At 40.7% G+C, this 72,089-nt stretch overlaps 2 protein-coding genes and 1 long non-coding RNA gene across 3 annotated transcripts in view; 2 read left to right on the top strand and 1 right to left on the bottom strand.

Annotated features, from left to right (window-relative positions):
* Nucleotides 1-19,474: 19,474 nt before the first annotated feature.
* Gm35066 lies at nt 19,475-33,633 on the bottom strand. Its single transcript, XR_376167.3, has 4 exons — nt 33,011-33,633; nt 29,856-30,468; nt 21,303-21,607; nt 19,475-21,187 (listed from the first exon to the last, which is right to left on the bottom strand). It is a non-coding gene; the product is annotated as a predicted gene, 35066 (long non-coding RNA).
* Clca4a (chloride channel accessory 4A) lies at nt 26,993-49,552 on the top strand. The gene is made up of 14 exons (NM_207208.3): nt 26,993-27,188; nt 31,286-31,426; nt 31,573-31,720; nt 32,625-32,733; nt 33,629-33,806; nt 35,600-35,818; nt 38,210-38,437; nt 40,018-40,195; nt 41,315-41,421; nt 43,831-44,046; nt 44,641-44,908; nt 46,934-47,104; nt 48,073-48,306; nt 48,948-49,552. The coding sequence occupies exons 1-14, from the start codon at nt 27,024-27,026 to the stop codon at nt 49,361-49,363; spliced, it is 2,778 nt and encodes a 925-aa protein (NP_997091.3). The 5' UTR covers nt 26,993-27,023; the 3' UTR covers nt 49,364-49,552.
* A 19,956-nt stretch (nt 49,553-69,508) lies between these two features.
* Nucleotides 69,509-72,089, top strand: part of Clca4b (chloride channel accessory 4B) — a 21,609-nt gene continuing 19,028 nt past the window's right edge. The window contains exon 1 of the mRNA NM_001033199.3: nt 69,509-69,703. Coding sequence (NP_001028371.1) covers nt 69,539-69,703 — 165 coding nt within the window. The 5' untranslated portion in view covers nt 69,509-69,538. The remainder of the gene's footprint in view (nt 69,704-72,089) is intronic.

Here is a 72,089-nt window from a genome sequence, read left to right as displayed (position 1 = left end):
CCCACTCTCTGCCCTCTTCACCGGCCTCAGCTTGCATTAAAAGAGACTGTGCTTCCTCTCAAGGACTACGTCCCAGGGGAAGAGGCACAGGACATTCGTCAAGCTTCTTCATGAGGCTTTTGATCTGGGTGTTACACAAAAAAGATTGTGTGGGCGTGTGTGTGTGTGTCCCATGATCGTGGTGCTCACCCAAATAAGGGTGAGCATTGATGGTGCTAATAAACCCAAAGATACCCAAAAAGTCACTAAATCCTTTGAGTATCACTACAACGCCAGATGTCCCAACACCATTGGCAATCCTTTGCCTGCTCTTCCTTCATTCTTTCCTCCTTCCATCCTTTCACCTTCCCAAAACCTTGCTAGGATGAGGACAGACTTGGCTGGGGATCCGGCATGGGCACTGTGGTCCCTACTTCCCCTAACCTCCACCAGAGACAGTTCTCCAGAAATTCACTCTCCCTGAAATTAGTGGAGCAGAGGGAAGCATCCACCAACTCTGTCACCCATAGGATCCAAATGCCCCCTGATGTCAAATGCTGATCCCACAAAACAAACCCCTGTTGGGGACAGTCTGGGACCTAGTCTTGATGAGCCCAGAGGTTAAAGAGTAAGATGCAAACAGCAGTACAGCAAGGCATGATGGGAAATAAACCAAATGCTGTCCAGAGACAAAGCCCCTAAGCCCATGTTTGAGACACAGAGGATGCTGGTCAAGTGGGAACATCTCAGTACACATTGTCAACATTACTTCTATTCTACCTTATAAAAGTCTGCTTACACCCTCCATGCCCTCCAAATTCTCCTTGTCCGTTTACTGTTAACAATATTGTCCTGAGAGTGGAGAGAATTCCCCAGGTGCCAGGAAATTCCCTTGAGCATGAGATCCAAAACAAACAAACATAAAACCAATCTGCCCACTTGCACCTGTTGCCTGAATGGTGATTTATAGTGATAAATATCCAAAGCTGTTTATACAAGCAAGTCTTCCCTCTGAAGCTAGCAATCCAAGAGCTGGATATTCTTTCAAGGGGTTCTTCTGAGAAGGCCTTATTCCATTAAGGTAAAAAAAAAATAACCTCAGAGATGCTCCCACCAGGGGCTAGCATCCCATCTTTGAGGAGCTTAGTCCTGAGCGACAGAGAGACAACCCAAGAGGTAGGTTCTAACTCCAGCGGAGAAAGGAGTGCAGAAGAGTTAGGGATTCAAACCATAACTTCTAATTCTCCTGTACTTATATTCAGACTCATGAATGGATGCCCAGATCGTGGTGATGATGATAATGCTGAAGATGATGATGATGACAACGACGACCACGACAACAACAACAATGATGGGCATGTGACTTGTAGTACATCAGCTCTCTCTGGGGACTCAGAGGAGACCAGATGTCTGCCTATCTCCCCTGCAGAGGCCTTCACACTTATTTTACCATTTGGGATTGTCCCTTGGACTCCATGCTGTGACACAGTCTCAAGAACTGCCCTAACAGATTTCAACAATCTAAAAACAAAAAACAAAAAAACAAAAAAACAAAACAAAAAAAACCCTAATCTTTTCCTAAACTGCCATCCAGTCCTGGTACAAGCTGTGTGATGGAGACATAGAGGGTGGAAGCTTAAACAATAATACCATCCTCCTGAAAATGTAGAGACGTCCTCAATAAGAATCAAGAGAATGCTCTATCAGTGTATTATGTACAGGCTGTCTTCAAAGACTGGAGGCAGGGCTATGCAAAGAAAAACAAAACAAAACAAAACAAACAAACAAACAAACAAACAGAGAAAAGTCTGCTACCTGAGACGATCCCGTTTGTGGTCTAACCCTGCTTTTAAAGCAGAGACTGAAGGGAAGCTGGGCTGAGGTGATGTTCTTCTGCACCCTGAGAGCTCTGCTCATCTTTGTATTCCCCCAGCCATCCCGGGTTGCCAGGGGGAAAGATGTCAGCCCTACCAGCCACAGAGAGGGTGGCACTCTCTACCATTCTTCTGCCTGCACTTTCCCCTTAAGGAAAACACCAAATGGGAACAGAAGTCCATGTCCTCTTCTCACTCACAGACTTTCAACAATGCAGTGGAAGCTAGAACCTTCCCTAGGATCCATCCCAATTTGCCTTTCACAGAAAGCCTGATGAACTAATTCAGTGGGTTTCTGCTGAGCTCTGGGGTCTGAGAAACGGGGTTCATGGAATGAGACCTGAATGGTTGTTCCCGTGTCAACCCCACTAGAGATGGACCTTCCCCAAAGTTCCAAAGCAATTCCAGGTCAACAGGGGGAAAATGAAATCCTATGAATCATTATTATCAGCACAAGTTGTTAATATGTCTCTATTTTCTGTCTCATCAAATAATGAAGGCCAGGTTCAAATGTAAAAGCCTCATGGTGTCATACTGGCACATGGCAGCTCAGAACAAGATGGGCCACAGTGTTTGCTCTTTTCTTCCTATCCCTATCCAATGCACAGTCCCCATTTCCCCAGGGGGAGGTTGGTTTTGGTATTGAGACAGCATCTTGCTATATATGCTAAATGGACCTTGACCCCATGGAAATCCCACTGCCTTAATCTCTTACTGAAATGAACTGCCACGCCCAGTTTCAATGACAGTACGAAATGCAGTTTATATTCATTTGTTTATTTTTAAATTTTTACCCATGTACACACCGTATTTTATCATATGCACCCGCCATTACTCCCTCCTACCTTTTCTAGTGTCCTACACACCATTGGTCACCCATCTTCATGTCCTCTATTTTTGTCATCTATAACCCCAAGTCCAAGAAATACTGCCCATATGCATATGGGTGTGGGGCCAAAGCCACATTCCAAGCGGTAAGAGTGTCTAATATGCATGTAAACAATGCATATTTCATAGCCCACACGTGCATGTGTACTTTGGCCTAACAATGAAAATATTATACAAAACTGACTTAAGTAATTTCACTATCCTTGATGTGTTCTTAGATTTTGGCCATTATGACAGCACATGGAGGTTCCAATACATTATTTGGGAGAGCATATTGGAGAATAAAGTAGTTAACATCATGGTGGACAGGAAGTAGAACATAGACATGAAGGTCCAAGGAAAAATGTGCCCTTGAAAAATGCCACCTGTGATCTTCTTCCTCCTTCAGGGCCTGATCTCCCATAAAACATCTATTCATATTTTGAATCCACTGATCAGATCAGAGTCCTTATCATCTGGCCATCCCTGGAAATGGCTTCTCAGTCACACCCAGGACAGCGCTTAACTAATCTCCCAGGTAGCTTCAAACCCAATGGTGCTGACAATCAATTAACCATCCCCTTTTATATGGGCACACTCTACCTTTTGCCTACTGAAAAATATGACCAAGAAAAAGAAGTATGGGCCCTTCTGTCTGCCCTTATATATATTAATTTTCATGAAGTAGTTGACTGACACATAGAAGCGACACAATGAAAAGAAAGGTACGAGTCCTTAGTTGTTTGCTTTCTTTCTTAAAATGTCATTTCATTCTTTCTGGGTCTGAAGTTCTGCTTTGAACTGGACATGTGACTTCTCTGAGTGTCCAAAAATCTGCTCACGTGGTTCCTGGTTCTAGACACATATTTGTCTTCGAGTCTCTCAACTCCCATACATTTTAGGTCCGTGTGAATTCTGAATAAATGAGCATCATGAACCTTCAGGTAAATGACAAGGCAAGGAACAACATACACATACACACATACACTAACACACAACACACATGCATGCACACACATACTAACATAATGCGCACATGTTACACCGAGACACACAGAGGGAGAGTCAGGGGGAGATGAGATTCCCCTCTTCTTAACCACATTTCCTGGCCCTACCAGATACAAATTAAGAGGTAAAATTGTTAATAATTTCAAGACAACTGCAGCAGAGCATTAAAACAGTAGACTCTTGTGGGAACAGGAATGCATAATATATTAGACGTTGTCGGTCTGATGCACAGGAAATTAGTCTTAGGAAAGCACAGCCCAGAAGGGCAGACATAGAGCCAAGCATAGGAAAGAAAGTCCTTCCAAAACTGCTTCCAGGAGCAACTGAGATTCAGAATTAAACACACTGCTTGCAGTCTCTTTGGGGAAGAGATTAGGCCACATCCACCTTGAAGTTAGCTTGACTCTGGAGACCAGACTCTTGGAATAGTTATCCTTCCATCTCTCTGGAATCAGAAAGCCAATCACAAGCTGGTGCCAATATTGGAGATGCCTCCGATTTTCAGCCAAGTAGCATTTTCAGTTAATTCATTGATACCACAGTCACAATTACAGTGCTGCCATGAATGAGATCTGAGCTTAATGAAGAACAACAGTTATTTTCTTTGGTATTGATGGTTATTCGAAAAATAATCATATTCATTATTGCCTAGATATAGTAATCAGTATAAGTAGTATTTGCTAACTGCCCAAGGCTTCTGCTAAGACACTGCATTTTCCTTCACAGAAATTCTATGAGGTCCCCAATGTCATTGCCCAAGTTTGGTACATCAGGAGATGGAGTCTGGGAGTGATTCAGCAAATTAACTGACGTCACACAGTTCATCAATGTGCTGAACCAGGCGGTTCTACTACTTTAAACATATGTCGTTATTTGGATGCATCTCTATGAATTTAAGTCCTACTTGCAGGCAAGTGGGACTTGTCACTGACCAGACAAGGTCATTGAAAGCTATTTCTAGAATAATAGTATAGAGAACTTTAATATTTTTTAAATTTATCTGGCATCAATAAAAATACAAGTTATCGCTGATATTTATTAATTAACTTCCTAGGAAAGACTTTTTAAATACTGTTGCTATAGATATCATTTTTTATCAGCTAGCCCAGTTTCCAAAGGCTAGGATCTTGTAGGTGCAGGAAACATTTTATCTTAATATTTCCATATACAAGAAACATTTAATGGAGTCCTACCTGAAGAAATAGTTTACAATTACTGGAATATCCTGTTTGCTTTTTTTTTTTTTAATAGGTTTACATTGATGAACAACCAGGTGCTGGAAAAGAAGCCAAACCCCTTACTGACTCACAGAAAGAAAACTGTTCTTTGCATAGCTGTTGAGTTCAGCATTATGCATCATCAAATTACTAACAATGTTCAGAGTTCATTGGCTGTCTTTCCTGTTTGTTTTGCTATCTGTTTTGAAGCTAGGTAACAGGGAGATGGAGTCTGCTAGCTAACATAGCTGCTAGTTAATTGTCTCTGTAGTTGTTTCCTCCTCTGTTTTACTCCAGGGTTGAGTCAGACCTACATGGAAACACTGAACTAAATACTCCTGCCTAGCAGTGAATCAGTATCCCTGAAGACTAAGCAGTAAGTAAGTATCAAAGGTAACAAAGAGAAGATTCCAAACACTGGAACTGGTTCATTAATAACCACACCTGAAAATGGAGAAAGCTTCTGGTCCTGATTATCTGTGTGCTGTGAGCAATTAAAACGATTGGCAATAGCAACAGCATCAAAATTCATGTTATCAAATTAAACAGATTCCCTTTTTACACCAACAAAGTATCCTTAGAGCTTTGTAGAAGTAAATGCAAGGACTATGCTTTCATCTGCAATCTCATGGACCACAAATGAGCTGCCATCTTCCTAAAAAGCAGCTGGTAATATTAAGGTCCACGAAAGTCTTTAGCCCTGGACATATCAACTTATGTCCACATATGTATCATAAAGAAATAGCTAAAATTATAATAATGTTCATAGAGACAGGATTTGAAAGCTTTCAAATGAACATAATCTTAATATTTACTCATATAGTAAAATTCTTCATTTAAAATTGGATTTATTAAATAGTTTACAGGCATAATAAAATGACTTGAAATGCATGTATACTCACTAATTATGTAAATTAAGAAAATATGTTTCTGTATTTAACTTGTACACTGGTCCCAGGGGAAACACTAAGCAGTTTCAACATTTCATCAACCTTCTCATTCCAAGTAGGTGTCTCAGTCAGTGGTCGGCAACACATTACACAGTGTTTAGATATCTTGTTTTAGCTTTTTCTTGATGTTTTAAGTTTAAATGTGTGTTGGGAGGTGGGGGCAGTAATAGTCAATTAAACTTTTTTAAATCTTTGGATGTTCCAAACTAAAACAACAAATATGCATGGCTTAACTATCCAAACAGATGTTTGCACACAATAGTGAGAAAATCATCTGTATGCTACAAAATTCAAAACACACCCAGAAAGAAAAGAGTCATATTCTAAAGTCATATATCATTTCTAGAAAGAGAGCCATTAACATAGTATAAATTAAAACTATGGGCTAAACTAAACTTCAGTTATCTGTAAACTTCAATGACATTATTACATAAATCAGGTGACTCCTAATTTGTGCCAGACAATGGAGCTACCACACACTCATACAAACAGTAACAGACCAGCAGGGCTGGATTCTCCCGCAACTGCCTGTGTGAATGGTCTCCCCACACTGTTCTATATAGAAGCTGGATGCATGAGGACCAGGTTGTTCTTGTCTGGGACCATCTCATTCTTCCAGAAAAAAAATCCAAAAATATCTTTCAATCAAGTCTTCATTTTTCTTTACATAGAAATAAAGTCTGTAAAGAGTCTTCCATAATTAAAATTAATTAACCTAGTTATTTCTCTTCTCGTGTGTGTGTGTGTGTAATTCAATGTATATGTACAAGAAGAAATGATTTGCAAATACAGGAAACCCATATTAACTTGAGATACATATGAATGCTTCCCTCTGTTCTTTCCAGAAAACGCTTTGATGTCATCATGTAGAGGCCATGGGACAGAGGACCTAATATTTCACACTTGGCGACCAACTGACATAGGTCACCTAGATACTGACGGGATCGTTGACTGATACCTCTGAAGAATCACCCTGGGAGTTACCACAGTCAATACCCACATGTAAAGTGGGATCGTATGGGGTACAGTGAAAGTAGCCCCAGGAGGATGCCTGCGACTTGTACAAACAACTTCTATGAGCCAGAGAATGAGCACGTGAAGTGAGGAAAGTAAATTTCCTATAAAAATTATAAAGGAAGCTTAAATGGCTATGTCCTTGCATGTGTGGCAAACTATCCCAAAGGAAAATACTGAATTTTTCTCCTTAAAATTTCCTACAATGGACATAGTGCTACACACCTTTAATCCCAGCATCCTAGAAGCAGAAAGAGGTAGATCTCTATAAGTTCAAGGCCACCCTAGTCTTCATAGTGAGTTCCTGGACAGCCAGGAGTGCATAGAGAGACTCTGTTTCAAATAAACCAATAAATAAGTAATGAATAAATGTATCTTTAAATTTCGCCAGATGAAAATTTCAAAACTTGTCATAATTTGTTCTAAGTAAGCATGACTTGAAATAACTCCTTCTGTCACATGACATCAGTGTTGAACTTTCCAGCCTCAGGAGAAATGGAGAATGACTGTTCCCTGCAAATTCATCCTGATCCTCTCAAACTCCAATAAGAATGCAAATCGTTTGGGGAGCTTTTTAAAAATACAGATCTAGGTCAGTAATTCCAAAGGCCTGGGACTCTGTTTTGAATGAAGCTCAAGGGATGCCGAGAGCCTCATCTTGAGAATCAAGGGTTGATCCCATCCCCCATAGCTTAAACTCCCTGCCTTCTTCTTCACGTCTCACCAGGGTGGACACCTTGAGTCAGGCAGATGAGTGTCTTCTCTTGGCTACAGGTAATTCAATCGGGGTGGGTGACTCAGGGAAGGCTGTCCAGTGATCTAAGCATGGGGAAGAAGATCTGTCTCTGGCAGCAAAACTGTGTGATATGAGCTTCTGATATGGTCTCTGTTCACTTGTTCTGATAACAGTGAGGTCGTGAGGCCAGGAGATGGGCAGAAACTTGACTATCTGCATATCTCTAGTTTCCATAGTTACTCTCAGCCTGACCCTCACTTTTGCAATGTCATGTGATGACTTTCTAATTCCTTTTATGCATATAAATTCATTTAGTTTTCTGTCACATGTAACCAAAAGAGTGATGTGTAAATATTACTCAGATGATATAATTAATAATTTAGAAAGCAATTTATCTTCCATTTTTAGAAACTTAGCAAGCCAGTCATTGTAATTTTATACAGATAGGTTGCTTCCTCAATTTTGTTCTGGGTCTTAATTCTGTTTCATAGCTGTAACCAAATGCCCTAAAGAACAGCTGACAGCAGGAATGGTTTGTTTGGGTTCATGATTTCATAGTGTTGGGTCTGTTGTTTCTTTATCCCATGCATTTGGAACATCATGACAGTGGAAGTTTACAGCAAGAGTCTTCTCCTAGTAGTAGGCAGGAAACAGAAACAAGAAGGAACTTGAGAATAGGTATAATCTTCAAGGTGTGCACCAAGTTACCTTGCCCTTCCTCTTAAGGATTTCAGAACCTCATAGATCAGAGAGACTCTTCATTCAATACATGAACCTTAAACTGTAACAGTTGTAGCACTACATGTTCTAGCATTGGGGATATAATATCTGTTTGGATTTATTTAGGCTAGAGTCTCCTATATGGTTTTGCCTTCTAATGGCTTATAGCTTAGTCAGAAAGGCCAACAAATAGTTAATATAGTGTAATAAATTACAGAAACACAAAGGCGAAAACAATTTTGATGAGACAGTGTCTCATTGAAATCTGAAAGAAGGTTCCAGTTGAATGGGAAAGGGAAATAAGCAAGAAAAATGTTCCCTTTTGTAAAGTATGAATGATTCAAGCCAGAAGCATGAAGACAGCCAAGTCAGAGGTAAGGAGGCCACGTAATAGTAGCTAAGCTGTAAACCCATAAAAGCTCTGAATAGCCTACCAAAATCTTGGACTTTAATCTTCAGCAATGCACGCTGGTTGTAAAACATACCAAGGAAACAGGACCATCTTTGCATCGTAACAAGGGTGCTTCCCAATCCAACATGAGGTATCAAGAGAGAGACTCCGTTCTGTCACAGCAGAAAACTACAATCTTTGAGCTAGAGAGATATTGTGCCAAGATATTTATAGTAAGGCACAATGAAAAATTTTATGGACAGTTGATTTTGTCATCTTGCTCACAGTTGTCAACACAGCATCTTTCTTACAATTTGTTGGATATAAGGTTTATTCTCCCTTGTCTTTGTCAACTTCCTGGCTCTTTTGTATTGATTCAATAGTGATCAAATTCTAAGGCCTATCAACCCACTCATCTGCTCAGCTCCAACAGAAATGCATTATCACTGTCTTGTCTATCTCTACTGTTTACATTGCTCATTCACAGAGGAGGATCACAGATTTTTATGCTGTTAGTCATTGCTTGTTCAGACCAGAAAGTTTAATTACTTACTGACATCTATTTACTTCCTATATCTTGTTGATTATAAAGTTTCCTGATAGGTAATTTCCTCAAAGAGTTCATTCAATGTACATTAGGTGGCCTGAGGCCTAATATTTCTGATATAATTTCTTTTTTTTTCTTTTCCATTTTTTTATTAGGTATTTAGCTCATTTACATTTCCAATGCTATACCAAAAGTCCCCCATAGCCACCCACCCCCACTCCCCTACCCACCCACTCCCCCTTTTTGGCCCTGGTGTTCCCCTGTACTGGGGCATATAAAGTTTGCGTGTCCAATGGGCCTCTCTTTCCAGTGATGGCCGACTAGGCCATCTTTTGATACATATGCAGCTAGAGTCAAGAGCTCTGGGGTACTGGTTAGTTCATAATGTTGTTCCACCTATAGGGTTCTGATATAATTTCTATCTCATGCCTGTATTTAAGTAATCATTGGAGACAGCTTTTAAAACTAATTCCTGAGCTTCTTGAGTCTAGAGTTGCTTTTGAGAAACCTGAACTGGTGGTGCATTTGATCACCATTCACATACAGAAGATGGCTGAAGCCATGTGTAGATGTGAGCTCACCATCTAGACAGAAGCGGAGAGCAAGTACGAGCACTTGAGGAGAGCTGTCACTGAAGAAAGGGACAGAGAAAAAGATACTGGAGACTAAAGTGACAAGGAGTAGCCAGGGGATTGCCAATGCAATTAGAGCATGTTCTGAATATAGCAGTCAGGGTCAAACAAGGAAATGGCCAACAACAAGTATTAAGAAGGGGTCTAGTAAGGTAAACACACCAAAATGATCATGAGACAGCAAATGGAGGTTCTAGGATTTCTTTTGAGGGCAGCAGATCCTTTTCATATGAGAAGAGTGTGTCTTGTTTCCAGACACTGGGGAAGGAGTAAAGGACTAGAGAGGTTTTAGTTCATGACCTACGATCTCCATAGCTCTTTGGCCTCTGTGGCAAGCAGAATGTTGTGCTATCCAAAATGCAAAGAGAGAAAAGAAGCGATCATGACGCCACTCTCATCTTTCAAGGGTATGGCCCCAATAACCTAACTTCCTCCCACTAGGCCCCACCTCCTAAAGGTTCTACAACATCTCAGTAGAACCAGAAGTTGATGATCAAGCCTGTAGCATTCGGGCATTGCAAGGAGTCACTTTAAGATATAAACCACAATATGTGGTGTGTTCGTGTTTTCTGCTGCAGCCATTTATCTCAGTGTCTGTTTTGCACATTCATCTACGACCTCACTGAAGTCAAGACTGTATTTACTTTATACTTATGACAGAGTTGAGTTTACAGTCAACGCAGACACAGTAAGGATATGTTGAACTATTGGCAACTTCAACTTCCTGGAGTTCCATGCCTAATAACCAGCCTACCTAACAGCAAGCTACCTAGTAAAGGAAAGAGAGGGTTAAGGTAGTTAACACAAACATGTAAGAAAACTGATAGCCGGGTGTGGTGGCGCACGCCTTTAATCCCAGCACTCGGGAGGCAGAGGCAGGTGGATCTCTTGAGTTCGAGGCCAGCCTGGTCTACAAAGTGAGTTCCAGGACAGCCAGGGCTATACAGAGAAACCCTGTCTCGAAAAACCAAAAAAAAAAAAAAAAAAAAAAAAGAAAACTGATAAATATTAAACCTTCATCCTCTCAAGTCCTTGAGTGTTCTCAATACGGTAAAATGCACAGAACATAAAGTTCTCCCTCTGAGCCTTGAAAGCACATATCCACGGCATTAAGCACATCCACACTGTTATGAAGGCATCAGCCTGATTCACCATCACCTCAAGCTGAAGCACCATCTCTATTAAACAATAGCTCCCTCTTCCCAGCCCCAGCCCCTGACAACCACTAACTCCAGCCCCTGACAACCACTAACTTCCTTTCTGCCTCTGAATCAGAGTGCTCTCTGTGATAGACAGCCAACATCCGTCCTTGTACGACATTGTCAAGGCTCATCCTCAGTGTGGCATGTGTGAAGACTTCCTTCCTTTTGAAGGCTGAAAAATATCCCATCGTAAATGTCCTCTTCCATTTAGTCATAAGCGGACGCTTTAGCTGCTGTTGGGAATGATAAAGCTATAACCATGTGTTCAAACATCAGCTCATGTTCCTGACTTAATTTACTTTGGTATATACCCCAAATGATACTGCTGGGACATATTATGAAGAATCACCATATATTTTCTTAGGATGTCTGCAATACTGTTACCAGAAATGCACAATGCTTTTATTTTATGTGTATCCATACTGATTTTCTGATTTTATCTATCATGTATTGATTATCTATCTATCTATCTATCTATCTATCTATCTATCTATCTATTTATCTATCTTGTGTGTGTGGTCATGTTTGCAGGCACATATTCACATGCATGCAGAGACCTGAGACAAAATCAGCTGTCATTTTTTTTTAAGAGAAAAAAAACCCTTCACCTTTATTTTCTGTTTTGTTTTATTTTTGACAGTGTCTCTCATTGGCCTGGAACTAGCCAAGTAGACTGGCCTGCCCAGCTCCAAATATCTCTCTCTCTCTCTCTCTCTCTCTCTCTCCATCTCTTTCTATGCCTCTCCCTGTGTCTCTTTCTCTGCCTCTACCTCCCTCCTTCCCCTCCTCCTCCTTATTCTTCTCTCTCTCTCTCTCTCTCTCTCTCTCTCTCTCTCTCTCTCTCTCTCTCTCGTTACATTGTTCTGAGAGCATTAAACTCAGGTCCCCATGCTTTCAAGGAAAGCACTTCACCAACTGATCTATGACTACATTACGCCCTTTATTTCCGTTTTCAATATGCAGCTATTCTAATAAGTGTGAAGAAGTACTTCATGGTGAAGCTCTTTACTTTACCATTTTAGAAACTCTGACTTCTTTCCAAACATCATATTTGTTATAAAAAGATGATAAAGTGTCAGTCAGCCCACAAAGGAAGCTGACATAATTCTCTTCAATTAGGTTTACTCTAATGAAAGGGCCTTGAGGACATGAATGGGCCTTGAGGAAGAAGAGAAAGCACTAGACAGAAACATTATAATTTACAGAAATACCTGAGCATAAGGGATCTTTAGAGGGAAGGGGAGGCTTCCCTGAAAGCCTGAGGATGAACTCCATCAAGGTGATAATGAGAGGAGACAGACAGAGAGAAACAGACAGACAGAGACAGAGCTGGAGATAGAGACAGATGCAGAGACAGAGGTAACCATGGGAGGAATAGCAGATAAAGGCCAGAAAAACCTCTTCAGGGAGCAGCTTCATTTTTAGACCAAATCTCCAAGCACTCTCCCTAAGGGGCCCCAGACAAATCCCCAGAACAAAGGAAATGTCTGACCCTTTTTAGTGTTTTAGGAGTAGTGGGAAGTTTTATATCATGTGATTTAGTTCAACATAGCATAAGTGATAAGACCTCTGGGGGAGTCAACTGCCACAGACTTAGAGCTGACCATCATACAACTCTATCAGAGTTAATGAGCAGGGTGCCATGGCCTGATCAGGCTGTGGGTTCAGGCTTGTTGGTGCAGGTCTGTGTTCTTACAATACTCTTGCCATTCTTGAATCCTGCACTGAGATTCCTTTAAGGTTCATGAGTAAAGAACACTAAACACAGTGACCTCGCCTCCAAGCATTGTTGTGGAGCTGCTGAAATATTTGTCTTCTCTTGTTTCATAAACAAAACCACACCTTTTTTCCTGTTCACCCTAAAGTAGCCTTTCTCTTCCCTTTAATGGTGCACATTAGATTCTGTTAAAATGTTTATAATTAAGTTCAACTGTGTTGCTTTCAAGCATATGCTTAAAAAAGGAAAAAAAAAGTGGGCTAAAAGTGCTTAGAAACAAGCAACCCAACCAATAATTAGTAAATAACTGGGCTACAGCTACTATTTCACCAGACATAGAGCATATCATATACCGTAACATGACTTCACAAGTGGCAGGGATCAGCCAGGAGAATGAGAAATATCTAAGCATAATAAAATACAAATACAGAAGCTGGCTGTACAAACAATCAAACCCGTGACCACTAAAAAAATACAAACATGTGAACGCCTTGCAAAGAAAATAGGCGGAGCATACAGGATTGTTTGTGTGCCAAGCCTGCTATGCAGAGCCTGTTTCACCTCTTCAGAGAGGTAACTGGTCATCAGGAACTTGCAAGTAAAATGGACAAAGACAATGTGCAACAAATTCTGTCACTATGGTGAACACCAACAACTCCTAAAGTTTAATGCACTCAGAGAATCTTTTTAAAATACAGTTTCTTCACCAACCCTACATCTAGCAAAGGATTAATATCCAAAATATATAAAGAACTCAAGAAACTAGACATTAACAAACCAAGTAACCCAATTGAAAAATGGGGTATAGAGCTAAACAGAATTCTCAACAGAGGAATCTTGAATGTCTAAGAAGCACGCAGAGAAATGTTCAATGTACTTAGTCATTGGGAAAGGCAAATCAAAATGAGATGCTGAGATTTCATTTTATACCCATTAGAATGGCTAAGATCAAAAACTCAAGCAACAGCACATGGTGGTGAGGATATGGAGCAAGGGGAACACTCCTTCATTGCTGGTGGGAGTGCACTTTTGTACAATCACTTTGAAAATTGGTTTGGCAGTTTCTCAGAAAATTGGGAATAGTTCTACCTCAGGAAATATCTATGCCACTCTTGGGCATATGCACAAAAGATGCCTCACTATACCATGCACTCAACTATGTTCTTAGCAGTTTTATTCATAATAGCCAGAAACTGAAAACAACCTAGATATCCCTCAACTGAAGAATGGAAAAAGAAGATGTGGAACACCTAAACAATGGAACACTCTTCTGCTATTAAAAATAAAGACATCATGAAATTTGCAGGGAAATGGATGGAACTTGAGAATGTCATCCTGAGGGTAACACAGAGCCAGAAGGACACATATGGTATGCACTCACTTATAAGTGAACATTGACCATAAAGTGCAGGATAACCATACAACAATCCACAGACCCAAAGAAACTAGGTAATAAGGAGGGCCCAAGGGAGGATGCATGAATCTCACTCAGAAGGGAAAGCAAAATAGTCATCAGAGGTAGATGGAGAGAGGTGGATGGAGAGAGGTGGGTGGAGAGAGGTGGGTGGAGAGAGGTGGATGGAGAGAGGTGGGTAGAGAGAGGTGGGTGGAGAGAGGTGGATGGAGAGAGGTGGGTGGAGAGAGGTGGGTGGAGAGAGGTGGGTGGAGAGAGGTGGGTGGAGACAGGAACTGTGTGGGAAGGTATGTGAGGAGGGGCACTAGGATGATCAGATTCGAGGAAGTGGTCTGGAAGTGAGAATGGAAATTGGTTGTTGGGGGCATCTCTTGGACTGGGGAAGCTAAGGAAAGTCTCTAAAGGTGACCCTAGCTAAGATTCCTACCAACAGGGGATATAGAGACTGATGTGGCCACCTTCTGTTGCCAGATGGGATTTCCAGAAGAAGGAGGAGGACAGCAACCCACCCACAAAACCTTCAATCCAAAATTTGTGCTGCCTACAAGAGGTGCAGGGATAAAGCAGGGGTAAAAATGGAGCAAAGTCAGAGAATAGCTAACCAATGGCTGGCCCAACTTAAAACCCATTCCAAGTGGGAGTGCCAACCCCTGACACTGTTCATGATTCTCTGCTATGCTTGCAGACAGGAACCCAGAATAATGCTCTCCTGAGAGGCGCCAGCAGTGAATGGAAATAAATTCAGAGACCCACAGCCAAACATCAGGTTGAGTTGGACTGTGTGGTTGGGCCTCAGTGGGAGAGGAAGAGCTTAGTCCTGCTGGGACGAAATGTGCCTGGGTGGAGTGGTACCCAAGAAGGGCTTTCGCTTCTCTGAAGAGAAGAGGAGTGGTAATGGGAGGAGGAATTTGTAAAGCCAGGACTAGGAGGAGAGGTGGGAGGGGGCCTGTGATAGGGATATAAAGTGAATTTTAAAAATTATTGTAAGAAAGTTAGTTTCTTCCTAGAATCTTACTAAAGCACAGACTGATTCCTTAGATCTGGGATAATGCTTGTGATTCTGCATCTTTAAACAAGCTCTCAGGTGATCACCCATTACAGCTGATCTATAACATGCACAATCTGAAAGTCTATTGTGTTTGTTTAAGGATTTTAGTAAAATTCCTACCAAAAGAGCTAGTACTGTTGGGGCCTCCACATCCCTCTGGGTAATAGTGGAGCAACAAGACCTGAGGCAAAACAACTGTATTGTGGTTGTATAAGACTCTGGTGAGCCTTAACTTACCAGAGACACCCCCTACCCCCAGAGCCTGAACTTACTGGAGACCCCCAAGTGAACAACATGGAGATGGGGATCAATGCAAAAGCAAGAGGAATTTTATTGTTTCAGCATACTGGGGTCACCCTGCACATGAAAGAGAGAGGGAACGCCCTTACGCAGCCTAGTCAGAGAGTTTTTAATACAGTTTTCAGAGCAGCAGCCACTAGGCACAATGTGATTGGCAGAACAGTGTGACTTTTAAACAGATTGGTCTTTAGGGCATGAGATGGCAAGGACTTCCCTTGTCTGTAAGTGGCCAATGGTTGGTCCACATTGTGTCTAAGTACTCAGGACCTCTCCCACCCGCAGGTGGCCAATGGTGGGCTCCCCTCACACCTGCCCTGTGGTCTGAGGAATGTAACTATGCCTCACCCTTCTGGAGGGGAGGGGCGCCTATGCACTCTAGGACCTTTCTCTTCCAGGAAGGGGGAGGGGAGTCTAATGGAATTTTCCAAAGGTCCTGAACTGACCTCCTCAGTTGTGTACGAAAAGCCACGAGCCTAAGGAACACAGAAAGAGCCTTCCCTTATTGTATCACCGAACTACCATACCAGCCCCTGGAGCTTGTAAGGAAAATGAATGTCCATTTGATTGAACTACTGTTAATCAGATTTCAAAATGGAAGTCACTCAGAATGAATTCACATTTTCTGTAGGACAGTGGTCCACAGCCATAGATCCCTGTGGAAGGCAGCTTTAGGTTCACAACAAAATTGAGGAAAGTATACAGAGTCTCCATGCTTCCACACTCACTGCTAGCATTTTCCAGAAGACTGGTACATTTGCTACCATTCTGGGCATCTAAGTCCATCCTTATTACCCAGGGCTCCTAGTTCTCAGCTGTGCTCACTCTTGGCACTATGCATCCTAATGGTTACTACAAAGGTATGAAGCATTATAGTATTCTGCAGGAAACTGCCACTGCCCTAAACAACATCTGAGCTCTGCTCACCCTTTCCCCTCAACCAAGCCCTGGACACCTCTCCTCTTCTCACCCTCCAAAAGGTTGCTTTTTGGAGAACATCTGCTGGGATTACACAGTGCATATACCTTTGCTGCTGTCACACAGGCCTTGGAGGTTTGGTTTTTCAGTCTTGTTCTCTCTGATTTTCATTTTGAAATCTGTACCGATATAGTTCAGTCTACCACTAAGCTCATGAAGGGCATGGTTGATTTCATTTACAACACCCTACCCTTTTTCAATCTTTTCTTGAATTCCCATTTCTTGGAGTACATTGGCTATCTGTTCATACCTACTACTTGCTTCAGGACCAAGTTTAGCATAGCAAGTTATCATTGTTTTTAATTTCTGGTCTGAGTATTTTCAACAACTGGTGCTGGTCAAATTGAATGGCTGCTTAAAGAATATTGAAGATAGATTTCATATCTATCACCCTATACAAAACTCAACCTCAAATGGATCTAGGACCCTCATATAAAACCAGATATAATGAATCTGATAGAAAAGGAAGCAGGAAATAGGCTTGAACTCATTAGTGCAGAAAAGATCTTTCTGAACAAGAAACTGATAGTATAATCATTAAGACCAACACTTAATAAATACAACCTCATGAAGCCGAAAAGCTTCTATACAGTAAAGGACACAATCATTTTTATCTTGTGTGTGAATGTTAACACTTAAACTTTCAAAATGTCTGCTACGATCTGGATAACCACAGAGGTACAGAACTTTGTGAGAGACCAGCAGGAGAATGAGAGACTCTCCCAAGGAAAGGGAAACAGAATATAGTGTTAGGTAGAGATACTAGCTAACTTGAGTAGGAGAATTAAATATGGAGGGGTATAAGAGGAGTAAATGTGGAGCAGGACACAACTAAGGCTATGTAAAGAACCATATGGAAACCCACTACTATAGAAGCTTCCCCAAATAAACACATATGAACAGAACCTAAATAGAGTCACAAAATCATAGAGGAGCTAATGCTGCAGCTGCATCCTATGCTGCCAAATAAGACCTCCAGGTTCTCAACATCATGTTCAGTTGTTGACCCATGAAGCCCCATGGAGATTCCCAAACACCATAGGCTACTGTCAAGGCTATTGGCTGCTCTCTGCAACTTAATGTCAAGGCCCTACTGCTGAGGCTATCACTTACTCAGGTCATCAGACAGAGACAAGCCAAGCTGGTGTCTAATAAGAAGATTCATCCTTACTGACCAGTGCTGGAATGGACTCTGCAGGCTACCAGAAAGGAAAGATAATTATATTACCCACTTGGACAAACCCTGTGATCTATAACAGTGACCTGACTTCAAGACAGATTGGTACAATAGTGGCATAAATGTTATGGAGGTGACCAACCTCTTTCTGATTATATTTAAGGCCTACTCATAAGAACAAAACACATACCTAACAGTGGCCAAGAACCCAAGATTAGATAAGTCATGGGCATTCATGAAAACCCACTAGTATTATTCTGCTAAAATAAAATAAAATAACTCCTAAGGACATAGCTCTATATGCTAGATCTGATCCTCAATCAACCTTCTTTCAGTAGATGGGGACCTAACACTGAGACCCACAACTCCACAATGTGCAGTGAAAGAGAGACGTGGATCACTCAGCTCTAAATGGGATGTCAGCATCAAATCCCTCCTCTCAAAGTTCAAGGATCTACGCAGAAGAGGAAGCAGAAAGATTGTACATTGATAAACGATGCCAAGAAGACAGTGTCTTGCAGATAGATGCACACATGAACTCACAGACAGAGTGGCAATGCACACAAGATCTGCACAGTTTCAAGCCAGATGAGGTCCCATCACTGAGGGGGAAGTGAACAGGGGTCCAACCCCTAGACAAGAAACTATTTGCAAATGATACAAGTGGACAGAGAAAGGACCAACTTTTTTCTTTTCTTTTCTTTTCTTTTCTTTTCTTTTCTTTCCTTTTCTTTTCTTTCCTTTTTTCCTTTTCCTTTTCCTTTTCCTTTTTTCCTTTTCCTTTTTTCCTTTTCCTTTTTTCCTTTTCCTTTTCCTTTTCCTTTTCCTTTCCCCTTTCCCCTTTCCCCTTTCCCCTTTCCCCTTCCCCTTCCCCTTCCCCTTCCCCTTCCCCTTCCCCTTCCCCTTTCCTTTCCTTTCCTTTCCTTTCCTTTCCTTTCCTTTCCTTTCCTTTCCTTTCCTTTCCTTTTTGTTTATTTGTTTTGATATTTGTCTTGGGGTGTTTTCTGTTGTTGTTTTTTTTTTTCAAAGAGCGACAGAAAACATGAATTAAAGAGGGTAAAAAAGTGGGAGGGGCTTGGGGGAAAGGAAAGAGGATAAAATATATTTCAAGAAAAATGCTTAATAGAAACGGGGGGGGGGGCAGAAGGATGATTCTTAACTAGAAGAGACTGATATGTTTGTTTTACCAAGGTTATTGGTCTTGCAGAGGTAAAAGTAAAAAGAGAGAAAATAAAAAGACCCAAATATGGCGGATAACCCCAAGGAACAGTGTTTCCAGGAAGCTCTCTTTCTTGCAGACTCAGCAACATGCATGCACATATGAACTCCCAGAAACTGAAAGCATAAACAAGTTTTCCCGGCACTAAAAGGGGAAGTATCCATGGGGTCCCACCCCTAAAAAGGAAGCTATGTGAATAGACACCTGCTGACAAAGGGAAAAACCAGTTTCCCCAATGAAGTTTACTGGGCATATTAACCATACTCTAGGGCAGGCTTTATGCCTGGGGTGAACACTATGGTATCTCTGTGGACATTTTGTTTGGGCATTTTTTGTCTTACTGGTCTTTTGCTCCTTTGTTTTTATTCTTGCATTTTTGTGGGGGGGGTTGGACCGTCTTGTGCTTTGGGTTTTGATTTGAACAAGAGATAGAGAACATAAAGTGGGGAGGTGGAGAGGTGGGGAGAGAGAAAGCATGACCAAAATATATGTGAAAAATTTTTTTAATAAAACAAACTTTTTGTCTGATAAGGAGGCTGCATACGGCTCTGATGCTCCCCAATCTCTTCCCATTGTTTCTTGACTCTCAGTAAGCTTTGTGGTCATTTTCTTCAAGGCCAGACATGCTGTAATGAGTAAAAGGAACTGAAGTATGTACATGGAAGACAGCATGCTTATAATCCCGCGAATTCTGTATGTATTAGTGAGCTATTGCCTCTGGCCTGTAAATGGCATATGTGACCTCAGAATCTTTCTCTCTCTGTCAGAGGACAGGACGGCTGGAGTGAACTAACGTATGAGATCTACATCTGAACTCCATATGAGAGCCTAGATCTGCCAGAGCTGGTCACTTCTTCCCATATCTTGTGAGCCGTGATAAAATCCCAGCAGGTTATGCGCTGTTTTTCTCGCTTCTCCTGAAGGCAGACTTTATTAGAAACTGATGACTATTTCAAAAATAGCTGTTTTCCCTCCCCTGCTTGCAGAGTGAGGTGGTTACCACCAGCATTTTCTGTGACAAATTGGTTAGGTTTCCCCAAGTAAAACTCACAAAAACTGGGTGCCGCCAGGACTGGATCATCCTGAGCCTCCAAGTCTTGACCAATCCAGTTCAGGTCTTCCTGACCTGTCACTGCTCTATAACCAGTGTCATACAGAAGACAAGCCAGTACTCACTAAACACTAGGCCGGCACGTCTGCAGAGTCCTGTCTTTAATTCACTTTTGTCTTTCTGAAGCAGATTTTATTATCCTTACCGTGTTGTCCAGGAAATGGACCGACAGAGAGGCTAAGTAGAACAATCATGTTCACCCAGTTACTGACAAAGGTGGGGTTGGACTCAGCCCAGAGAAAACCATTGTTCTTTACAGAGTCCCCACCAGCATCTGCAAGTTCCCATCTCCTTTCAGAAACAGTCAGGAAAACAAAGTATGAACACCAGATTTCCTCATTTAACATAGCTGTGAACACCATGAATATGAGCAATCACTATTTTGAAAGAAAGCATTGTTTTTAAAAGACATACTTTATGTATAGTGATATCATTTACACATTAAATAACTGTAACAAAATAACTCGATCTGGTTTTAGACAGAACAGAATGGGAGAGCTTTGCAAAAACCTTTCCCATCCCAAAACAAATGTATTTTTTTAAAAAACAAAAAACAAAACAAAAAAACCCCACTTTTTCTAACTCAGTCAGTGTGACAAATGCACACAGTGACTAATTGTGGCTAATTCCTAGTCCACTGATGGACAACATAATGAACAGGCAAGCCCAATCACGACCTCAAAGGAGTCACCTGTTCTCCTGTAACACAAGCATGGTTCTTACTACTTCATTGCACAAAAAGTTGAATTTACTTACATACCACGGGGGGGGGGGGTGAGGTGGGAGAAACATATGACAGTTGAAACTAGAAAAAATATTAGTTTTCTATCATCTTTCATAACTCCCGCAGCCTTTTGATGGAGTGAAGGAAAACACTCTAATTATAAAATAATTCTGCACCATTGGGGAGACTACGTAACTCTGCTCACTCTCGTTACCAATCAGACGGAATCTGCGCTATGGTGCCCACCAGAGTAAATGCTTTGGGATCTAGATCTTTGTTAGATTTTTAGCTAGGAGGAGTAGAAGTGCAGGCGATTTCTTCATCTATGACATTCTGGCTTCTTTTTTTAAGCACCAATCTGTTATCTGCCAAAATAGAACAGAACGGAACAGGGTAATAGAATAATCTTAGTCTTGCCCAGTCTTTATGACTCAGCCTAAATCCCATTGCCCTCCAACTCTGTCACCAGCCCTGACTCACCCAAGACGTTAGTAACTGGGGTGTGTCTCCTGTCTGCATCCACTTTGCTATCATTCACTTTTATTACAACACTCATATGCCTGTGTGATAGGCCTTCATAGGCCAATCTTCTTCACTGATGTGCGTGTCCCCCGTGGGAAAGGATGTTCTATCTCCCGAGCTTATTACAAAGCATGTCCTCCATAAATACCTAAGGGATCACTATGCAGACTGCATGACCAATTCAGTTAGACTTCCTCACACAGGGAGAAGTCCTCAGACAGGAATTTTGATTTCTCGTCAGTTTCAGAAGTCTTCATGGCAATCTAAGATAAAATATGTGATAATTTTGTTTTTTTCTGAGACTTTTATCATTGACTTTGATAGCCTTCATCACATACATACAGGGTTTGACCGGCTATGAGCCAAATTTCTCCCAGAGAAAATGATGTACAGCGGAGGAATGTAGTATAAAAGGTACTGCTGGAATCCTGCCTCGGCCTTTAGAATGAATGGTATGAGGTGGGACATAGCATTGGGTGAAGGTCAAAGACTAATGATCTCTGGCTTTATAACTCTTTCTGACTATTTTGTGCTAATAAGTGTCTCTCTAGTTAAAAGACCTTTCCCTGGTCAGGCAAGAGGTTTGGAACTTGTGAACTCTTTGTGAACCAGAGAGAGAAGGAAGGAAAAGAAAAAAAAATCTTTTGCACAGACAACATGCAGACATACACACACATTCATACACACACACACACACACACACACACACACACACACACACTGGTCAGGCCCAACTACCTGTCTCATCAACTCCACAAGTGTCATGCATACTTACATGTATACACATATACCTACACACATATACATAAGCATATGTATAGACAAACAGACATATACATTTGGTGGATGGGGCCGAGCCCCCAAGCCACAGTGTATGCCTTCTCTCTAGCCTTCTTAGATCTTCTTAGACAAAGTTCTTTGGAAATTTACCTCATAGATAAAATATTACACAAAAGGGGAGTTACAGAAGGATGTTGATAGTTAAGTTCAAAGCAATGGTTTATTCTGTAAGCTCATTATAAGTTCAAAGCAACAGTTTCACATGGCCACATTTTACCATAGTGCACACCTTGGCCTCAAACGAATGTTTTTCCTTGATTACAAATTTGTCCTAAGCCTACCTCTCTTGTAGTGTAATTGTGAAAGTGCATTGTATTCCTTATTATGCAGCCTTTACTTACTATTCTATGAGGAGTAGGCACATTCTATTCTTGATTCCAATTTTATTATATCTTTTTGGCAAAACAACTAAAACCATCTCTTAAAACTTTCTTTCTAAAATTATTTGGTGGGCTGATGCCCAGGAACCATTTGGCTATGTAATAGTGTCAGGAAAGGCATCTCAGCAGCAAGAAGCAATCCTGGGATGAAGTCTCTAAGACTGCATTCTTAAGGCTCACCCATCACAGGCTATGCAAAACGATGGGCGATCTCCAGAAACTTTACTCAGTTGCCTTAGTCTTTCCTCAATGGCTCTGACAGGAAATGAGATGGCTTAAGTCAGATCAAGGTGTACACTTTGTTCTCAGTCCTACTGGGTACATGGCTGAGCAACATAGTAAGGCTCAGTTTTCTCATTTGTAAAGGGGGGAGATGGCATCTACTTGTGGTGCTGTGCTGAGGACTAAGTTATTGTGTGAGTGCACCACATGCACTACATGGCATACAATAAGTGCTTGGTAAATATCATTTGATAATTAAGACATTCTGTCTTAGTCTGGAATCACCATAAGCAACCTGAGACAAAGATTCCCATAAAGGCAATTTACTAATTTATGAGAGGAAAGACAGTATGTGTGTGAAAGAAATAAAGTGACCGAAGTGACGCAGCAAGCAGGAACTTGGTGACAGACAGTACCACACAGATCACATGGATTGGCCCACAGGGATCTCTACTACATTTAAGAAATTGTTTTAGCCAGAGACAAGGGCCCTCATATTTCACACACTGCAGAAGACCAGCTCTGCAGATAGGAGCTGATTTCTGGTTCTGCGAATGAAGCCGCTTCATTAGCACAAGATCCATTCTCTTCAGAAGAACCCAAGCCCTGGTCACTCAAGCATTGCAGGCATGGGCAGGGAGAAGAGGCTGCATATTAGAATATAAAAGGGATTTGAAGATATTTGGGTGGAATACTACCTTCCAAGATGTAACTAACACAGCACAACATACCTAGTCATATTCAGTACGCAAAAAGACAGACGTGGGTGCAAATCCTGTTTCCTGGTTAACCAAACATGGATGCTTGATTGTACACCTCCGAGTCTGTATTTCACCATTTGAGAAGGTGGATGGAGGTACTTTAAAGAGTAACTGAAAAGTGAGTGAGTTCATGTGAACAACTCTCAGAGGTCAGTTAGACTCAGGTGAGATAAACAAAGAATGCATTGTACAGATCGAGGTGAACAGTAAAGCTCTTCAAACAAACCCTACTTAAGGCAATTTTTGTTCTGAGAATAAGGTCTTATTGTCTTTTCATTCTTCCAATTATATGATAAGAATTTAAGAGTCATAAGTCACAATATTTCTGTAGCAGCCACTGAGTTTACAGCTTCAAAGAAGAAATGGGCACTCTATGCTCAGAAAACAGTAATAGAGAAACCAGGGAGTCAGGAGAAGTGGAGGTGATCAACAACCATGAAATGGGATCAGCCTGGCATAAAAGTCATGGTCTTCAGTCTGTTTTGCCACTAAGTCAGCTATCATTCCTTGGACCTCAGCGTTCTCAACTACAAATCAGTTTTGGTTGAAGTAGCCAATTAAGGCTTGTTATACTGTGTGGCTCTCCAGCCTTATTTACATCTTCTTCCCAACCTCCTATTGGAGAGAACAAAAGAAAACACCCTTCCTTTGTCCTGCAAAGGATAGGGAAATACAAAGAAGGGAATGATAGGCTGGTTGCACAGGGAAGGCTTCACAGCAAAATAGAATCAGCATCAGAAGCGAATGAGAAAGCTGCTGAGGAAAATGAGTGAGCCCAGGGGCTGGAGAGGGACGAGCACACCAGCAGCTCCTGCAGAGGACCTGGGTTCAGTGTCCAAGACTCACAGGGACGTTCACAGCCATCTGCAATTCCAGTTCCAGGAGATCCAATGCCCTTTTCTGACCTCTTTAGGAACCAGGCACACACATATATACATTCAAGCAAAACATTCGTATAAATAAAATAAAATAAAAATTTTAAAACGTACTACTTTTTTTAGTGTGTATTTAAGAGAATAATAATGACAGGGGATACTTTTCATAAAGTGTGAACAGACTCTTTCAGCAGGAGGAAAAATTTCTTGTTGGTAAAACTCGGGAATAAGACTAGAGTTGCGAGTTAGCACCGGATTGAAATGAATTCTGAAGTACAACATGTGCCAGCACTCGCTCATCACTCAGAGATGTAGGAAAGCAAGTCACCAGTGCTGGCTTCAGACTACAGAGCTCTGGAAATAGATCCCCCTCAGCTGGTCCGGGTTCAGTGTGTAGGTTTAAATGAAGGATCAAGAAAGAATTTCCGTACTTCCTCATAGCATAGAAAACATTTGGACAGGATAATTCCGGATTAATATTTTTGAGATGGGTGGATGGCTCCATCCCTCAACAGGGGGCCAGGCCTAACCACTGCATATGGTCTCTACAGATTCTCTCTCCCCTTTGTTGGGTGCTTTGGCTAATGTCATCCCTGTTGGGTCCTGTGAACCTCTTGGGTCCCTGGCATCTGGGCAGGTGGCGCTTACAGGGTAACTTTAGCTCTTACAGTATGTTTCTGGCATATTCATTTTTCTATAAGGAAGATATAAGGAGCTTTTTCATGATAGATTTGACATGGGTAAATACAAATATGTTTCTTTTATGGTTCTTCAGAGAAAATTATTGTTGATCCAATAAAATGTCTGAGATACAAAGTGAACAGACTAGGGAATTGCTTTTTAAAAAAAGTAAAGATATGCTGTTTATCTAAATTGGCAGAGGTCAGACATCCTTCTAAATATCTGTATATACCCATAGAGAAATGCCATGCTCAGCCTAGCTCAGAGAAGCCTTCCGCTGCAGTGACTAGAGAGAATACAGGGACTTGTGGCTACTTAAAGTGCTGAGAGTGCATGCTGGTTGAAGGTTCAGACCTAAATAAGATATTACACTGTCCCCTCAAAGGGTCAGGGAACACCACAAGAGGGGACATAAGGAATGAAGCAGCTGGTTATGAAATCATTCCTTCAGAGCATGACACAGACATTGTAATCAAAATCTAACAGGAGATAGGGCTGCCTGCACAGGGTGTCACAAGATTGGGCCTGTCAATCAAGGATCAGGGAGGGGCTCAAGGGGCTTTGCTTTCTGGGCTAACTATAGGCTCTTGATGCTTTCTCATGGAGAGGCTGTCACTGTTTTCAGTTGTATACTCATGACGAGCTCACTGGCCTCCAACATAGATTCCTGAGCCATGGCCTCATAGATGGCCCTAACTGAACTTAGCAGGTCACAAAGCAAAAAAAGATGTGCATGTAGCTATGCCAGAAAGATTTTGCTGACAGGACCCTGATATGGCTCTCTCTTGTGAGGCTATGACAGTGCCTGGCAAATACAGAAGTGGCTGTTCACAGTCAGCTATTGGATGGAACACAGGGCCCCTAACGAAGGAGCTAGAGAAAGTACCCGAGAAGCTAAAGGGGTCTGCAGCCCTATAGGTGGAACAACAATATGAACCCCCCAGTACCCTCCCTCCTACCCACTAGAGTTCAGTCTGTAGCTGCATATATAGCAGAGGAGGGCCTAGTCGGCCATCAATGGGAGGAGAGGCCCTTGGTCTTGCAAAGATCATATGCCCCAGCACAGGGGAATGCCAGGGCAAGGAAGCAGGAGTGGGTGGGTTGGGGAGCAGGGTGGAGGGAGGGTATAGGGGGCTTTAGGAATAGCATTTGAAATGTAAATAAAGAAAATATCTAATAAAAGAAAAGAAGAAAAACATGCATGTAGCAACCGGACTTGTAGGGAGGTAGGGAGAGAGGGTGACTGGAGATGTGGGAAAAGAAAACAGAATGGGTTATGTGTGTTCTTTCAAAGATCAAATTCAGTTATTTAAATTCTATGTTGTGTATCCTTCCTCAACAGTGACGAGCAAAGTATGACGTTGAAAAACAAGTTCTATTCCTATATAGTAGGGATGGTCTGTTTGTTTGCTTGCTTGTTTACTGTGATAACTCGACTTTATCAAATCTCCTTAAATGTAGGAGATGCTTTACAGCCTTGTGTTTCAAGCTCATTTTACCTAGCATTTTATTTATATCATTATTGTATAGATGACAGAGAGAATAGGTAATAAGTGATTTGCTCTTTAAAATGCAGGCAGGGCTCTAGAATGGATAAACATTTTATTGTGGTTTTATTTTATGATCCTATTCTATAAAAATAAGAAAGTCTTTGTGTATGCTTAGGAAATTAACTGAAAATGGGAAGCAGCATATTGTGTCTCAAGAAGAAAGGATGCTATGTATTTTATAATTTTCTGATCACTTTAAACAATACCAAACAAAAAACTGTTATGTAACCTGGCTATGTGTATCCTATACATGAACATTGACCTTTAAACAGTCACCATCCCTCAATGAGCTAACAGGTGATGTTTAGGAGTATATATAGACCTGCCAAGAGACACAGAGAAACAAAGGCCTCTGGGTGACCAGGCTGGAATGATGGCTTTCTCCAGAGGGCCTGTTTTCCTCCTCCTCCTCCTGTACCTGCTTTGGGGGTCAGACACTTCCTTGATAAGGCTGAATGAGAATGGTTATGAAGACATCATTATTGCCATTGATCCTGCTGTGCCAGAAGATACAACAATAATTGAACACATAAAGGTAAGAAAATCAGGCTTTCTCCTATTTGAGTTATGAAGAATAAAAATGTTAATAGTAATAGTAAGAGTTACTGTGAAAACCTCTGAATGCTTTGAGAAGTTTGAAAACAGAGCAGACAGTTTTAGAAGGCATGGAGTGAGATGAAGGCTCTAACACATTCCAGATGAAGGTTCTAGAGGTTCTAGAAGAGATATGATCTTCTCACCTTAAGATCAAAGACAAAGCAGAGAGCCTCTGTGATCTCAGCCTCCTTGTCTGTCATTTAGAAGTTGGATTCTCATTCTGTTTTTGTAATTTTTTTAATTATTGTGCATGCATACACATATGCTTGTTGAACCATTGAGGAAAGAGAAGTAACTGAAAAGAGAAAGGAAATATAGGTATGCCTTCTTTTCCAGGACATCAGTAATATCAGAGTGAGTGGGAGAGTAGGTATGAGGTTAGTAGGTTACTGTGGAGCACGCTGCCTCAGAAGAGCAAGGCAAAGCAGAGCACAGCTGTAATAGGCAAGAGTGTAAGTCACTGTTTCCTGCAGGGAAGCCCTCAGAGAAGCCCCACTGATGATATGACATGTGAGCAGACGCCAAGACGAGAGCCTTATGTGGGTAATAGCAGGTCACATAATCAAGGAAACAGTGAATAAGCTGGAGGAAGGGTGTCTGTCTTACACTGAAGCTGGGAGAGGCTTATGCACAGAGGCAGAGCCCAGAGCTTTGGAAAGTAATGAGACTCCATGAAAGAGCTTAGTGGAGGATGTGGACCCTTTGGGGTCTATTCTATGACCGCTCTGTCTACCTGAAACCATAGAAGGCTCACTCATATCACATCACTGTATGAATGTAGGATAGGGGTGAAGAAGGAGCCAGGCTGTGGTTATGAACAGGAGTGTTGACTGGGACAAGGTATGAGGAGTGATTCAAGTGATGCTGAACATATTTGGAAAGCATGAAAGACAACACTCTTGTGAAATGTTAAGAGGCAAGGCAAACTTTCCAACTTTGGCTTAACTACTTGTAGAGAACTTTCATCAGCTGGGAAGGGAAACTATAACAAAGAGCTGTGCCTGGGGAGGAGGAGCTAGCTCGAGGTGGTTACAGATTGAAGTCCTTTTTGGCATCCATGACATCTGAATTCATGGGGAGATGTAAAATGTGTACTTAAGTGAAAATTAGAGTCGATCAGTGTGTGGAGGGTGTGAGCCCACCAAGTGGTTGCAAACAGAGGGAGAGGCCCCCTCACTGATCTTAGGACTTTAGGTTGCTAAAGTCTCTTCCAACCCCAACATTCCATGTAAAGACTGCCATTTCAGCTACATGATCATTTCTCCCATCCTCAGGAGCAACATCCACAACTTCTACTTGGTTTGGGGTCATCCCCATTGGGATCAGTGCTCGTTGTTGAGTTCCCTACTGGGCATGACCTGAATTATCCTTATGATTTCAGTTGGCTTCCACTTGTCATGCATTCTCTGTCAACCACCCAGCAGCTCAGAGGTGTCACTACCTGGTGTCCTTTGAGCAATTAAAAAAAAAAAAAGATACAATCTTGGTGTTCAGGAATAAATGGTTGGCTTCAAATGTTTTTGAATTCAGAAAATGGATATTTGATAAAGAGTTTTTTAGATACATAAAAGATTTCTCAGTGTAGTCTTCTATTGAACATTAGAAGTAGAAATTCAATCCTTTGCCAACATGTCTGCAGTTTTGTAGGGTTTTTGTTCTGTTTTGTTTTGTTTTTGACACTTATCCTTTTACAAAGTCTTCATCAGGCAATTTTGTGACTTGCTATCATCTACTTATACACAGTGATTTTGAAAAACTCTTACAATTGATGGCTTGATATTCTCCATTTTTTTAAAGTTTCCTTTTTTATTTTGTGTTCAGGATCCTTTTGGGTTTGAAACTTGACCACTTCTGCAAACACTGATATTTCATGGGTTTGTTTGTTTGTTTTTTTTAAATCTGAACATTATAGGAATTCTGGGAGGAATTTAGAAGGAAAACCAAAGGATTTCTGATTAGAAGACATTAAGAAACCATTATTAGGCACCTGGGTATCCCTGAAGATGAAAGGTACCTATGATGTCTCTGATAGTACTCCATGGCCTACAAAAATGCTACTAAGAAAGCCAGATGGGTCATGGAGACTCTCAAGGAAATGCAGTCCCTTGGAGTTATACAATACACAACCTACACAGTTGTGCACAGCAAGCCTATTTGTTGCGGGAAATATTAAAAAACAAAACAAAACAAAACAAAACAAAAAACCCCGCCAACTTTCTGGGGTGCCAGACCACACGTCTACGGTCCTGCCGGCCTTACGACTCTCTGCAGCTAACCACCACCATCACCATCACCACGACCACCACCACCACCCCTTATCCCCCCACCCCACCCCCCGAGGCATCTAGCTCACATGTCACAGGAGCCACTAATTCCCTCTCTGCTATAATCACCTATAACTAGCAGTCCCACACTCCAGTAACCAACCAAATAGATCCTCCATTCTAGCAGTTTGATAACCCAATACCCAGTTCTGGTAACAGACTGTTAAGCTTATATTTAACCAATTAGATTTATGTATCAATAAAATGACAATTTACAAAGTGCCAGTAAATAATTTTAGAGCCAACTGAAAATGATAATGCTTTAGCCCAATATTTCTAACCTTATGAAATTGTAGTTACTTGTGGCTGGTAAGAGCCAAGCGGGTGCACGATCTTCTTCTTCCGCTTACTGAGAACACGCCTGTCTCTCAACTCTTAGCTCCACCTCCCTTTTCCCTGTCCAATCACAGGCAATCCTGTACTAACGTAATTGGACAGGGAAAATTCTGCAATACCTACTAGTCCAATTCATAACTCAGTTTGAACCACTACCACTCTGTTCTCATGTACAGAGAGTACTCTCTTCCTGAAGCCTAAATATCTCTCGTTTTGAAAAGAGGCATCCAGGGAAACAGAGAATTATTTTATCCTCCTTCTGTGTGTGCTAAACAGCTTCTGAGCCACTGTAGAGTGGCCACATACTTCCTGCACTGGACCTTCATTCTCTGAACTCTGACACTGTGACTAATCTCGCGACTATTCACTAATCAGCTTGCTGACTCTTTACACTACATGTGAGTCAGAGTGCTGGACTCTCGGAGGGCAGCAGGGTGAGAGATGGAGGCCTTCAGGAGCAGTGGGCTTATGATGAAGCTGGAAGCATCTGAGGGGTCAGTCTTGAAGCATCAAAGGGGTCTGTCCTGATAGACACAGCAGTAGAGATGCAGAAAGCTCCTGCAAAATGAAGTTATTTTTGCTTTTATTTTATTTTATTTTATATTTGTTTATGTTTTACTTCCCCCTGAGAAGCCTGGTTATAAGGAACCTTAATTGCTTTTCATCCCTGCTTCTCTTTATTAGACATTGACTATGTGAAGAGAGAAATCCTCTAATAAATTGCGATAGCTTTGGACTCAAGACACTGGGAGAGAATGTGTATTTTCACATTGAAGGCAGAGTAACAGTTCTGTGATCATTTTTTTACATATGCTATGGAATTTCTATTACCTTGCCCTCCAAGAATCCAACCTTCCCACCTCTTCCAAGAATACAGAAATAAAGCCCCACCCTGATATCAACTCTCGTGGGCTATTCTCCTTACCTTGCATTTGCTAGAGCTGGTTTTGGTTCATTTCTTGAAATTAAGAGTGTATTTAGTCTACTAAGGGTAAGGTAACCAGGCTTCAGACACTATATAAGCCAAACAAAAAGTGTTCACACAAATATTGACTGTAATTTAGAGTCAAATAAATGACTCTAAACTCCAGGTATATAGCTATATAAATCAATTATTGTAATCACCAAGTACATGCCTCAAGCTGTCTTGTGAGGTGAGATGATGGAGACCCAGAAGCCTTTTCGGGTGCTGATGAGGGGAGTTATGGATTGACAGAGGTCAGGTTAGAAGGATGGGCAGAGCCTGCTGAGGAATGAGCCTGATGCATGGCTCCTTTTGTAGTAACAGCTTAACAGGGTTCACCAGAGAAGTGCACCTGAGACATGACTCCATTCTCATGTTCATTTTTACCTATCTATTTCCCTTTGATAATAGGGAATGGTGACTAAAGCATCTACATACCTTTTTGAAGCTACAGAAAAAAGATTTTTCTTCAAAAATGTATCTATATTAATTCCTGAGAGTTGGAAAGACAGTCCCCAGTACAGGAGGCCAAAACAGGAGAGTTACAAGCATGTAAGTATCAAATTTTCCTCTAACAACAACAAAAAAAGTATTTTCTGGTGCTTGCTAGCTTTGCTACACAGTTATTGATTCAGAGTTTTTCTAATTACTGTCTTTTCTGTTCTTCAAGTGTTAACAATCTTTTTAAACATTCTCAGGCTGACATTAAAGTGGCACCTCCCACCGTTGAGGGCAGAGATGAGCCCTACACCAGGCAATTCACACAGTGTGAAGAGAAAGCAGAATACATCCACTTCACCCCTGACTTTGTACTGGGGAGAAAACAAGATGAATATGGAGATTCAGGTGGGGAATTTGGTTAAAGCATTGCATGTTTGTGACACGTAACTCTATACTCTATTAAACAATCAGAATGGAACAGAAATACTTGGTTCCAAATCTTGATTCCTCTATTAGCTTTGTGGCATTAAACAAGTGACGTATTTCATGGTGCTTATTCCAAACCATTTGAATTTTCTCAAAATTTGCCAAAATCTTTATGCAGTAGCCAATATAACCTACATAATCTATAATAGCATATCTATATCTTTCTTCAATATCAACTCCTTCAGGAGCATTTTTAGTCTAGTTTTTTCCTCCCTAAAGCTGCACCCTCAAAATATCTATACAGCAGAGTTCTGTATATCTGATTAGGCTGTTGACAGGGTTGGTACTTGGCAAGCCATAAACTAAAAACCTTTGACACGCCAAGAACTGAAAATCAAATCCTAGTTTACTGTGACTGTGGCATATGCTCCATAATGTTTCATTGATTTGACATGCTGTGGAATAAAAAAATGGTACAGCAATGAGTACCATCAAATATAAAAGCCCTTTTACTAACAAAATATAAACTTTAAGAGTTACAAAAACCTAAACCCAAATGTAATCTCTCTCTACTGTCTTTCTCTTCCCCTCTCTTTTCTCTTTCCCTCTTCTATCTCCTCTCTCCTCTCTCTTTCCTTTCTCTGTCTCTCTGTATCTCTCTCTTTCTCTCTCCCTCTCTCTTCAGGGGTGGTGTGGTGGGCAGAGGACAACTTGAGAGTCAGTTCTTGCCCCTTCCACAGGGAGTTCAAGGACTGAACTCAGGTTGTCAGGTTTGGTGGCATGCACTTTTGCCCACTGAGCCATCACGGTGGCCTGGGACTTTTTGAGATATAAATTTTACCAATTGAATTGTGATTATGTATTTAAAAACATTGCCTTACAGGAAAAGTGTTGGTCCATGAATGGGCCCACCTTCGCTGGGGAGTATTTGATGAATACAATGAAGACCAGCCATTCTACAGCGCTTCATCAAAGAAAATCGAAGCAACAAGGCATGGCATGACCCCTAAGTACCTTTAAATGACCTCTGGCTTTTAACTGCTCTATAGTCCTTTCAATGACAAGCATCCATATTTTGCTTGAAGGCAGATAATAGATGCAATATCACAAGCCTATTTTATGCTTATTTTAGGGCATTCTCCTTGAAGACAATGACTATCTGTGCAAAAATATACATAGCCTCAATGTGAATCACTTGTTTGGCATTTTGACACTTTTTATTTACACATCTCTCCCAGACCTGCCAGAACTCATTAAGAATTCACTTACTGATTTGAACTGCAAGCCAATGGGATGAGCTGTGGCTAAAGTCTGGTGTATCTGTTCTGATCACTGCTGGCTATGACTCTCCCATGGAACAGCACACATCAATCCTTCTTTATTCCATTGCCTTTCTTGGCAGACCCTCATTCTCTGAGTTCAGTCACATTGTCGTCTGGATAAAATGATGCTCCTTGATTAGGCAAAGCACATGTAGTTATGTGATGCCACTCTTCAAGGACGTCTTTCTGGAAAAGAAGACCACACTGCACACCAAGAATAATTGGTACACTGGTTCTGTCAACCAGGTGTCTACAGAGAGTTGGTCCAAGGCCAACTGCAGGAATGTCTAAGGGAAAGACCCACCCATAGCTTTCATCCCAGCAGAGAGCTCCACTGTGTGTGATACCCCTTTGGCTTTGTTTTCTTCTTCTTCTTTTTTTATTTTCATTACAGTTTCTTGAAAATTGAATGATTACTTTGATTGGCTCTCTTAAGCTTTGCCAGCAGTGGAGGAAGGTCCTGGGAGCTACATAACAAATATCTTGCCACAAAGCTCAGTGGGAGCAGGGCCACTTTTCAAAAAAATGACTAAGTTTTCTATTGGATTCACTTCCATATTTTCAGGTGCTCCACAGGTATCACGGGGACGAATAGAGTCTATGCATGCCAAGGGGGCAGCTGTGCGATGAGAAGGTGCAGAACTAATTCCACCACAAAGTTATATGAAAAGGATTGTCAATTCTTCCCTGATAAAGTTCAATCAGAAAAGGCTTCCATAATGTTCATGCAAAGTATCGATTCTGTAAGTATACCAGTCACTGTATCCATATCTATAATTAAAGGATTTGTCTAACATCATTAATTTAAAAATAACCATGATGATGATGAAGGAAATAAGAGTAAGAAACTACACATTGCTAGGCAAGCGCTCTACCAGAGATATAATGGATATTAAGTATGACATGAGGATTAAATATGTTAATGTAGAGTCCATTGAACATTGACTGATACCCACTAAGTATTCATCCTCTATTGTATATTAACACTATGCTCTATTAATAGCTAGAGAATTATTGTTAACTATTATAATTATAAGTCTACTTTAGTGTTAATAGGACTTTACTTGAGCATGCATATTTGGTAATTACTATACATATTCTCCTTTAATTTTTTAAAAGTATCTTTTTAATTAAAATTATACCCTCCCAGATAACCTCCTTCAGACCACCCCCATTCCCCCAACTCTCAACAGCCACTTTCTCTTTAATAACTATTGCTACATACATTCACATGTGTGTACTGTGTGTGTTCACAAATATATTGAAAACTGACTTTCTGAGTCTGTTTTCATTGGTGGTATGCAAATGGTTCAAGGACACCATTCAGCATTGGACAACCAATCAGGGAGCTCATGCCAGGGAGAGGTCAATCTCCTTCTTCCAGCAGTGATCAGCTGCCTGTGGCTCTTTGTCTAGAGGTAGTAACCTTTGAAATTCTCCTCTTCCAGTTAACACACCCATGGATGATACCACTGTTTTAGTCTTGTCTGTGCAGCTATTTCTATTAGAGACTGAAGGCTTCCTTGTATTTTGGCTCTGACACTCATTCCACTCCCTCTTCATGATGATCCCAAACTCATAGACACAGACACTGTAATGTAGATGTATCCATCGGGGCTCCACGTGATCTGTCGATCTCTGCATTATGTCCAGTTGGGGTTTTCTGTAATGGTCTCCATTTGCTGAAAAGAGGCTTCTTTGATGAGTGGTGGCAGCTACATTTATCTGTGGATATAAGGAAGAGGGACAAGTGACAATTAACATCAAGGTTGTTTAAGCAAGCCTCAAGAAATCATATTATTTTATACTTTATATACCTACCATTCAATATATGTATGGGCATGCATGCATGTGCAAACACACACACACGGACACACACACACACACATTTAGATACTTGAGTTTACAGAGCCCACACACAAGAACCACAGAGTGACAAAAAGTCCACTACCCTGCAGAAGAAAACTTTCAAATCATTAATCAGGGTAGTCCTCCAAGAGACTCCAAAAACATACAGATTATTGATGGAACCCTTACTTGCCTTTCAGGGTTTAAGAATTTCCCCTATTGCTGAGTACACCACACATTTAGGACATAGGACTCAGATGACTTGAGCTGAGTCTGACCTGAAAATCCAGTATAGTATCCATGGTTCCAGAAAATACTATGCAAGCTGCTGAGGAAACAAAGCAGTTAAAGAGTTCTCCCATTGTGATACACATAAATCAAATAGTCAGCATGACAAGACATGCATAAAGATGCAATATATGGCGTTCACATGTTGGTGGCAACCAACAGCTGTCTAATTGAACCTGAGGCCCACTCACAAGGAAGGAAAGCAAGCCTGGTGCTCTCCACAAAGCCAGCTTCCATGGCTAATAAGGTCATGGGCCTTAGTAAAGTCTCAACTATAGCTACTTTGCTAGGCCAGCATAATTACTTCTACATTATAACACTGGACATACTTGTGCTTCCTTTTCCAGATCATTTTTAAATACATGAAATAGTAATTTTCTACAATTTAATCCACTTTTAGGTGACTGAATTCTGTAAAAAGGAAAACCATAATCGAGAGGCTCCAACTCTACATAATAAAAAGTGCAATTACAGAAGCACTTGGGAAGTAATCAGCACTTCTGAGGATTTTAACAGCAGCACGCCCATGGAGACGTCACCCTCTCCACCCTTCTTCTCCCTGCTGAGGATCAGTGAGAGAATTATGTGCCTAGTTCTTGATGTGTCTGGGAGTATGACTGTAAGTTCCTGGGCTCGTTTTCATTTGTTTGCTTTGGTTTTGAGTATAGAAATAGGGATAACCAAAGAGCAAACACACACCCTAAACACCACTTATGTGGCTTTTTAATTTTATGATGTCATAAAATACTATTACTTCCTGAGATCACGACCTGAAAGATATTGAAAAAAAAATATACTTAGAGAAAATCTAAAAAGAGCTAACAAAGGGTATCCACTTTTGATCCAGAAAATTTATAAGGAGAACTCTGATAGCCTTGAGTCAGAACACGATACTGAAAGGATATCGTTTTCAACCATTAATCCTGCATATCAAATGCTTAAAAGAAATGAGAATAGGGTATATCAGTGTATACTTGAACTCATTTCAGCTCAAGCAGCAGGAACAATTAGCAGAATGCCCACATGATGTCATCTGAAGTGTTCAAGTGCTCTCTTCATACATTAAAAAAAAGGCATCACCATTAAGAACAAATGGCTACATGCAGTCATTCCTTCTTTTATCATGCAGAGAATAGCAAGCAGTGTGCTAGACTTTAAATCAGTGCTGCACATACTTGAGAAGTTGATAATTTACTTAGAATGAGCAATGAAAGTACGTTCTTGTAATCCTAGCATTTGGGGGACTAAGCAAGTTCAAAGTCAGTTGGGTTGCATTTAGACTCTGTCTCATAAAACAAACCAAAAAACCAGATATCATTATAGTCCAGAAATGTTTTTCTCTCTGTCTCAGCATTACCTGCCTACATAAGTCATTCCTGTCCCCCACAATTTAGTAGACACATTAATTTTCACCAAGAGAAGGGCTGGGCACTTGGGGTACTATATAGGAGCTAACCCTATGCCAGTTCCAAAACTGTCTTTTGCATGTTTCCGGTACTGTATATTTTATTGATACTGCCTGTGACTCGCCCGATTAGACTAAGAGTTCCACTTGGAACTAGAACCTCATCCGATCCAGAGTTCATAATATATGTGTGACCAATAGATAGCTGTTAAAATGAATATGAGGCACAGACAAGCAGGTGTTATGTGATAAAGCACTGAGTGACTGCACTGTGTGGTGGGACAGACATGCTAAAGCAGAAATTAAAGCGTCAGCAAGGAAGGGAAAGTTGTTATTGAAAGGGCAAAGAATGGCAGGGAATGACAAGGTGAGCCACAGTGACATGGGGTTTCCTGGAAGTCAGAACATTCAAAAATCACAAATAGCCCAAGAAATGTCACTGAGAAGAGAAAGCCGATTGAGAGATGAATAGACTAACTACCCCAGATAGGGTCCTGGTAGACCTGTGTTTAAAGGCAAAGTAGGGCTGGTATGATGACTCAGCAGGTAAAATACCAATACTAGTTAAAAAGAATCAGAAGAGAACTGACTTCTCAAAACTATCTTCTGATCTCCACATGGACACTATAACCATAACACACACACACACACACACACACCAATAAAAATAAATGATGCTGCTGCTGATGATATTTGTGATAAAGGCAGAGAGATCGCTCAGAGCGCTCAGTGGGCAAAAGTGTTTTTGGCTAACCCTAACAACTTGAGTTTAAACTCTGGAATTCAAATGGTGGATGGCAAGCACTGAGTCCCTGTAGTTGTCCTCTCACCTCTACATATATACCATAACATGTGTGCTGTGGTACAAGTATTCTTGCACTCCCACAAGCTCACCATTCCAAAAAAAAAATTAAAAAAAAAATCAGAAGAAAAAGTGATAGATGAACAGGCAGGACAAAATTGTAGGTATGTAGAAGATTTTGTTGTAATTTGGTTCAATAAGTTGGCAAACCAGTTTGGGTATGGGTTGCAGGGAGGATCTAGAGGAAATCAATGTGTGACCTGTACATCTAGTTACAAGAGACATTGCTACCAAAGAGTTACCAGAAAGCCAATGCAGTCGCCCCACTGATAGAGAATCACAGAAAAGGTTAGAAATATAAAGGGAAGTATAGGTGGCCTTCTCAGAGTTAATGGTCACTTTGCTGAGCTACACAGCTCAGCTATCTTTGGAGACCAAGAGAGTCTGGTTGATGTCTCAAAACCTGGGTGACAAGTTTATGTTAACAGGAGTGATTATGGGGTTAACTGTGGTGCTAAGATGTGAATCATTGCCTTAGCTTCAACCCAAGTCCCACCTTTAACCTGATTACTTAGCCACTGGAAGCAGCCTCTAGGAGAAAGCTATGAACTTCTTCATGTGCCCCATGTTACCTATAACAACACTTATTAATTTACCAGTTAAAATTATAATTGCTTTCTTCCACAGATACAAATTAATAATTATCTAGTTCTTGTCAATAAACTCTAAGCAATTTTTATGAAATCTGCTCTCATCTTCCAGTTGAAAAACATTCATTTCTTTTCTTGTCATTTTTCACTCAGTCTTATGATCGCCTGAATCGAATGAACCAAGCAGCAAAATACTTTCTAAGCCAGATAATTGAAAATAGGTCCTGGGTAGGGATGGTGCACTTTAGTAGCCAGGCCACTATTGTGCATGAGCTGATCCAAATAAACAGTGACATCGAGAGAAACCAGCTCTTGCAAACCTTACCTACAAGTGCCAATGGAGGGACGTCCATCTGCTCTGGAATCAAGGCTGCATTTCAGGTGAAAATCCCACTGCACATGTATTTTGATCTTTGTTTTGCTTTTAGGACAAAGTGAAGTTCTACTGCTCTTACTTGTCTCTTGATTTTAGCATAACTAATCTTAAGAGGTGCTAGACAAAACACACAGGAAAAATTTTTTTGATGTATATGCTATGTTAGCACTTGGGAAATCAAGGCACAGGGATGAAAATTTCAAGATCATCTTTGCCTAGATCATCTGAGGCCAGCATGGGATGAATGAGACTCTGTCTCATCTGCAATTTCAACATACTTAGACCATTAGATCCCTGCTGCCGCAGACCCTCTGGGTCCCTGTGTCTTCGTGGAACGGGTCCCTTGGGCAGGTGGGCAAAGTGTAGGATTAATTGACAAACAGACGCACACAGGAGAGGTGTTGAATCTGAATGTAATGTCAGGTTCAGCATCGGACTTTTTTATAGTACAGAAAATACCAGGGATTGCAAGTCACATCAGGCAAGGTACATTGAAGTTTTTCAGATACAAGGGAATGACTGCGAAAGGCATTTCAGGAACCAAGTAAATGTTTACAATAGAAATTAGCAGCCCTGCCTAGGATCAGCTTAGTGACAGGCAAGAATTTCACAAGTTAGTGTTAATAGCACCAGGGGGTTTTTACTCTTGGCAGGCCTCAAGAATAATGTAGTGTCACAGATCCCTAAATTCCTAGGCCTTGCTAATTCTTATCTTGTCTGGAGAATCTCCATTTGTCAGGAGAGTATATCAACTTGCTATAGGTATGGAATGTAGCCTGTACTAAAGATTTCTATCTCAGTGAGATGCCCAGGCTCTTTCTGCAGACCAGTTGAGCCACTGGCCCTGTCTTATTGTAATGCTTAATTACTTACTGAATAACTTCCTTGCTGCCTTCTCACAGGATTCTAAGCTCAGCAGCTTCTGGGATATTGGAACACTGGGGAAACTAACTATACAGAATTAATCTTAAGAGGCATTTATAATAAAATATTAAAAGAGAGCTCATAGATCCATACACTAGACTAACGCGGGAATGGAAAATTAATTTATGGGTTAGAGGGAATGCCAGACTCCAGGAGGAGAGCTTCCTTGAAACTCTTTTTTCCTCATGAGCAGCTTTTAGGCATCCCTGCCTGACAGCCTGACTCGACCAGAGTGCTGTGGCACCCTGCTATCTGCCTTTTAGTGCTGGTGTGGTTGCTCACTTCACCTGGCTATATATATATAACAGATTTTGTATAAACCGACTGGTTTGTCAGAGGATATCAGGCGAAGACAATGTGTTCTATAATTAAAGTATCTGTTGGCCTGGGCTTTCCTGAGTCAGATGTTATTTAGTCCATGTGAATTTTTCTAATTCCTGATCCCACCCATCTTTTAGTTGAGCAAATATCCCTTGTATTAGGGGGAGGAGGACAGAAAAATTGTTTATATTCTTCAAGTATTATTGAACATAAACTCCATGATTCTAAAACAGAAATTATCTCTATTCTATACTTTTTCTATAGTTTCTTTTTTCTAACTTTCCATCAGGATAGCTAATCTAGTATGAAATGATAATGGTTTTCTGAATTATGCTTGCAGGTATTTAAAAATGGAGAATACCAAACAGATGGGACTGAGATCTTGCTGTTGAGTGATGGTGAGGACAGCACAGCCAAAGACTGTATTGATGAGGTGAAAGACAGCGGGTCCATAGTTCATTTCATTGCCTTGGGACCATCGGCTGACTTAGCTGTAACAAACATGAGCATTTTAACAGGTAACACGTGATCTCTACATCTCAGACTTTCAGTTGTTGTGTATAAATGTAGAGCTGATGTTCAACTACTTCTTCTAAGCTCAACTTTGCAAGAGTCAGGCCAAGGATTGGAAAACAGAGTCACACAGACCCAGCCTCTGTCCTCATCACATTCTTTATCCAGTTGGCTAGAAAAGACACATAAGACAGCAAATTTATACACATAGATCACATTTCTTCATAACAGGAAGAATACAAAATAAAATTTAATTGAGACTTACAAGCCTTCTATGCTCCCAAAATGTTGTAGTGGGGAAGGAGAGGAAAGGAGTTATATGGAATCAAATGGCTCCCAAGACAGGGCTTGAACAAAGTCTGGGATTTTCCAGGACTAAAGACGATGAGAACATTCAAACTATGGTAACTTATCTAACATTAACTATGGTAACTTATTTTAATATACAGATGTGATAAAAACTGATTACATGCTCCTAGTATCTTCTCAAACATAGTAGAGTAAACAAAGCCAATAGTATGAGTATCAATTATTACACTAGTATATATTTATATTTATATTACTTATATTTATATTTATATATTTATTAGTATATATAATTGGGTTATTTTTTTGTGACTGGCTATAAAAGCTCCTACCATTCCAAACACTTTATAGGCATTTTACAATATTTTTCTCTCACAAATATTCTCACCAATACTCAGGTTTTGTCAAGATACCTTGATACAGCAATTCTTTCATCTTTTCAGATTTCTGCTTCTAATCTATTTTTTCTGACAAAAATCTACATAATGTGAATAAGAGTTGATAATTCCCCTAAAGGGCTATACAACAATCTGTGAACTTAAATATACAGAATCTAGTGCCTTTCATAATTACAACCAGATGAAGTACCTCATGCAACTGAGGTTGCCATACTAAGATAATAAGGTGGGGTTTGCTTCACAGTTATGGTATATTAAATTAACCTAACATCTCAGAAATGACCTTAACAGCTTTCTGAAAATTTAATTTAACCCATATGGAAATTTTTACTTTATTTGAACTGTTACACTGTTAATCATTAAATTATAGTAAGAACTGTTGTTCTACAAAACAATGGAGCATATTCATTCATATTTTAGGTGGAAACCATAAGCTTGCTACAGATGAAGCCCAGAACAATGGACTCATTGATGCTTTCGGGGCCCTGGCTTCAGAAAATGCTGATATCACCCAGAAGTCACTTCAGGTCAGTGTTTTCCCATCCCTAGAGGTGTTGTGGTTGCCTTTTCCATAACCAAGGAAAGGTGTAAGGGCAGAGTACATGAAACCAGCCATAAAGGAAACATTTAAGAGAGAGATATTCAAGACTTTAGGTGTTGGTTTGTGTGTTTTGGTTTGGTTTGGTTTGGTTTGGTTCAGTTTGGTTTTCAATATGTAGAGTAGTAGAAATAAAATTCTATTTTGCTCATTTGAGATATTTGTGGTAAGTTCTGTAATAGAAAAGAAAAAGAAAACACAAATATTCAAAGTTGATCTGGATTCATATGCATGATGGGTGTAAATGGCAGAGGTAAACAGTGACCAGTTAGAAGCATGGTGCAGTCATGTGAGCTGAGGAGAAGCTGGGCTTTGAGATGGCATCTGGAATACAAAGGAAACCTTGCTACCACATCTATTACTCCTAATGCCATTGTGGGACCAACATGACTTTGGTTTCTGAAACTTTGCTGATGAAGAGACAATAAATGGTATTTTTATTCAAAAGTTTCCCATATCCATTGAGAGACTTGCCAGCTTAATCTGGGAGTGAGATTTTAGACAACAGAGTGATGCTGCAAAGAATTGTCTTGCTCCTATCAGGACTGAAGGTGTTGGGGTGTTGATATCTAGGATAGAGTACATTCATTCTATTGTTCCTAAAAGAGCAGCCCTAGAATGCACCCACATGGATAAAGCTGGATATTCTTGGACTTCCTGTTAGGTGAAATAAACTGAGCACAGAAAATGAGGTGCATTATCTCATGTGCACCTGAAATTCAAAACAGCTGAATGCACAAAGTAAAGATAAAAGCATAAGGCCATAATTAGCATCAACTAATAAGATGTTTGAGGAAGGGATATAGACACAAACTTTCAGTTAAAAAATAAGGGAGTCTACGAGGTGTATTACATAAACATAGTGACGACTACAATTAGTAGCATTTTATTCTATTTGAGGCAATAGATGAGAAAGTGGATTTAAATAAAAAGGTGAGTTATGAGGAAACCCTTGGGTTAATTAGTTTAATTTAGCCCATTTATAGTGTTTCAAAACACCATGGTTATATGACAAATATGCAATTTTGTAAATTAAAGAAAAATTAAGATATTGACTCTCTCTGCTATGAACTATCAACATAGACAAATGGCTCCTCTATGGCTCCTCTGAGAAGAGACCCTATAGTTTACTTTCTCTCTTCTCAGGATTCGTACCTTCAAAAATCAGTTTCCCTCCTATGGATGAATTCGACATCCAAAGCTTCACTCTCAACCCTGTCCGAAAACATAAAGATTTCACATTAGCAATCTCCCCAAAATTATTTATCTCAATTATCTTTCATGTCTTCCTACGGAATGAATGTACAGCCTCTAACATGCTAGGTAACCTTTCTTCGAATGAGCTGTGTCTCAGCTACAGACCTGTCTTTGTGTCACTTTGTGAGCTTTTACTCTGTTCCAGTTAGAATACTCTAATCACCCAAAGTATTATCTTTCCAGTCATCAGTGAGATGAGTAAAGCACATGTCACATACACACACTCTCTACACTAATTCTCTGTGGCTTTTAGCATCCTTTATAGCCAACAGTCAACAGCAGCATTTTCCAGAAAACTACCCAAGTATAGCAGGGTCATATTCAAAACCCTTCAACTGATTGTATTAATCAGGGTTCTCTAGAGTCACAGAACTTATGAATAGTCTCTATATAGTAAAGGAATTTATTGATGACTTACAGTCTGCAGTCCAATTCCCAACAATGGTTCAGTAGTAGCTGTGAATGGAAGTCCAATGATCTAGCAGTTACTCAGTCCCACAAAGCAAACAGGCGAAGGAGCGAGATCGAGACTCCCTTCTTCCAATGTCCTTATATGGTCTCCAGCAGAAGGTAGAGCCCAGATTAAATTAATTAGATTAATCCCAGATGACCTTGAACTCTGAGATCACCCTGTCTTAATCTCCTGGAATCCATAGCCACTATGCCTCAAGATCTCCATACCAAGATCCAGATCAGAAACTTCTATCTCCCAGCCTCCAGATTAGGGTCACTGGTGGGCCTTCTAATTCTGGATTTTAGTTCATTCCAAATATTGTCAAGTTGACAACCAGGAATAGCCACTACACTGATGTTTCCTCTTTAGATCTCCTCTTCTACTCTACCCTGTCTTCAGAGTCTGCATTACCAATCTTGCAACTGTCACAAGCCAAGAATCCTTCAGAAAGATGGCAAATCTATTCTGAGGGAAGGGGTATAAGGGAGGGAGTGGGGAGAAATCAAAGGTAAGACTATTTTCAGATCAAATATGAGGAATTATCTAGAAAATAGAATAAAATTTTGTCTTATGTAGTAATTAAGGTTTTTTTTTCTTTTGTTGGTTGTTTGTTTTACATTTATACAGCTTGAAAGTAAGGGTGCCATACTGAACAATAGCCTCTGGCTGAATGACACTGTTGTAATTGACAGCACCTTGGGAAGGGACACATTCTTTCTTGTCACCTGGAGCAAACAAGCCCCTGCCATTTATCTCAGGGATCCCAAAGGAACACAAACCACCAATTTCACAATGGACTCTGCTTCCAAAATGGCCTATCTCAGTATTCCAGGAACAGCTCAGGTAAGCCACTAGCTAGTGTTTGGATTTCCCCCTAACGGTATTTTTGCAAAGAGGCTCTAAGCATATCATAAATGTGAGTACAATAACTTTACCATCTTCAAAATGAAAGAACAATGTATGTACTTCCCTTACCTGTGTGATCCTGAGAGCTATGATGCCTGGTAAAAGGAAGAGAAGCCTTGGGTTGATAGAAAACAAAAGGCATCTGAGAACAGGGAGGAATAAACGTGGAGAATCCTGTTGACTTGGCATGACATCTTTTCCAATTCCGCCTGCCAGAGTCATGGAATATATGACACAGAGGCCACAGAATAAGGGCAAAGCAAAGGCAGACTTATCAAAACATTACTTTCCAATTGAGATATCACAAAATGCAAATATCATGCATAACACTCTCTGGGATCCCAGTCTGTCTCAGCTTCAGTACCTGAGGAATCAAGACCTTTCTAAGAACACTCAACCCAATTTTGTTTTTGTTTTTTTTCTTCTTCTATGCTTTATTTTTAAAATCACATAATGAAAAACAAACAAACAAACAAACAACCATGTCGTTGGACACTAAATGCTTGCTGCATGTTTCATTGACAATTTTAGGTGGGTGTTTGGACTTACAACCTGGAAGCCAAAGAAAACTCAGAGATACTAACGATTACAGTAACCTCTCGGGCAGCAAATTCTTCTGTGCCACCAATCACTGTAAATGCTAAGGTAAACACGGACACTAACACTTTCCCCAGCCCAATGATTGTGTATGCTGAAGTTCTACAAGGTTACACTCCCATCATTGGAGCCCGAGTGACAGCCACCATAGAATCTAACAGTGGGAAGACAGAAGAGCTAGTCCTTCTGGACAACGGTGCAGGTAACCCACAGACTTTTCTGGATAAGCTGATATGTTTATAGTTCCAAATGTGTCATGTGTTCCTGGGGCAGTGGGAACAAGATGGCCACCCGAAGGGTTAACACAGATTAGGAAGGAATAGAAAGGGCTGGTGAGATGGCTCAGTGTGTAAGAGCACCCGACTGCTCTTCCGAAGGTCCAGAGTTCAAATCCCAGCAACCACGTGGTGGCTCACAACCATCTGTAACAAGATCTGACTCCCTCTTCTGGAGTGTCTGAAGACAGCTACAGTGTATTTACATATAATAAATAAATAAATCTTTAAAAAAAAAAAAAAAAGGAAGGAATAGAAAGACCAGCAGGAAATGCAATAGGGTACCACGTAAGTGCATAGCAAGCATCTTCCACATGGTAAGCTGTCTGTATATGTCAGCTACTGTCAAAATGATGTCTGTAATCTTGACAGGCACTGGCTGTCTCCAGCTAAGACAGGCCCATTCAGAAGATGGAGAACACAAGCCTTCCTTCTAAGTTCATGCTTCTTAGGGGAGCATCACCAAAAAAGTGCTATCAAAGGAATATCCCTTGGGTGGGAGAGGGCACCAGAGCCTGGGACCCTGATAGCTGAAGGGAACGTAGCAAGCAAGGGTGATTCCCCACAGCTAGAACAAAGCATAGATAGAGTCCTGGGAGCAGGGACCCAGGAGAAGCTAGAAATAGCACAGAGAGGGGATTGGACACTGGAGGGTCAGATGCTGGGTCTGGCTGGCAGGAAGCTAGGAACTGCAATGGTTACTCTGTAGGGAGGTGGGCCAGAAACCCTTTCCCTGCACTCTGAGTTCTCCTGTGAGTGGAACCTTGTGTGGAAGTCAGCAATAAAATAACCAATCTGGTCCACACACAAATGAGAAAAGATGCCTATCCGTGCATTTTGCAATGTCAGTTCATTCCATTCTACAAACTTATCTTTGGCTATATTTGACTGCTTTTGGAGTAAATTCCACATTTTCTCTCATTGCAACAATAATTCCCCAACTACCTCTCCCCATTTTCCAGGCCCTTCTACAGTGCATGTAACTTCATGCTCCTTGCTTCATTTCTTGGTATTTTACTAGATTACCAGATGAGCAATTAGATCATGGAGAATAAACTAATTTTAAAATTCCTTTACTGAAAAAAAGAAAAAGAAATAGATGGCTGATAGCTGAGGCCAGCACTGCATGCTTCTGTGTACAGAAAAGTCACTTGAAGGACTGCTCAGGTGTTTCCCTAGGTAGTCTGGGAAATCTGCATGACTGACAATCCCCAGACTTTTAAAGGAACACAGATGTGGCTAATGCAAGAACATTGTTCTCTCTCCTGAGTAGAATGAGAAATACAATTTCAACTTATCATGTGCCCCATATGCTAATGGTTGTAAGAGCGAACTTACCCTACAACAATTCTGAGATACCGAAATATTTATTCCTAGAGTAAAATGTATTTTTTCTGTGTTGAACTACAGAGGTAGTAAGTGATTGGGAGTACCAAAGGAAAAGAAAACAAAGAAAGGAAAGAAACAAAAGTTGCTGCTTATAAAGCAAAATAAGTTAATTTGGTTGTCTCTGAGGAAGGATGATAACTAAGACTTATATAAAGATACATTTGTCACAAGAAGGGCCTCACTTATTTAAACAGAAGATAACACAGGAACATTAATGTAGAGAACTGCAATCAATCAATTGTAAGTGAAATGGTGAAAAAGTCTTATGACCTCTGCTTAGGGCAGAGAGAGGTAAAGTGTTAAACTATTTATGAAACACATACAATTATCAGTGTGGGTTATCATGTTATATGAATGCCAATATATACATGCCAATGTGAGTCAAGGAAACACCAATCAATAATGTATTATTTGGGCAGAAACTGATAGAGAGACACTCAAATAAATGTGAAACTGTAAGCACAGCCACAGACTATGCATATAAGGCCATGCATGTGTGACAACACACACCAACCTCTCATCTGTTACAATGATGTAATTCCTTTCTTTATGCTTTTACCAAGGGGCTGATGCTTTCAAGGATGATGGGGTCTACTCCAGGTTCTTCACAGCTTATTCAGTGAATGGCAGGTATAGCTTAAAAGTCCGTGCAGATGGAGGAAGAAATTCTGCGAGGAGGAGTTTACGCCACCCATCAAGCAGAGCTGCATACATACCAGGCTGGGTAGTAGATGGTGAGTTGCTCCCAGTATCAGAAACCCAGTGAATCCTTTTTTTTTTTTTTTTTGTGATTTCATATGGTGGAGGCTACAAACAGTTCAAAATGTAACTACAAACATTTCTATTGTGAGATTATTACACAATTCTTTCCTAATCAAAACCTAGCAACCAATAGATGCTGAAAACCTATCAGCTAGTATTTGTTACTGTGGAACATCCTTTGACTATCACCAAAATGTATCTACCTTTCAGCTACTGACAGAGGAAATGGTCATTGTGCTAGGAACAGAAGTGCAGACCAGTGGGCAGTCTGTCCTCTGAGTTCCACAGGCATCCATGTTTTTTGGCTTTGCTTTCCTCACTCCTTATGTGGAGGGTGGGGAGCTAAGCAATGGAGAAGTTGAGAGACCTGTTTCTTAGCACTGTCAGCTTGGAGGGAAGGAAGCCATGCGAGTGTTAAGGATACAACTAGCTTTGCCTTCCCCAGACACATTTCTAGTCAGAAATAACTTGAGAAATAAAGCAATAGTTTTCTTAAGGCATATGTTAGGGAAGCCTGGTGACACATGCCTGTGATCCCAGGACTTAGGGAACAGAGGCAGGAAGGAGGATACGGATTTCAAGGTCATAGTTGTCTACATAAGTACATTTGAGGCTAGCCTAGGTTTCATGCCAGCCTGTTTGACTTTGGATCTGTTTTGTTCTGTTAATTCATATAACAAATTACATAACATCCTCATTCCATGAACTTTTCATTTCAAAGCAAGTTATTGTCCAATTTGATTTGATAACATCCTAGTAATAATTCTGGAGGATGAATTTTCCCACAAATGGAATATTTATGATTGTAGCATATCATAAAAATACAACCATGGGAATGAAAATAGAAAGAAGGAAAGACAAGGAGGGTCAGAAAGCTGACTGACTGAGTTCTATAAAGTTTACAGTTCCATCCAATTTAAATAGAGAATTTTAAATGCAGGAGAAATTCAAGGGAACCCACCCAGACCCGAAACGACTGAGGCTACTCAGCCAGTCTTGGAGGATTTCAGCAGGACAGCATCTGGAGGTGCCTTTGTGATGTCCAATGTTCCAATTGGTCCATTGCCTGATGTATACCCACCAAATCGAATCACAGACCTCCAGGCCACACTCGATGGGGAAGAGATCAGTCTAACATGGACGGCCCCAGGAGATGATTATGATGTTGGAAGAGGTAAGAACAAGGACCCCTCTGGGTTTGACCTAAGTGAGAGATGGGATGAAGCAAGAACAGATAGGTCAGCTAGAGGAGAGCACTTATGACTGACAACTCAGTCAAGTAGGAATTTTAGGATGTTATGAAACAGGTCTTACTTTCCCTGCATAGCTGTCTTTTAAAGTCAGAACTCAGTGGGGGCAATAGTGGCACATGCCTTTAATCCCAGGACTTGGCAGAGGCAGAGGCAGAGGCAGAGGCAGAGGCAGAGGCAGAGGCAGAGGCAGAGGCAGAGGCAGAGGCAGAGGCAGAGGCAGAGGCAGAGGCAGAGGCAGAGGCAGAGGCAGAGGCAGAGGCAGAGGCAGAGGCAGAGGCAGAGGCAGAGGCAGAGGCAGAGGCAGAGGCAAAGGCAGCTTATTTCTGAGTTTGAGGCCAGCCTGGTCTACACAGTGAGTTCCAGGACAGCTGGGATATAGCGTTGAACCCTGCCTCGAAACACCAAAATAAATAAATAAATAAACAAATAAATTTCAGAACTCAGCTTTTACAGAAAAATGAATAAGACTGTTGATGTATGACTTAGTATTTGTGAGAACAACTAGAAAGAAATTTAATATGGTGTGATGCAGTAACTAACCCACACATAACATTTTTGTCAGTTCAACAGTATATCATAAGAACAAGCAAAAACATCATTGAACTGAGAGACAATTTTAATAACTCTCCTCGGGTTGATACAACTAACCTTACACCAAAAGAAGCCAACTCCGAGGAAACCTTTGCCTTTAAACCAGAAAATATCACAGAAGAAAATGCAACGTACATATTCATTGCCATTGAAAGTGTCGACAAAAGCAGTTTGAGTTCGGGACCATCCAACATCGCACAAGTGGCACTGTTCACCCCTCAGGCAGAGCCTGACCCTGATGAAAGTCCAAGTTTATCAGGAGTTAGTGTTGCTACTATTGTGCTGTCTGTTTTGGGCGCTCTTGTTCTAGTTTGTATTATTGTAGGTACCACAATTTGTATCTTAAAGAACAAAAGGTCCTCATCAGCAGCTATAACAAAATTTTGAAAGATAACATGAATAAAAAAGATATTTTTGAGTTTTTAAAGCATATCCCATGTCATCATGAACTCAAAAGTAACTTCAAGAGGGTCTAAAAAATACTTTAAGCACACCCATTCTGTGAAAAGCTACCAATATTAATATTTATAATTTTATTAACTTATCATAGTGATAAATAAAACTGGTTTTATTTTGATCTCTATTTGTGTATTTTTTCTGATGTAGAAGATTTCTGAAATGATACTTCAAATTGCCTGAAGAAATTCAAGTCTCTAATTAAGTACCTAGGATAAAATATAAAAGAGAAAATCAACAACATTTACAGGAAAAAAAAAAGGAACTAGCTCTTGGTATTATCAATATAAGTTAATGGCATAATTAACTCAAAACCCACAACTCATCTTTATCATAATAAGGGTTATGGTTTAATAAAGGGGTATAGGTGCATGTATGTATGTGCAGTCATGTGAATGTGGAGATCAGAAGAAAATTTGTGGGAATGGGTTCTCTCCTTCCAAATTGTGGGTCCTACAAAACAAACTCCTCTTGTCATGTTTGGCAGCAACTGTCTTTATTCTGGGCCCAGGAAGATACTGTTTTGTTTTGTTTTGTTTTGTTTTGTTTTGTTTTTTAAATCAGATACCACCTGGTTATATTTCAATATAACTGAAACACCTCTTGTCTCATGAAACCCCTTCTACCTATGTGCATTTCATTCATCTTAAGAAAGAATTGTTGAAGCTATAGACTATTGACTTTTTTTCAGAGAACAAAAAGCAAAGTATGTTAAAGATACATTTTAGCCCATCATTCAGAGGCACAACCTAGGGGTCTCAAGCATATTGATGGAAAGGAGTTAAGGAGAGGAAGAAAGGAGTTTGAGAAGAATAGATTCACACATTGCAGGTTATTCTTACAATTCTTCCATGAGACCAAGTTAGCAAAAATATGGCTTACATCACACAACACCAAATGCTGGTGAGGATGTAAAGAAAGAGGGACCTTTACTCATGCTTGGTGGGGATTGACATTGGTGAATTTGAAACATGAAGACCATATGACCCAGGTGAATCACTCCTTGGTATACACCCACTTGAAAGCCATTATATCCTATCGCTGATGTTTTTGTACAACCATGCAGACTTTAGCACTATATGCAATGACTATATGTCAATCAGCAGATGAATAGGCAAGGAAAATGTGTTGCATTTGCAAATTTTATATAACCACCCATAAAGAAAAATAAAATCATGACATTTCAGAAAAATGGATAGAGCTGGAAATTACTATGTAAGTATAAATCCCAGATTCATAAAGACACAGTCTCCCCTGTTTTTTCTCAAAGATCAATTCTGTTTTAATATACTATAATAATATAACATAATATTATAGTATAAATACTATGTTCCTGCAACACTTCTTGCCTCTTCAGATTGAACTTCCCTTAACCATATTTTACTCTGAATCTCTACTCATCTATGTTGCAATCATCCAAATGATTGGAACAATTATGTGTCCAGATTTTCGCTGTTTACTTGCTCTTCATTCTTTCTTTACCAAAATGCATTCTATTAAGGTCGTTTACAAATGTGTCATTGTATTCAGAGGCCATCTTTGTGCTCCTGAAGCCAAGGCTCTGAAAAAGAGTTAAGTGGAACGAGGTCACAAGACCCACAGATTCCTCTCTGCTCCCTGTGTTTATGAAGCAAGGGCGAGATGACCTCATCCCCTCTCAGAACTGTCCCTGGCTATGCCCTGCCATAGTATGGCACCATGGCATACTCCCATAGTTATGCTGGCTTTCTCACCCTAGTTTCATAAAATCAGAATCACATGTCCCAGAAATAATTTTACAATATAATTTGATTAGAGATTGTTCAAAAGTTTGATTGGCTTGACTTTTTTTTCTACCAAGAATAGACACATAATTTAGGGATACATTATAGAAAGTTGTTTGGGTAGTGATTTGGTTTGGTTTGGTTGGTTGGTTTGTTAATATTTGAGGCAAAATAATATAATTCTAAAACACTGAGCTCACTGTATTGATGCATACCTTATAAATTTCTGACTCAGTTTAAGAAAGGCATCTCATTCCCCTGCCACTTAAGTCAGAGACCACAGGCAACACTTCTGCCTGCCCGTTTCTTCACCTCTTACATTCAGTCACTGAAAAAGTCTTGCTCTCACATCCTCTTCCAAGGGCTACTGCACACATGTGCTAAACATACATACACTCAGGCACACACTTATATATAAAATAAATATTTATTAAAGAGGATCCCCTTTTTCTTCCTTTCCATTATACCATCTCAGCCTGTTGCTAAAATCTGCTAATAGAAATACAGTCCCACCTTCCAGTTTTTATCACTGTCCAGAAGTGACCCTGTGCCACAGCTCTCAATACCCAAATCTCACTGGAAGAGAGCTGGTCTCCCAAGAGTGCTGACACACCTGAGAGCAAAAGTGAGACCTCAACTTCTGCTCAAATTCCTGGCCCAAGAGGAACCCTGCCAGAGCCATCAGGACACAGGAACCAAGGAACAGCCAGGGATATGATCATTCCCATTGTCATCTGCACTCTAAAGCTGACCCTGTGCCATAGCTCTCCATACCCAAATCCCTCCAAGAGAAAACTGGTCTCACAGGAGTATTGACTCACGGGCATGCAAGAGAGCAAGGCATATTCAGAAACAGCATAACCAGCTTACACCAGAGATAGCCAGATAGCAAGAGGCAAGGGCAAAAACATAAGCAACAGAAACCAAGGCTAATTAGCATCATCAGAACCCAGTTCTCAGACCACAGAGAGCCCTGGATACCTGAAGACACCAAAAGAGCAAGATTCTGATATAAAATCATGTCTCATGATGATGATAGAGGACTTTAAGACGGACATAAGTAATTCCCTTAAAGAAATGCAGGAGAACAGAGCTGAAGAGATGGCTCAGTCATTAAAAGCATTTTCTGCTCTTCCAAAGGTCATGATTTCAATTCCCAGCAACCACATGGTGGCTCACAACTATCTGTAATTGGATTTAATGCCCTCTTCTGGTGTGTAAAAACAGGCTGCTCATATACATTAAATAAATAAATATTAAATAAAGAAAAATAAATACAGGAGAACATAGGTAAACAGGTAGAATCCCTCAAAGAGGAAACAAAAAGCCCTTAAAGAATTAAAAGAAAACACAACCAAAGAGGTGAAGGAATCATTATAACTTCTCCATTTGAAAAATTTTCTAAGTCAGTTTCCACAGTCTCCATGTTCTCTGTCCAACAAAGTCTAAAAGCTTGAAGGAAGGCAACTTGTCCAATCTGGGATATAGGCAAGCAAAATAGTGCCAAGAACATATAACCACTACAATTTTTCTGTCTCCATTTTCAGGGCACTCAGCAAGCTCACAGGTCAGTATCATTCTTTGTCCTAGCATCAGCATGTCACACCAACCACTCTGGCAGCTAGCACACTCCTGCGGCATCCTGTGTGTGTGTGGGGAAACATGTCCTCCTCCCCATATTAAATATCTAATCAGGATCATACCATATGTCAAGTAGTGGATCCTTCCATTTCACCTAGGCATAATAAGTATGCCTAGTTGTAGGGTGCCATAGACACTCAGCAGAGAGTTCCTTCTCTTCCAAATTTTAAAATTTTTTAAATAAAAAGCATGGTTCAAATAATGTGTATGGGGATATAATTCCCCCTTTTTTGTTTTTTATGAAAATAATGTTTTAAAGTTCCACAATACCTTGTCCGTTAGAACTATAAAGAATCCCGGCAATGTGGGTAATATTAAATTATCTACAAAACTTCTCAAATGCTTGACTGTAATAGCCAGTTCCATTTTCTGCTTAAATCTGATTTGGAACACCAAGCATAAAAAAACAATGCAGGCAATGACTAATTACATTTTTAGTTGCTTCTCCCATTAAAGCAGTTGATATTAGATAGCCTGAAAAGGTGTCAAGTTCCATGTACATACTTTAATTTTCCAAAATCAGAAATATGAGTGCCATCCACTTGCAATAATTGATTAGGTGAAAGTACTCGAAGATTAACAGCATTATTTGATATAGACAGAAATTTAGGACATTGAGGACAAGTCTTGACAATTTGACATGGACATTCTCTAAAAATATCAAATTATTGTCTCAAGCTATTACTATTTTGATGATGTAAAGAATAAGATTTTATAGCCAAATTTTCCTGTGTAAGGCCTACTATCTGCCTGGTATACAAATCTGCTATGGCATTGTCATAAGTGGTCTGTCCAGACAATCCAGTATGAGTTTTAAATGTCCTATAAAATAAGGAACAATACATTCTCTTAAATTGAGTTGTAGTTGCATAAATAATTGCAAAATTTGAGAATTACCAGTGTCAAAAAGAAGAATAACTTCACACAATTGCAAACTATAAGCTATATATTGGCTATCAGTATGCAAAATGAAACCTTGAATATTCAACATTTCAAAAACAGTGGCTACAGCATGTAATTCAATTATTTGTGTTGAAGTGGAGGAAAACTCAAGAGAATATGCATGTGATCCAATTACATAGGCTGCTTTCCCATTAGACGACCCGTCTATGAGTACAGTTAGCAAAAATACCTGTTGCTCACTGTGCCCAATACGATCTTCTTATTCTTTCCTTCTCATGGAGCTCCACACAAGACAGCGATCCCTCAGTGTTTCCCGCCGTTCCCAGGTTCCCATTCATGGCGCCAATCTGTAGTAGGAGGCCGGCCCTCGGCCTACATGAACCGGGTATTTCTGGAAGGCAGGCTGGGGCTGAAAAAGAAACTAGATGGCAAGAAAAGAATGATGAAGCCAAGACAAATTTTTCTCTGATCAAGACCCGCGAGTTTAAGAGACTGTGCTTATAAGGGGGAAGACCCATCCCGCCCCCGCCCTCCCCATCCCCCCCACCCCCACCCGGCCAGTCCATCCTTGGTCCTTTGTCACCATGCCGTCAGCACATGACAGGCTGTTGCTTATTCAGGAATGTCTCAGGAAGACAGGTTCAGCTTCTCAGCAGGTAGCAGAATCTCAGGGCAGTTGACACTTCAAAAGAAGCCAGCCAAGTAGGAAAGCTGCACCGCAGGTGGCCCCACCTCAGTGGCGAAAAGGTATGTACCAGTCTGCTTCAGGCTGGAGGAGGCTACATCTGCCTGTCCCAGAAGCAGTGTAGATTCTGTAGTCTGCACTCTCACCTGCACAGACTAGTCTCTGAGGGATCCAGGACCCAAGATGGCTCCCCCACCTGTGCAGGAAGAGCCCTCCCTGGTGGACACCTCTCCTCTGGCGGGGAAGGTGCCTGGGGAAGGTGCCTGGAGCCCATGCTTTATTCTCTCTGGCCCCTACAGCAGAAGTTCTATGCCCTCTTTGTGTTGTCTAATGTCTGGTGCACCAATCCGTTCATGTGTCAATTCATGTGAGTTTTGTTTCATTGTCTGAATGACTGAATGCTCTGTGTTCCATGTTGGAAAATAAAAATGGATAAGACTTTATCTGCTGGTTCAGCAAAGCCTGATAGTGGCCCACACTTTAACCAAGAATCAAGCACAGCAGGGGAGCCACTGCTGAAAAACTGCTTTTAAAGAAAAGGAGTCTGCAACCTCTTGGTTCTAAGGCAAAAAGCTGCTAGTTGTTTTTTTCCTAGAAAATTCTCTGCAATCATGAATATTGTGTTTAGCAAATGACAAAGTGCTTTTTTATCTTATAATTATGGCTAGAAAAAGTAAAATTCTTTGCTTGGTCTAAATTTATAGGATTCCTGTAGCCACTTAATTTGTTTTTTTTTTACTGGTCTTAAAGGTATAATATGCTCTGCATGTCTTCATCATAGAATATTACCTTATAAGTTATTGGGTATGATTTAATAGGTGTAAAATTGGTAGCAAGACAGCTTTAAATTGGTAACTCAGGTTTGCAGTCTTTCAAACACGTGGCATAAAACAGGCCAAAAAACTAGGCCTCTAAGGGTACTTCTAGTTGAGATAATAAGTAATGTGATTCTTATCCTAAAAGGTAGACTTAAAGATAAGATTTAAAACAATGTCTCTTTAATGAAGAATTAAAATTTGTACTGTCATGCATTCATAGGTATAAATTAGAAGCTAAACTTCGTAACATGATAATAATGTTTCTAATATTGATTTTAAAGATGATAAATTGTTTTAAAATTGGGTTTTGTTTTCCCAAAGTTGTAGTTATAGTGTAATATTGCAAAAAAAACTTAAAAATTCTAAAATCTGTCCTCACAGCAAAAGGGACAAAGCTCAGAGCAGCCTCTGCCGGGCTTGAGTGACTTTCTTTTGTTTTGCAAACAGAGCCTAAGGAAGTTCTTGAGACTTGCCTCTCCTGCTTTCAGAGGAATTTTATTTTAGCTAAAATAACATTGTTTCAGATCTATCCAGATGTTGTTCTAAATAAAGTTCAAATTCAAAATTTATAAAAGGTCAATCAGACTGTAGAACTTATAAAGACATTACAATCTGGCCTGACTACTTCATGTAAAGTTATTATAGGTTTAAAAGTTTATTTTTTCCTTTGCATCCTGATAACTGTAAAGTGTTTGCTTCTAGTGAACTGGTAATCACTGGAAAACTTTGCCTCTAGGTATGGATAAAATACCTTTACATTATGTTAGAAAATTTTTGATTGTCTCTGCTTCAATACAGGAAGCTACAAGTTTGAATCTTTCAGTGAATATTGTTTCCTAAGTGGAAAGTATTTTATTAGCTAATGCCTCTCAAGGGAAGTTTAATTCAAATCTTTGCACTCACCCAATGAGCTTTAAAGTTCTGGGGAGTAGATGTTGCTCCATAAGATTCAGAGGCAATATCTTTATAATATTTAGGGTTTTAGTTATACTATAAAATTGTGGTACAGAAAATCTAAGAACAAAAAATTGATTTGCTTAAAAATTTTATTTTCAAAAGCTTCCAGGAGATATTAATTGACTAAGACCTCACCTGAAGGTCTTAAAGTGACTCAAACCTTTGTTAGATGTTATCTTGAGAAGTACAAATTAACTAGTAAAGAACAAAAGGCTTTCCAGAAAATAAAGGAAACTTTTATAATTGTTATCAGTTATAATCAATGGTAATTAATTATTAGCTGCTTATTTTAGTTATGGTTATTAAATGTACCCATAGAAATTCTTTGGCAAGAGAAAACATTAATGAAAAATCATCTTTCTTTGCCTCAAAGCAAAGATTTGACATCCTATTAAGACTGCTGTGGTGCTAATTGGTGCTCACACAACTGGCAGTTATCATGTAGAAGAATGCAAATTGATCCATTCCTATCTCCTTGTACTAAGGTCAAATCTAAGTGGATTAAGGAACTCCACATAAAACCAGAGACACTGAAATTTATAGAGGAGAAAATAGGGAAAACCCTCGAAGATATGGGTACAGGCGAAAAAAATCCTGAATAGAACAGCAATGGCTTGTGCTGTAAGATCGAGAATTGACAAATGGGACCTCATAAAATTCCAAAGCTTCTGCAAGGCAACAGACATCGTTAATAAGACAAAAAGACCACCAACAGATTGGGAAAGGATCTTTACCTATCCTAAATCAGATAGGGGACTAATATCCAATATATATAAAGAACTCAAGAAGGTAGACTCCAGATAATCAAATAACCCCATTAAAAAATGGGGCTCAGAGCTGAACAAAGAATTCTCACCTGAGGAATACCAAATGGCAGAGAAGCACCTGAAAAAATGTTCAACATCCTTAATCATCAGGGAAATGCAAATCAAAACAACCCTGAGAGTCCACCTCACACCAGTCAGACTGGTTAAGATAAAAAATTCAAGTGACAGCAGATGCTGGCGAGGATGTAAAGAAAGCGGATCACTCTTCCATTGTCGGTGGGATTACAAGCTTGTACAACCACTCTGGAAATCAGTCTGGCAGTTCCTCAGAAAATTGGACATAGTACTACCGGATGATCCTGCAATACCTCTCCTGGGAATATATCCAGAAGATGTTCCAACCGATAAGAAGGTCACATGCTCCACTATGTTCATAGCAGCCTTATTTATAATAGCCAGAAGCTGGAAAGAACCCAGATGCCCCTCAACAGAGGAATGGATTCAGAAAATATGGTACATTTACACAATGGAGTACTACTTAGCTATTAAAAAGAATGAATTTATGAAATTCCTAGGCAAATGGATGGACCTGGAGGGCATCATCCTGAGTGAGATAAACCAATCACAAAAGAACTCGAACACTATGAATACACTGGTAAGTGGATATTAGCCCAGAAACTTAGAATACCCAAGATATAAGATACAATTTGCTAAACGCATGAAACTCAAGAAGAACGAAGAGCAAAGTGTGGACACTTTGCCCCTTCTTAGAATTGGGAACAAAACACCCATGGAAGGAATTACAGAGACAAAGTTTGGAGCTGAGACAAAAGGATGGACCATCTAGAGACTACCATATCCGGGGATCCATCCCATAATCAGCCTCCAAACGCTGACACCATTGCATACACGAGCAAGATTTTGCTGAAAGGACCCAGATACAGCTGTCTCTTGTGAGACTATACCGGGGCCTGGCAAACACAGAAGTGGATGCTCACAGTCAGCTATTGGATGGATCACAGGGACCCCAATGGAGGAGCTAGAGAAAGTACCCAAGGAGCTGAAGGGATCTGCAGTCCTATAAGTGGAACAACAATATGAACTAACCAATTACCCCCTGCCCCCCGGAGCTCGTGTCTCTAGCTGCATATGAATCAGAAGATGGCCTAGTCGGCCTTCAGTGAAAAGAGAGGCCCATTGGTCTTGCAAACTTTATATGCTTCAGTACAGGGGAACACCAGGGCCAAGAAGTGGGAGTGGGTAGGTGGGGGAGTGGGTGGGGGAGCGTGTGTGGGGCTTTTGGGATAGTATTGGAAATTTAAATGAAATAAATACCCAATTAAAAAAAAGTTTAATCCATCATTGAAGAAAAAAAAAGAATTGTAAGATAAATTCGTATATTTTAGAAAAACTATAACAAAAAAAATGTGTCTTAAGAACCTGACAAAGGGTCTTTTCCTTGTTCCAAACAGCAATTAATTTGTTTATTGCAGAGTATTGATATTTGTCCTACGGCATACCATCATTTTAAATAAAATTCATAATCACTATCCTAAAGATAAGTTAAAAATTGTTTTTGTGCATGCTTTTGTAAATTCATGCATGCATGCATCCCATTTACTGTGTTTAAAAACAGCCCTTCTTGGGAGAAAATTATATGTGAATTGGATCACATACTTATTCTTTTGTGTTTCCTCCTGCTTCAGCACAGATAATTAAATTGTGTGCTGTAGATGGTGTTTTAAAATGTTGAATAATCAAGCTTTAATTTGTATATTTATCAATAATATGTCTCAGAGCTTACAATTGCTTAAAATTGTTCATTCCTCAGATACTATGAATTCTCAAATTTGCAATGGTTTATGCATATGTAACTCATAAAAAGAAATGCTGTTCTTTTTAGAAGACTGTTTTTGTACATTTAAAAATTTGTTTTAGATTGCCTGGACAAGACCGCTTAAGGCAATGCCATGCTAGATTTATATCTCAGGCAGATTACAGGCCTTACATAAGAATAATTGGCCATATAATCTCGTTCTTTACATCATCAAAACAGTAATGGCTTAAGATAATATTTTGGTATTTTTAGAGAATGTGCATATCAAATTTAAAAAAAAAATGTTCTTAGTGTCCTCAGCTCCTACCTGTTTCCACATAATGGTGTTAATTCTTGAGGAATTATACTTAATCAATTGCTGCAAATGGATATAACTCATTATTTGGAAAATTAAAATATATACATGTTTGTTTTGACACTTGTTCAGGATTTCTTTTTTGCTTCTGTACATACTGGAGAGGCCTCTAGAAATGTAATTGATCATTGTTTACAGGCCTTTAATGCTATGGGATTGCCTAAACTCATTAAGACAGATAATGGGCCATCCTATATTAGCAACAATTTTACTTCATTTTGTAAGGAATTTGGTATCAAACATAAAACTGGAGTTCCTTATAACCCCATGGGACAAGGAATTGTTGAACGTGCTCATCACACTCTGATAAAATGGCTTTTAAAAACTAAACAGGGGCAGTTATACCCCCAAAAAGCACATCTCGCTTTTTTCTTATTTGTTTTAATTTTTTGCAAACTGATGTTAAAGGTCAGTCTGCAGCAGATCGCCACTGGCATCCAGTTACTTCCAGTTCTTATGCCATGGTTAAATGGCGGGACCCATTAACTAATACGTGGAATGGTCCAGACCCCATTTTAATCTGGGGAAGAGGTTCTGTCTCTGTTTTTTCACAAAAAGCAGACAGAGAGTGATGGCTGCCTGAAAGACTGGTTTGTCAAGTGGACACAGATTCTGAATCTTCTAGTAAGTATGATTCTAACCTCATTGATGGTTAAAAATCCTTTTCAGCCAAAAAAGTTAATTTGGAGCACAGCCTCCACTTTCAGAGAATTTTTGGCTTTTCTGCTAATTCTCAAAGTCACCTTGCCCACACTGGGAGATCAGAGTCTGAGCTTGATCTTTGCTAATTTGCAACTGAATAAAGTAGCTGGATTTTCACAAAGAAACTTTTATCATGTTGCTTTTCAACTATCTCGACTTTGTTTTTCAAGCAGGTCAGTCTCTCCTTACAGCCTGATTTCAGCAAGCATGCAGCTTCGCCTCCAGCAAGCGCAGGTGGCAGAAATTTATCAATATGAAGAAGCATATTAAGAATATATTGTGGCTTTGGTCTGATTTGGGAATAAGGTGTGCTACGAGGGCCGGACAGTCAATGATGGGCAACCAGATTTCAGAGCTATATCAATCTAAGACAAAGGTACATGCCAAGAGGCTGTGGTTTGTTAATAATACACCACAGAGCCATGTTTGTGTAAAAAAAAAAAACACACAAACAAGCTGCATGTATGCTCCTTGACAGATAAGAATGGCTCGGGAAAATCTGAGATTTCCTAAGCCAGGCAGGGCCACCAGCCACCATACCTCCCAGGAAGGACTATGGCACATAAACAAATTTTATGTCTTGGTCCAGCTATTTTTATTATATAATCAGGGGGAAAATTGTAGTGTCCCCCCAGCCTGAAGATGGCTGGTACAGACCTTGTGGCCACTGAGGTGGGGCCACTTGTGGTGCAGCTTTCCTACTTGGCTGGCTTCTTTTGAAGTGTCAACTGCCCTGAGATTCTGCTACCTGCCAAAAGGCTGAACCTGTCTTCCTGAGACATTCCTGAATAAGCAACAGCCTGGCGACTAACCAAGTGCTGATGGCATGGCGACAAAGCACCAAGGATGGCTGGCAGGGGGGATGGGCCTTCCCCCTTATAAGCACAGTCTCTTAGTAAACTCGCAGGCCTTGATCAGAGAAAAATTTATCCTGGCTTCATCACTCTTTTCTCGCCGTCTCGTTTTTTCAGCCCCGGCCTGCCTTCCAGAAATAACCAGTTCATGTAGGCCACAAGCTGGCCTCCTACTACAGGCATAAGTGACACAGCTTCTGGAACAGACCCTGTTACAGGCTCCAGACATCCGGGCACCTTCTCTGGCAGAGGAGAGGTGTCTGCCCAGAAGGGCTCTGCCAGCGCACATGGCAGAGCCATCTTGGGTCCCAGATCCCTCAGATAATAGGCTGTGTAGGTGAGAGAGTGGACTACAGAAGCTACACAGCTTCTGGGACATGCCTTGTTTCAGGCCTTCATCTTCAGCCAGGAGGCAGGTCTGAATGCCAAATATCTGTTCACTTTCCATGCCAGAGGAGAGCTTGCTTGCAGAGAGTACTCTGACCACTGAGACTCAGGAGACATCTAGACTTCCAGGTCTGCTGACAGAGGTTAACAGAAGCACAGGAGGAAAAGCTCCAACCAGAGACAGCTATAACAACTAACTCCAGAGATTACCAGATGGCGAAAGGCAAACGTAAGAATCTTAGTAACAGAAACCAAAACTACTCACCATCATCAGAAACCAGCACTCCCACCTCAGCCAGTCCTGGATATCCCAACACACCCAAAAAGCAAGACTCAGATTTAAAAACATATCTCATGATGCTGGTAGAGGACATCAAGAAGGACTTTAATAACTCACTTAAAGAAATATAGGAAAAAACTGCTAAAGAGGTAAAAGTCCTTAAAGAAATACAGGAAAAACATAACCAAAAAGTTGATGGAATTGAACAAAACCATACAGGACCTTAAAAGGGAAGTAGACACAATAAAGAAAACCCAGAGTGAGACAACTCTGGAGATAAAAACCCTAGGAAAGAAATCAGAAACCATAGATGTGAGCATCAGCAACAGAATACAAGAGATGGAAGAGAGATCTCAGGTGCAGAAGATTCCAGAGAGAACACCGGCACAACAATCAAAGAAAATGCAAAATGCAAAAAGATCCTAACTCAAAACATCCAGGAAATCCAGGACACAATGAGAAGACCAAACCTACGGATAGTAGGAGTAGATGAGAACGAAGATTTTCAACTCAAAGGGCCAGCAAATATCTTCAACAAAATTATAGAAGAAAACTTCCCAAACCTAAAGAAAGAGATGCCCATGATCATACAAGAAGCCTACAGAACTCCAAATAGACTGGACCAGAAAAGAAATTCCTCCCGACACATAATAATCAGAACAACAAATGCACTAAATAAAGATAGAACATAAAAAGCAGTAAAAGGAAAAGGTCAAGTAACATATAAAGGCAGGCCTATCAGAATTACACCAGATTTTTCACCAAAGACTATAAAATTCAGAAGATCCTGGACAGATGTTAAACAGACACTAAGAGAACACAAATGCCAGCCCAGGCTACTATACCCAGCCAAACTTTCAATTATCATAGATGGAGAAACCAAAGTATTCCACGAGAAAACCAAATTCACACATTATCTTTCCACAAATCCAGCCCTTTAAAGGATAATAACAGAAAAAAAAAAAAAAAAAAACAAGGACGGAAACCACATCCTAGAAAGAGCAAGAAAGTAATCCTTCAAAAAACCTAAAAGAAGACAGCCACAAGAACAGAATGCCAACTCTAACAACAAAAATAATAGGAAGAAACAATTACTTTTCTTTAATATCTCTTAATATCAATGGACTCAATTCCCCAATACAAAAGACATAGACTAACAGACTGGCTACACAAACAGGACCCAACATTTTGCTGCTTCCTGGAAATCCACCTCAGGGACAACGACAGACACTACCTCAGAATGACAGGCTTTAAAACAATTTTCCAAGCAAATGGTCTGAAGAAACAAGCTGGAGTCGCCATTCTAATATCTAATAAAATCGACTTCCAACCCAAAGTTATCAAAATAGACAAGGAGGGACACTTCGTACTCATCAAAGGTAAAATCTTCCAAGAGGAACTCTCAATTCTGAATATCTATACTCCAAATGCAAGGGCAGCCACATTCATTAAAGACACTTTAGTAAAGCTCAAAGCACACATTGCACCTAACACAAAAATAGTGGGAGACTTCAACACACCACTTTCATCAATGGACAGATCATAGAAACAGAAACTAAACAGGGACACAGTGAAACTAACAGAAGTTATGAAACAAATGGATTTAACAGATATCTACTGTTACGCGCGCTTAACAGGCCAGGAAGAACGATGCTGCTACAGGATCCTTCTGCACACGTTTATTCAGTCCTGTTTCTTCTTTCTCCATATATCTCCCTTGTTTATATCTCCCCTGTTTATATCTCCCTTGTTTTTATATCTCCCTTGTTTATATCTCCCTTGTTTTTATATCTCCCTTGTTTTTATATCTCCCTTGTTTTTATATCTCCCCTGTTTTTATATCTCCCCACTAATAGTAATCCTCTCTTGAATAATAATCCTCCCTCTAGCCTGGGCCTCTCACTCTTTTATACTTTCAGTTCCCATCCACGCACAGCAGGCCACGCCACCTCACCAGGCACGCAGCTTCAGCTAATCAGGGCAGCAGGGGCATATCTCCATCAAAATGGATTCACCAGTATCCTGGTACACCTGCGCAGCACTCAAGATGTTTGTGTCTTATATGAGGAAGTCAGGTGCAAGTCATATGACTTAGCTGCAGTCCCTGGCGCCTTTAGGACTGCCGCCACACCCGCTCCCCACAATTCCCCCTTTTTTCTTTTTTGGCAGAGAGAATGTCTGTAGATAGCCCCCAGCAGCCATGCCCCTTACCCGTCCTTGGGTGACAAACAGCATTGGTTTGATCCCTGTCTTAGGTTGGTGACATGCCCAGGGAGTCTTATCACTGACTACCTCTCAATCATGCCAAGCCACACCTGGGGAGATTGTGTTTTGCTTGCGGCAGGTGCATCAAAAGGCCAGGATATTAATTAACCTATGGCCAGATCTTAATTGCTGCAAGCAAGCCTCATGGGTGAAGGTAGAGGTCTGATCCCCAGTGTGCAAGCATAGGGGCCCTACACAAAACCATCCCTTAGGCTCATCACCCAGAGAGGTCTTGGCCAGCTCCCGTGTCATTTTTCCTGGGGGAAGGGAACTAGGACACTGAACCTTCATGCAATCAGACGTGCCTTCCACAGGATGCCAACAGCAAGCTATCCTCTGTGCAGTGCTTAGCCTTGCACCCCACGGCATAACGCAGCATAATTTCTTTTAGAGCGGCAAACCGAATCTGAGGAGATTGTCCTGCCTCCACTGCAGCAAAAGCCTACGCTACCATGGCAAAAGTGCGGGCCGCACACTCTGCACCTAACACATGTGCCAAACACAAAAAACACACACACTATAACAAGCACACATCCCAGGGCTCTCATCCCCGCTCATCTTCCCTGAAGCAAGGGATAGATAGCCAGAGGGGCTATCTCTTTAAGGGGAATTCAGGGATCAAAAAGCGTGGAAAAATTTGAATGTCATGTCGAGCTGGTATCGGCTTCTGGAACACCGAAAGGATCTCTCATCTCGGCTCCATCCTTTGTGCTTGTGGGATCATCCACCACATCCACAGGGGCAACTGGATCAGGAGCCTCATTCTTGCAGCGTCTCACCAACCTCTCAGCACCCAAAGAGGTTCCATCTGGTCCTGTGGGAACACACAAACAGACCCTCTCGCCCACGTCAACACCTGATCTACTCGATCCTCTCCAAATCTCCGGACAGAAGGTCCACCTACAGGTGGCTGCTGAGGAGGCATAGGGAGAGGACGCAGAAGCTAATTCGCCTTCCTCCTCCGCCTCAGCTCTTTTATTTTGTCCTTTCTGTCTACCTGATAACACTGTGTCTCCTTTCTTTTTCCTTTTTCTTTTTAAGCCCTTCTCCTCTTCCGACATACTTTCTTGTTGCTCTGTAAGGATTTTCTGACCTGTCTTGACTGCCTCTACACACAGTTTCAAACAGTAACAGAGTCCATATATCAGAACAAACAAGACCAAAACTATCAGACCTACCCACAAAGGGTCAATGGGAGAAAAAAGCATAACTACACAGCGAGGATCTATTGATCACTACACTGAGGTTATCATAGTTCCTTAACTTGTCCCCAAACCAGGAACCTTATCTTGTCCCAAAACCAGGAACCTTAACTTGTCCCAAAGCCTGCTTCCTGGCAACTTTATATTCGCCTCTATTTTATCCGAGGTCCTTCCCAAACTCCTGGGTTACTTTGTGCCTACTTCCTGGCAACTTTATGCTCACCTCTATTTTATCCAAGGTCCTTCCCAAACTCCTGGGTTACTTTGTGCCTACTTCCTGGCAACTTTATGCTCACCTCTATTTTATCCGAGGTCCTTCCCAAACTCCTGGGTTACTTTGTGCCTACTTCTTGGCAACTTTATGCTCACCTCTATTTTATCCGAGGTCCTTCCCAAACTCCTGGGGTCGCAAGTTTCACTCACCGTGAACTTACGCTGCTGGCAACCACTGACTGCTGAAAGTTCTGAACTCGGTGGGGGAGTCAGTTCCCCGTACGGGCCACCAATTGTCGCGCCCGCTCTCGACCAGCAAGAACGACACGACCACCAGTCCTTCTAACAGCAGTTTACTCAGTCTTCATCTTTCTTCTTTCTCTTCATCAGTACCGTTCCCCAGCTGAATAGTTCTGAATCCACGCCGGATCCTTCTCAACAGTCTGTTTTACGGGAACACTTTATTAACCCCTTCTTCCCTGTTATGCAGTTCTGAATCCTCCCTGTAGCAGGGGGTCTTCGCTCGTGCCTGAAGATGTTTCTTTTCCCGGGTTTCGGCACCACTTGTTGCGCGCACTCAACTGGCCAGGAAGAACGATGCTGCTACAGGATCCTTCTGCACACGTTTATTCAGTCCTGTTTCTTCTTTCTCCATATATCTCCCTTGTTTATATCTCCCCTGTTTATATCTCCCTTGTTTTTATATCTCCCTTGTTTATATCTCCCTTGTTTTTATATCTCCCTTGTTTTTATATCTCCCTTGTTTTTATATCTCCCCTGTTTTTATATCTCCCCACTAATAGTAATCCTCTCTTGAATAATAATCCTCCCTCTAGCCTGGGCCTCTCACTCTTTTATACTTTCAGTTCCCATCCACGCACAGCAGGCCACGCCACCTCACCAGGCACGCAGCTTCAGCTAATCAGGGCAGCAGGGGCATATCTCCATCAAAATGGATTCACCAGTATCCTGGTACACCTGCGCAGCACTCAAGATGTTTGTGTCTTATATGAGGAAGTCAGGTGCAAGTCATATGACTTAGCTGCAGTCCCTGGCGCCTTTAGGACTGCCGCCACACCCGCTCCCCACAATCTACAGAACATTTTATCCTAAAACAAAAGGATATACCTTCTTCTCAGCACCTCATGGTACCTTCTCCAAAATTGACCATATAATTGGTCACAAAACAGGCCTCAACAGATACAAAAATATTGAAATTGTCCCATGCATCCTATCAGCTCACCGTGGACTAAGGCTGATCTTTAAAAACAACATAAATATTAGAAAGCCAAAATTCACATGGAAACTGAAAAACACTCTTCTCAATGATACCTCAGTCAAGGAAGGAATAAAGAAAGAAATCAAAGAAGATCTAATACCAATACTCTCTATACTATTCCACAAAATATAAACAGAAGGAACACTACCCAATTTATTCTATGAAGCCACAGTTTTACCACGTATTCTCCCTTTGAGATGTAAAGGTTTCTGTCTAATCAGGAAGTTGTCACAATTTCCTTTCTTGGAGGACTTAATTGGAGATTTTTTTTCTACTTCTACCATGTTTAATGTTTCAAATAGATTTTAAAAATTGGTTGAGTGCATATTACTTCTAGCTTCAGAAGATATCATGTATATTTAAGAGGCATTTAACTACTATAAATTCTTTTGATGACTTATAAAAGGTCGATACAGAATTGTTTATTTTAAAATAAAATTTATTTGTTTAAAGAAAAACAAGTATAGGATCTGTTTTGGGTGTCGATCATCTTTGTTTTGAATTTCAGGCTTTGAGAAATGGGTAAGGAGACAAAGTTGGGTGGTGTGGGAGGTGACTGAGGATGGGAGAAGAATATGATCAAATATGTTATTTGAAATATATTGTATGAAAAAATAAATATAAAAAAGAACTTGATGTTGTCCAAATGAAGTACCAATGAAGCATCTAGAATGGAATTTAAAACAAAAAAAAATCTAAAAACGGATGCACTGAAGGCCAGCAGACAGTACAGAAACAGGCAACCTTGGGAGGTAGGAGGTGGGGGTCCCACCAGAATGTACCAGAGACCTGGGAGGTGAGGGACTCTCAGGCTCAAAGGGAAGGACCTTAGATGAAATGCCCTACAGTAGTGAGAGGGAACTTGTAAAACCTACTTCCAGCAGAAAGAAAGGCCATCAAGTGAGGGATGGGGTTGCCATCCCACAGTCAAAATTCCAACCCATAATTGTTCCTATTCAAAAGAACTGCAGGGATAAAAATGGAGAAGTAACTGAAGGTCCAGTGACAGGCCCAAAGTGGGATCCAGCTCAAGAGGAGGCCCCAAGGACTAACACAATTACTGAAGCTATGAAGTGCTCAAAAAAAGGGACCTATCATGCTTGCCCTCTGAAAAGCCCAACAAGCAGCTGAAAGAGTCATGCGGATATTTGCACCCAACCAAAGGACCGAAGCAACTCACTACTGAGGTTGAATTAAGGAAAAGCTGGAAGAAGGTGAAAAGGAGGGTGACCCTGAAGGAGGACCAGCAATCTCAGTTAATCTGGACCCCTGAGAAATCACAGGCCCTGGACCACCAACCAGACAGCATACACCAGATGATATGAGGCACCGAACACATATACAGCAGAGGACTGCAGGGGCTGGGTTCAGACAGAGAAGATGTACCTAACCCTCAAGGGACTGTAGGCCACAGGGAGTAGAGAGGTGGGGGGGAGCAGGTGGAGGGGAGGGGATATCCTTGTGGAGACAGGGGTTTGGGAGGAGGTATGAGATGGGAAACATTCAGAACATGAATGGGGTAAAAAATGGAGTGTACAAAAAAAATTAACTAAAAATAAAAATAAAAATAATAATAATAAAATATAAAATAATAATAAAAGAAAAATAACTAAACAACTAAAAATCTAAAAACTAAAACCTCAATTGTATTGTTAAATCTGAAAATTGGAAGAAAGAGACCAAGGCCATGAGTGTCCAATTAAAGCAAGTTTATTTAATACTGGTCATGAACATAAACACTGGCCAGGCCCATACTTGGAATTCCCAGAGATTTATGCTAATCAGGTGTTCTTAAAGGCAGAATTCACAAAGCTATGGCACTTCCTGCTTTTGTCCCATTGGGAGCAAAAAAAACACCCTGATGTACTTCCTGCCTATGTACCTCCCACCTATGTGTGACCAGGCATATCCTATGCAGTTGGGGCAACCAAATTTGCATACTGAAGTGAAAATATGTGACTTGTTATCCTTCATGAGCAACAGCCCCAGCATTCCAGAAAGTTGTCTGCCCATGGCTAGGTGGGGCTTACAGGGTAACTTTAGTTCTTACAGTATGTTCCTGGCATACTCATTTTTCTATAAGGAAGATATAAGGAACTTCTTTATGATAAATTTGACATGGGGAAGTACAAATAAGTTTTTTATGGTTCTTCAGAGAAAATTATTGTTGGTCCAATAAAATGTCTGAGACACAAAGTGAACAGAAGAGGAAATTATTAACACAGTAAAGATACGCTGTTTATCTAAATTGGCAGAACTCAAGCTTCCTTCTAAATATCTATGGACACCCATAGACAACTGCCATGCTCAGCCTAGCTCAGAGAAGCCTTCCTCTGCAGTGACTAGACAGAATGCAGGAACTTGTGGCTACATAAAGTGCTGAGAGTGCATGATGGTTGAAGGTTCAGACCTAAATAAGATATTTACACTGTCCCCTCAAAGGGTCAGGGAACACCACAAGAGGGAACAGAAGGAATGAAGCAGCTGGTTATGAAATCATTCCTTCAGAGCATGACACAGACATTGCAATCATGATCTAACAGGAGATAAGGCTGCCTGCACAGGGTGTCACAAGACTGGGCCTGTCAATCAAGGATCAGGGAGGGGCTCAAGGGGCTTTGTTTCCTGGGCTAACTATAGGCTCTTGATGCTTTCTCATGGAGAGGCTGTCATTGTTTTCAGTTGTGTACCCATGATGAGCTCACTGGCCTCCAACATAGATTCCTGAGCCGTGGCTTCATAGATGGCCCTAACTGAACTTCAGGTCACAAAGCAACAAAAAGATGTGCATGTGGCAAACAGACTTGTAGGGGGGGGTATGACTGGAGAAGTGGAAAAAGTAAGGAGAATGTGTTATATATTTTCTATCAAAGAACAAATCCAGTTATATAAATAAATAAATAAATAAATAAATAAATAAATAAATCTGTGTTTATGCTTAGGAAATTAACTGAAAATGGGAAGCAATGTACTATGTCTCAAGAAGAAAGGCTGCTATGTATTTTATAATTTTCTGATACCTTTAAATATTACCAAGCAAAAAACCAATTTTATAACCCTGCTATGTGATTTCTGTACATGAACATTGACCTTTAAACAGTCACCATCCCACAATCAGCTAACAGGTGATTTTTAGGAGTATATATAGACCTGCCAAGAGACACAGAGAAAGAGAGGCCTCTGGGTGACCAGGCTGGAATGATGGCTTTCTCCAGAGGGCCTGTTTTCCTCCTCTTCCTCTTGTACCTGCTTTGGGGGTCAGACACTTCCTTGATAAAGCTGAATGGGAATGGTTATGAAGACATCATTATTGCCATTGATCCTGCTGTGCCAGAAGATACAACAATAATTGAACACATAAAGGTAAGAAAATCAGGCTTTCTCCTATTTGAGTTATGAAGAATAAAAAGGTTAATAGTAATAGTAAGAGTTACTGTGGAAACCTATGAATGCTTTGAGAAGTTTGAAAACAGAGCAGACAGTTTTGGAAGGTATGGAGTGAGATGAAAGCTCTAAGACATTCCAGATGAAGGTTGTAGAGGTTCTAGAAGAGATATGAACTTCTCACCTTAAGATCAAAGACAATGCAGAGAGCCTCTGTGATCTCAGCTTCCTTGTCTGTCATTTAGAAGTTGGATTCTTGTTCTGCTTTTGTAATTTACTTATTTATTGTGTGTGCATACACATATGCTTGTTGAACCATTGAGGAAAGAGAAGTAACTTAAAAGAGAAAGGAATTATGGGTATGCCTTCTTTTCCAGGTCCTCACAGTAATATCAGAGTGAGTGGGAGAGTAGGTATGAGGTTAGTAGGTTACTGTGGAGCACGCTGCCTCAGAAGAGCAAGGCAAAGCAGAGCACAGCTGTCATAGGCAAGAGTGTAAGTCACTGTTTCCTGCAGGGAAGCCCTCAGAGAAACCCCACTCATGATATGACATGTGAGCAGACGCCAAGACGAGAGCCTTATGTGGGTAATAGCAGGTCACATAATCAAGGAAACAGTGAATAAGCTGGAGGGAGGGTGTCTGTCTTACACTGAAGCTGGGAGAGGCTTATGCACAGAGGCAGAGCCCAGACCTTTGGAAAGTAATGAGACTCCATGAAAGAGCTTAGTGGAGGATGTGGACACTTTGGGGTCTATTCTATGACTGCTCTGTCTACCTGAAACCATAGAAGGCTCACTCATATCACATCACTGTATGATTGCAGGATAGGGGTGAAGAAGGAGCCAGGCTGTGGTTATGAACAGGAGCATTGCCTGGGACAAGGAGGTGTGAGGAGTGATTCAAGTGATGCTGAACATATTTTGAAAGCATGAAAGACAACACTCTTGTTGGTTTATTCTTGTGTGGAACGGAGAAGGTAGAGAGGAAATGTTAAGAGGCAAGGCAAACTTTCCAACTTTGGCTTAACTACTTGTAGAGAACTTTCATCAGCTGGGAAGGGAAACTACAACAAAGAGCTGTGCCTGGGGAGGAGGAGCTCGAGGTGGTTACAGATTGAGGAGATTTTTGACATCCATGTAGAAGAGACAGACCTCTGAATCCATGGAGAGATGTAAAATGTGAACTTAGATGAAAATTAGAGATGACCAGTGTGTGGAGGGTGTGAGCCCACCAAGTGGTTGCAAACAGAGGGAGAGGCCCCCTCACTAATCCTAGGACTTTAGTTTGATAAAGTCTCTTCCAACTCCAACATTCCATGTAAAGACTGCCATTTCAGCTACATGATCATTTCTCACGTCCTCAGGAGCAACATCCACAACTTCTACTTGGTTTGGGGTCGTCCCCACTGGGCCCCAATGCTCGTTGTTGAGCTCCCTGCTGGGCATGAACTGAATTTTCCTTATGATTTCAGTTGGCTTCCACTTGCCATGCATTCTCTGTCACCCACCCATCAGCTCAGAGGTGTCGTACCTGGTGTCCTTTGAACTCTAAAAGATAAAACATATTTTTCCCATAGAATACAAAGACCAGACTGTCAATGGTGGATTCTTGTTGTACAGGAATAAATGATTGGCTTCAAATTTTTTTGAATTCAGAAAATGGATATTTGATAAGACTATTTTTAGAGACCTAAAAGAATTCTCAGCATAGTCTTCTATTGAATATTACAAGTACAAATTCAATCCTTTGCCAACATGTCTATAGTTTAGTGGCTTTTGACACTTAGCCTTTTACAAAGTCTTCTCTCATCAGAAGATCACTTGCTCTCCTCTACTTATACAATGATTTTGGAAAACTCTTATAATTGATGGGTTGATATTCTCCATTATCAAGTTTCTTTTGTATTTTATGTTCAGGATCCTTTGGGATTTAAAACCTGACCACTTCTGCAAACACTGATATTTCAGGTTTTTAATTTTTTTAAGTCTAAAACATTATTGGAATTCTGGGGAGGAACTTAGAATGAATACAATAGGACTTTGGTTAGAAAACTTTGAGAAACCCTTATTAAGCACCCAGTATCAGTGAAGATGAAAGTTATCTACAATGTCTCTGATAGCTCTCCATGACCTACAAACACACCCCTATCTAAGAAAGCCAGTTGAGTCATGGGGACTCTCAAGGAAATGCAGTCCCTTGGAGTTATACAATATACAACCTACACAGTTGTACACAGCAAGCCTACTGGTCCAATTAATAACTCAGTTTGAACCACTACCACTCTGTTCTCATATGTACAGAGAGTACTCTCTTCCTGAAGCCTAAATATCTCTCGTTTTGAAAAGTGGCATCCAGGGAAAAAGA

Source organism: Mus musculus, chromosome 3 (assembly GCF_000001635.26).
Source record: "Mus musculus strain C57BL/6J chromosome 3, GRCm38.p6 C57BL/6J".
In the NCBI taxonomy this organism is placed as follows: domain Eukaryota; kingdom Metazoa; phylum Chordata; class Mammalia; order Rodentia; family Muridae; genus Mus; species Mus musculus.
This window is presented reverse-complemented; position numbering and strand designations above follow the sequence as displayed.

Coding starts and splice junctions, on each gene's coding strand:
- Clca4a (NM_207208.3), top strand. CDS start 27,024: ATGATGGCTTTCTCCAGAGGGCCTGTTTTCCTCCTCCTCCTCCTGTAC. Junction 35,819..38,209: donor ATGTGTCTGGGAGTATGACT/GTAAGTTCCTGG, acceptor TTTTTCACTCAG/TCTTATGATCGCCTGAATCG. Junction 38,438..40,017: donor GAATCAAGGCTGCATTTCAG/GTGAAAATCCCA, acceptor TTATGCTTGCAG/GTATTTAAAAATGGAGAATA.